The following is a 72,089-nucleotide window of genomic DNA, read 5'->3' on the forward strand; positions in this document are numbered from 1 at the left end:
CACAGTAGTCTAGAGCCTTTCAATAGGATGACTTCTCAACAGGAGCATGTAAATATTTGTATCTATGTAAATATAGCTTGAAAATAAACTTTTTTTTCACATATCTACATAGATGTGTGCTGCCTTTTCTGAAAAGTTTCTCTAAAATACCAAGAACTTCAATTATTTTACTTAAATGGATGTGATGTTACAAGCTTGTAATTTCAGCAGTTGGGATGCTAAAGCAGAGGAATGCAGCAATTTCCAGGCTACTTTAGCCTACATATCCTACATACTAAGTTCTGGGTCAGCCTAGCAAAAAGTGTGAGCCCATCTCAAACACAGACATGAGAGAGAGAGAGAGAAAGAGAGAGAGAGAGAGAGAGAGAGAGAGAGAGAGGTTTCTTTACTAAGATATGCTGAGGCAAGCAGTGAAAGTGATTAAGATTTAGTTTAATTTGTTTTGAGTTTTGAAACAGCGTCTTATGTACTCCAGGCTAGCTTAGAACTCTCCAGCCAAGAATGACCTTGAACTTGTGATCCTCTTTTCTCAACCGCCTGAGAATATTATGTGCCGTTTTACCTGGTTTATGGTTTATACAATGAAGAGCAGCAAACGCATCGTATGCTAGGAAAGTACTTTACCAACTGAGCTACATTTCAGTCATGCTGAAGATGTATATAATGTTTATTTTATTTTGATTTATTGATGTTTTATGTTTATTTTATTTTGGTATGTCTCATGTTACATTTATCTAAGTGCACCTGTGTCATGAAGTACACACAGAAGCCATAAGACAGAGTTGCATCCCCTGGAAGTGGAGTTAAAAATGGTTCTTATCAGCCATGTGGATGCTGGAAACTGAACATGGGTCCTCTGAAATAGCGGCCACTGTTCATAAATGGTGAGCCATCTCTCCAGCCCTGTATGATTAAATTTTGATAACTTATACTATGTTATTTGTGTATAAGCAATCATATTATAAGTAAGAAAAGAATTGAGTAATCTACTTATAAAAGCATGCTAAAATATTCATTAATATTTGTGTATATTTAAAAGATAGAGCAAGAAGTTTGATGGTTTGTTTTATATTTTACAAAGAAAATAGCAAAGTGGCATGATAGACAAATGCAGACAATACAGAATTTAAAATCAATGACTCATGCTTTTGTCATTTAAATAAAGATTTTCTAAGCTTGGGTGAGTGTTTGGAGCATCAGTCATCCCACGCCTACATTCATGAGCATTGTGATCCCTAAAGCTTCTATGCCATGAAAGTAGCAAGATACATTTCTTTAAAGAAATAACGCAGCTGAAACGCAAACATCACAGCAACCCAAAGCTATATATCATGAACTGAAGTCGTGTGTTGAAATATTCATTCATTGTTTTGAATCTACTGAGTCTTAGGAACATGAACTCAGACTTCAAAAGAAATAACGATTTCTGTTCTCATTTCATATAAAATGCTTTATAAGTATAGGACAAATACTTTGTACATCAGAGCTTTGAATCATTTCTCTTTGAAAATACAGTATGAATTCAAATGATTCAGCTGATTTTCATTTTGTTCCAACACGGCCATTTTTTAGAATATTTGATTTTGTATCATATATTTGCTTCTTTAAGATTTCCTTTTTCACAAAACAGATTTCATAATGCACTAGTAACCTTAATATTCAATAAAGAGATTACACAGAATCCACCATTTCCAAATGCATCTCAATACAAGAGTGCATTTCCTTAGTGTCCACTTAGAATTTCTACTAGAGAATATTGATGGTACAGAATATAAATGATACATCATGAAGTTTGCCTAGAAATATCTTAAGATTTTACTTTGTCAAGTAGGTGTACCCTAGAAGTAAATATTCTTCTCTTAGTATAAAATATACATTTAATAGTTTAGAGATAAAAGTTCCAAAATAATTATTTTCACAGATAATATGGATAAATGACAACCTCAGTTTTTATTTGCTCCTTTCCAGAAAAATGATTAATATAATACTATTTTGTTTTTATAAATATCCATTTTATTTTTATTTATATGTAGGTTTAGCTAGGGGTGAGTGTGTGTGTGTGTGTGTGTGTGTGTGTGTGTGTGTAGCTCTGTGCAAGTGCTGTGAAGATCAGAAGAAGGTGTCAGATCCTCTGGAGTTGGAGTTACAGGCCGTTGTGAAGCCTGACATTGGGTGTCTGGAACTGAAGTCTGGTCCTCTGGAAGAGCAGCAAGTACCCTTAACCACTTAGTCATCTCTCCAGCCCCTGTTTTCTCAATAGAGTTTTGGTACTTTACTTATGGCATACTGCCCGAGTGATTTTTTCACTTATTCTATGGGCTACTCTTAATCCATCTCCTTTGATAGTACATTGATTTTGGATTATTTCAAGTGCCAAACCTTGGATGTATTTCCTTCTTCATTTATACTCCTGAAACTATTCCATTCTGTTTTAAATGACCACAACTGTTTCTCTATACTCTTTCTCATATAACTAAATATCAACTAACTAAATATCAGCTCCTTCCATGTAGAATCTCATAGGAAATATTCAGTGGGACAACCTTGTTTCTATGTCCTTTAACATCTAATTTTCATTAACTAGTACATTGCTCTATCATATTTGTGGGTAAAACCATAAGACCGAGATACCTAATTGCATTAGGTACTTGAATAGTAGATTATATAATAAGATAATTCAATAGAAAACCTGGTGCTAGTTAATGATTATTAGTAAATAGATAATGATGTGTTATTATTAAAACAGGGAGAATGATTAAATTGCTATAAGTCTTTTAAACCCATACTAAAATGAAGTTTATTTTGATGGATCATATGTGAAAAACAAAAATTGAAATTAATTAAATATAATATAGAAAAGGAACAAATGGAAGTTATGGAAATATAAAGAAGTGAATTAAATGTTTTTGTTCTACAAAGATTCTTGAAAAATAAAATTTCATCAGAAATGCTGTAGACTATGAGAAGAGGAACAGTAAATACCAGCTTGTGATGCCTGAGAGTTTTGTGGGTGAAAAGGTTTACAGTGAGCAACTTAGAAAAAGTTCTTGGTATCTGTCACATAATTAATATTTTAAGTTATAAAAAGAGTAACAGATAGAACTGTCTTTCTCTTTAGTAAATAAATTGTTGATATAGTCAGAAAATATTCTAAGTATGTCTGAAAATAGAACTCTGACTATAAAGATACAATAAATTCATAAAGTATAATTTATTATTCCAAATTTAAGAGGCATAGAAATGTGAATTTTAACTTCTTTGGAAGAAAGTCTGATCAATCTTTCATGAACTCATTTATCTTGATTCATTCACTGTGAATATTTTTTTTTGATTTTCTTAAGAACGTTATTTAATCATGAGATATTACTACAGGGTATGACAATTCTGTTGCCTCATATAGTTGTATATCCTTTTATAAACGGTGAAAAATTCAAAAATATATGCTGCTCAAATGAACTGGGGAAAGGAATATGGATCTCTATCAGATGGAAGCACTGCAGTCAGCAGTACCTGTTGTTCATTTGTCAGAGGTGACATACACATCAGTTAGAACACTCTGTGAGTTCATTACAGACATGGCCACCACCTGTGTGACATTAGCATTTGGAAGAAAAAAGACAAAATATTTAGAAAATTTAATTAGGGCAAGAAAAAATTAGTGTCAATGGGTGACAAAGATGTAGAGGGCTCCTCAGCTGGGTCTAGTGTCTGTCATTTGAAGTGCTGATTTAATTAAGGGATGCTCTGCTCATTAGAAGATAATGATATGTCAAAATGCTATTTGTTAAGCCTAACAAAATGATGAATTGTGATTGTATAAGGCTAATTCTTGTGGCTATCTGGACATAATTAAGGAGTAATTATGTACACATATGCACACCTGGAGTGAGTTAAACTTGAACAACTAATAGGATACACACACACACACACACACACATCAGGGATCTGAGGGTGCACAGGTATCCCTCTTCGCTCCTTTCTTCTGATCCCTTGACAGTGCCATCTGAGGATCACGGCCAAGAACGCATTCACTTAGAAGGAAGTCCTCATCTCTCCCTTCCTGTGAGGTTTCCAATGCTGGCATTGTGGAACTTGTCATGTTTGCTGATGTGACCTGTGGATAGTTTGTACCTCCTCTTTTCTCTGGCATTCTTTGTTTTCTAAGGAACTGCAAGAATATCTTGTTATTCTACAGAGGATCTAGGGTGAGGTCAGAAACTTTATCTTTCCCTTGGTGAACAAGGACCACCTCCCCTACTGTAATCATAAGTCAGCATCATCAACGCACTGTGACCTCACAGCAGCTGTGGTTGCTTGTAATGTTGCAATGTACTTTCACAGGACTAGGCTTCTCAACTGTCAATTTTAAGTGGGGAGGAGTTCAAAGGTCTTACCCTCCCTGCCAAACTATTGCTACTGATAGATTCTGGAAGTGGGGAAGTAAATTTTGAGCTAATACATTTCCCTCTGGTTTTTCACACCACCTAAGACTCTCTCTCTCTCTCTCTCTCTCTCTCTCTCTCTCTCTCTCTCCATATCTGGCCTACTTCATGTCCTCTTCTGTTCCTTAGTAGCCTACTTTTTCCACAATTAGCACCACTCAAATGAGTATGGGTGTAACATCATCAACTTGAACATGGTCAACATGCCCAGGACCATACTTGAAAACTGCCTTTCCTTTCCTCCAGTCATTAACTGCTAATAACTCCTCATCTGGTGGTGAGGAGTCAAACATCTATGCTGAGATTACAACTGGGTTGAACTTGTGCAGGTGTTATGCAGTCGAACAGAACTTCCTAAATTTCATTGGATAGCGTATTAGTTACTTTTCTTGTTGTTGTGATGGAGTATCTGACTTAAGTAACTTAAGGAAGGAAGAATTTATTTAGTTTGGCCCACAGTTCATCAATACAGCCCCTTGTGGTTGGGAAGGCAGGCAGGCAGCAGGAACCTGAGGTAGCTGTTCACACTGTATCTGCAGTCAGGAAGCAGAGTGAGATGAATGCTGGTGCTCAGCTTGCTTTCTCCTTTTGATTTGTTTAGGACTCTGGTCCATGGAATCTACTACACACATTCAGGATGGGTCTTCCAACCTTAGCCTAATCTTGAAATTTCTTCACAGACATGCTGAGAGTTTTGTCTCCTAGATGATTCTAGAGCCTGTTAGGTTGGCAATATTCTTACACCTCTTCTAGGCTCTTCTGTAAATTCTGTTTCCTCACAGGCCCTGAAACAACAAAGTCGAATCACCACAGATCAAAAGCTCTAGAACTGTGAGCCAAATAAATCTTCCCTTCTGTAAGTTGAGATAATGATGGTAACTTACACAGGAGAATATATATGGGTAGTACTGACTTAGTTTGGGGAGTATTGGGCCATATTTATTGCTCATATGTTTTAGTGGCTCCTATTTTTGCTAAACTGAAGGCCAGGGACCATGTCATAGTTCTTTTAAAAACAATTTATTCATTTATTTTTATTTATGTGTAAGTGTGCCTACATGAGTTTTATGTGCACCATGTGTATGCAGGTGTCCATGGATACCAGAGCAGCTTAGGTCCCTTGGAACTGGAGTTATAGGTGGTTGTGAGCTACTTGACATGGGTGCTGGGTACTGAACCCAGGTCCTCTGGAAGAGAAACAAGCACTCTTAACCACTGAACCATCCCCCAGTCCTTATATTACAGTTCTTTTTTTATAAAATTGAATTTTTGCAATTTTTACACAATATAGTTTGATGGTATTTAGATCCCCTCCCCCATCTTCATCTCCCTCCACTGTCTCCTGATACATATATACATATATATGTATATATGCCCCCAAATACTATAATTTCAATGACATTTCAAATATCCTCCCTACATGCTCACTCTCTTCTGCCCTGTCCTTCCATTCTTCTCCCCATTTCAGCATAACTCCCCATTTCCTTCTATTCCCTTCACAATATTTTTGTTCTTCTATCCAACCTCCCATAGTTATTTCTTCCCCAGGCCCAGGCCTCCTTTCTAGTTTCCTGGCTTCTATGTAGCCCCAGCTTAAACACACTTAAATATTAATATGCATCAAATTTGTTTAAATATTTGTTAAATTAAGCACAGGCACATTAAAATTTTTGCACGTAGTATCTATCCATGAGAGAAAACTTGTAGTATTTGTCCTTCTGGGTCCAGATTACTTCATTCATTAGACTTTTTTTCAGCCATTTACATTCAAATGTCACCATTTCATCATTCTTTGACAGATTTACAGACAAAATTCCATCATGAGTATATCCTACATTTTCCTTATCTGCTCATCAGTTGTTGAACATTTAGGTTTATTTCATTTCCTTGCTATTGTGAAGCACTGCAATGGGAAATGATACACATGTGTCTCTGTAGTAGGACATAGTTATCTCCAGGTTTATGTTCAAAAGTCATATAGTTGTGTCATATGCTAGATCTATTTCTCATGGTTTTTTAAATTTATTTTTATGTTGACTATGAGTGTTTTGCCTGCATGTATGGAAATTCTCCAAGTGCATACAATGGGCAGCAAAGGCCAGAAGAGGGCATTGGCACCCCTGGAGCTGGCTTTGGGGATGATTGTTGGCTGCTAATGTGGGTGTTGGGAATGGAACCTGGATCCTTTGGAAGAACAGTCAATGCCTTTAACCACAGACATATCTCCACACCCTATTCCTAGTCTTTTAAGGAATCTCCAGACTGATTTCCAAAGTGGTTTAACTAGTTTGCATTCCCACCCACAGTGTATGAGTCTTCGTGTACCTGACATTCAGGTCAACATTTGTTGTCAAATATACCCTTGATTCTGTCCATTATGATTGTGGTGAGATGGAATCTTAATGTAGTTTTAATCTGTATTTCCCTAGCAGCTAAGGATGCTGAACACTTTTAAAAGTATATCCTAACCATCTGGATTTCCTCTTTTGGAAAACTATGTTTAGTCCATGCCCCAATCTTTAATTAGGTTGTACTTCAAGTTTAGTTTATTGAGTTCCTCTTTGTATACTCTTGTTATTAAGTCACAGTTAGCTATAGAGCTGGCAAATATTTTCTCCATTCTGTGGGCTGCATCATAAGCATTTAAGTATTTCCTTCACTGTACAGAAGGTTTGTTGCTTCATGAGATCCCATTTGTTGATTGATGGTGTTATTTCCTGTGTTACCAGAGTACTATTCAAAAAATCTTACATATGTGTTTGTGTGTGTGTGTGTGTGTGTGTGTGTGTGTGTGTGTGTGAGCATAAGCATATCCCTATGCTTTCTTCTGCCCGTTTCAAGGTATGAGGTCTTACAAAGAAGTCTTTAACACATTTGGAGTTATATGCAGGGTGAAATATCCTGATCTGGCATTATTCTTTTCATACTCACTTTCTAGTCATTCTCATGACTGTTGAAATTGGTTTATTGAAATCATAAAATGTTATATTGTCAACAAGTGTCTGTTTTTAAAGATTCATTTTATGGTACCAGTCAGCCAGACTTAACTTTTATCACATTTTGTACATGAAAATATTTTTCCTTAGTTGTTCCCAAATTTTTTCTAATCTGTACATGCTGGAATCCTCCAAGCCTTTGAAATCTCTACTGGGTACATATACAATGACAAATAAAAATATCATATCTACACTGTCTATTACAAAACTCAGAAAACCTTAATCTATTTAATATATATTACTCGATGTATAATCTATGTTAAACTTGGTAAGTTAAAATTCTCCTTTTCTTTAATGTCTGCTCATCTTCCAGTAGACTTTGTGGGCCTTCCAATTCTTGCTGACTGTACTCTCCAAAGCCATATATCATCCATTAACAATGCCTATTTTCTATTTTTTGTATCTGGGTTCTTCTTTTCAGTTGCATGACAGCAGCTATGTTACTTGAAAAGAACTTCACTATCAGATTCATGTGTCAGAGGAATAACAAACAAACATGTGGGGGGGGTATGTGGTGTATGTGTGTATGTGTGTGTGTGTGGTGTATGTATGTGTGTGTATTTTGCCCTATGTATTATTTTATATTTATGTTTGTGTTCCATTATTGATACATGTGGGGCCTTCTGAAATGTATCACGGATAAGAACTCTATTTTTACATCTAAATTTTATGGCATATGCATCAGTTTTCATCATCTATATGGTTTACTTAAAACAGGTATTGTATATAAGATTATTATATTCTTAATGAATTATGAAATATAGTTCAATCTATAATACTTGACCAGGTTTTAATGGAAAAAATAATGTCCACGAAAACAATATTTTTTTCTAGTTTGAAATTATGTACTTCTAAAATTGAACTGTTTTCAAAGATCACAGAAAAAAAGAGAATACCTTACATTGAAATAATTTTACCAATTTGTTTATAAATGTAGTATATCATTATTTATACATTTCCATGAAAATGCAGTAGCAAAAATAGAAACCATATTAAAATTTTGTAAATTATATCTCTGTAAATAACTATAATATATTCAGCAAGTGTTGGATTTTTAAAAATACTTTATTATTATGTTTATGTGTATGGGTGTATTGCCTGCATGTAGGTACATGCACCCATATTGTGTAATGCCCACGGAGAACAGAAGAGTGGTTTGTATCCCCTGGAACTGGAGTTACAGACAGTTGTTAGCTGCCATGTGGGTGCTGGGATTCGAACCCAGGGCTTCTGCAAGAGCATCCAGTGTTCTTAACCGCTGAGCCATCTCTCCAGAACTTTTTCAGCTCTCTTAGTTTTCACTTTTATTTTGATGGAAATTATTTTCTGATGCTCCAGCTGAAGTTTTGTGCTATGTAGAAGAGCGTATAACTGCACACTGTTTCACAGAGTAGAAGGGTCACTTGAAATGCCCCCCTTAAAGCTGGATTTGAAAGGTATTACTATTTTAGAACAGAGTCCTGCAACAAAATCTTTGGAGATTTATCTTTTTTGTATATGTGGTTATTGTGGCAATGCACAAGATCGCACTTTTATATTTAATAGGTGAAGAACCAAAGTAGTTTCATTTGAAACAAATATTTTTGGACTGTCTGCTACTTGCTGTTTTGGAAAGCATATCCAATCTCAATTCTGATTTCATCTTCTTTGTCAACTATGGAAACAAAAGGAGATGAAAACAGGTGTACTTTTGTGTTTCTGTGACATAATTACAATTTGTAATTTTAAGTGTTTATAATAATCACTTAGTTCCAATAGTTTGGTGATGTGTAAATAAAGCAATTACTCCAGCAAATATGTTCATGCTTGAACTACCAAACGCTTAAGCTTGAGTATTCTTGTTTTCCCTAAAATTTATTCAAAGTTTAATAAAGTTAATCTATTGAATCAGTCACTTATTTTAGGTAGATTTCTACTGTTTTAAATGAAGTACAGTATATAGAACTGTTGATAATTGCATGCTAATCTCAGCAGGTACATAACTATGTGTTCAAGTGCGAAATCCCCAGGACACAGTGTTATAGGCAAAAGCACGTGATGAACTTAATTCCTATTATATATCAGGCAAAATTGGAAATCTTATGTTTTATATACCCTCATTTGACTTATACCTAGATAGTTAATGCTAGAAATGCAGATGAAATTTACTTTTATTTTCCAAATAACAAAGATACATATGTTTTAAAATAAGAATTTAAATAATGACCTTTGAAATTATAAAAGAAAATAATACCATATAGAGCTTAACTTAAAAATAATTTAAAATTTGTGTGTGTGTATTGTGTTCCTGTATGTGAAGTTATTCTTGCATGTGTATTTGCTTGTATCCTTGTATGTGGAAGCCAGAGGGAAATCTGTGTATTATTCTGCAGGTGTCCCTGACAGTTTAGTTTTGCTTTTTTGTGATTTGGAGGATTTCTTGAGACAGGTCCTTCCCGTATCCCAGGTGTTTTGGAATCTCGCTATGACGACCAGGCTCACCTTGACCTCCCAGAGATCAATGTGCCTCTGCCTGCCCAGTGCTGGGATTAAAGATATTCACCGCTAATCCTGGTATTACTACTTTTTGAATTTAATGTATTTAAAAATATTTAAAAATATTTTATTTATTATTTTTATTTTATGTGTATGTGTGTATTGCCTGCATGTAGATAAGTGCACTCATGTCGTGCAATGCTGGTGGAGGACAGAAGAGGGTGTCAGATCCCCTGGGACTGGAGTTACGCACAGTTGTTAGTTGCCATGTGGATGCTGGGATTCAAACCCGGGTCTTCTGCAAGAACAACCAGTGTTCTTAACTGCTGAGCCATCTCTCCAGCACCTTAAAAATATTTTTATTATTTACATATTTATGTTTATAAGTATATTGCTTACATGTATGTAAGTGTATGTCTGTCATTCAATGCCCATGGAGATCAGAAGAGAGCGATGGATTTTCCTGAACCTGGGGTTACATATGGTTGCAGTGACCATCTGGGTGCTGGGATTCAAACCTGGGTCCTCTACAAGAGTATCCAGTGCTCTTAAGCACTGAACCATCTCTCCAGCCCTGAATTTCACATTTTTTAAGAAATTCATACTTGGGGGCTATATTTGTATCATTTTCCTCTCCCCTCAAATCTTCCTACATTCTCCCCATTCTTTATCAATTTCCTGATCTCTTCTTTTCTTCTTTATTTCTTCTTTATTATTGTGTTTTATATATATATGTATGTATATATATATAATCTATCTATCTATCTATCATCTATCTATCTATCATCTATCCATCTATGTAACCTACTGAGTCCATTTAGTGTTGTTAGTGCATATAAGTGTTTAGAAATGATCACTTGGGATTGAATAGGCTATCATGGAGCTCATTCCCTTTCCCAACAGCAATTAGTTGCCGGTAACACCTCAACTAGATATTGGAATATGTGAAATTTCCCCCATTCACATTGTCATATCAACTGTTAGTGTCATTATGCAGGTCTTGTCTATACAACTATATTATTGAGATTTCGTGGCTACAGTTTTCTTGACATGTCTGGAAGGCACTAGCAGCAAACATTCTTGTTCTCTGGCTCTTACAATCAATCTACCCCTTCTGTGATTTTCTATGAGCCTTATGTGTAGGAGTTGCACTATTTGTGTAATAGTCTGCTTCTGTTCGAAAAACTTCTTTCATGAGGAGTGAGATCTACATTTTCTCTAGGATTAAGAATACCTATTTGAAATACAATTCAAATTCTCTTGTTTTAGGTCAACAGTTATGGTAGATTCTCCTCTAGGATCTGTCTATGTCCTCTCCAGCAATAAATAGTTGTTCCGACAGTATCAGACATAAATTCTGTCTTATTGAGTGGGCCTTAAATCCAATTAAACAGTTGTTGGTTGCCTCCAAGGTAAAAGTGCCACTATCACACCTTGGGGATCTCTTGCTAATCTGAACATTCCAGTGGTTCATTGATTTTCCAGATAAATAGGTCTGTTGATTGTTTTACTACCTTGGCATTTTGAATTGTACCTTCTAATTACTATGAGTGCTGATCAGAAAAGAGGCTTCCAGGTCAGCTTGATTCCTCCAAACTCTGTTTGAAGTGTGTTGTGCTTTCAGCCGTAAGGTTTTACAATCAAGTTCTGGGAGGCAAACAAGGGTCATGGCAATAGGCTATATTGTTTTCATAAGTCCCTTGGACACCCCTGACCAAAAACTCCAAGAGAGGCTCCCCATATCTGGCACTTAGTAGACAGTCTATAGCTCTTGCTGTGGGCATTATCATATCATATCAGATATAATAAAGTCCTTAGCTTTTTATTATTTATTGAATCAGGATCTCTCAATGACCTGGAACTTTTGCAAGGCTGGGTGGTGGGAAACCCCTGGCAACTGCTTCTCTCTGCCTCTCAAGAGCTGGAATTAGTAGCCTACATAACACATACTGACGTTTGTACTTAAGTTCTGGGAGTGGATCTCAGATCCCTGTGCTTGCAAAGAATCCTTTTATGGACTGGATCTTCTTCCTCACTCCAAATAACTTTTATCTGACAATATATTTTATCCCATTTTTATTTCAAAATATTAAATTTATGACCAGTGGACACACAGTATATTTGTCAAGAAAGTCTTGGAATTTTCCTGGAATCTTTGGCAATGAAACAAAAACATATCACTCATCACATTCACATTTCATGCTACATTAACTAAAAGTGAACCCAGTCTAAAATAATGATTATCTAACCAGACCTGTCTACAAGGAAAAACTCAATATTTCAGGCATTTAGTTAGAAAAGTATGGTTGATTAGAACCATGTTAACATCATTAGAAAACAACACCCCTTTATGCTCCTGTAGAGACCATATTCATGGAAAGTCTACTCTCTTTTCATATAATGGTCATTTCATGTATATACCAAGCAAGCATATACATCTTGCATACAATATGCTAAAATGCTTTAAATATGATATTTCATTTGATCCCACATCTACCTGATGAGTTCAGGGCTAGATTTTATAAAGCACAGAGAGTATCATGTTAAACTGATATGTTTATAGTCAGATGTCCATAAAGAGTCAATATTTACTACATTAAGAAGCTAATGCAAGTCTGTTGTAGCCTCGTCTAGCCTTAATTTCTTTACTGCTTTAGCCAGTATATGGTTATTAAGAATAAATCTTTCATTAAGGAAACCAAATTATATTGAATATAAGTGATATTTATCATTTGACTAAATGAAAGAAAATGGTGCTTATATTTCCTAACTTGAATATGTAAGTTCATGCTTGTTTAAGTATAAAGTGCATCTATATAATACTACTATAGACACAATCATGTTGATTATATTCATTCAAGAGAATTTTTAATTTACTTTTTTTCTTTAAAAATATAATAAAAAATTTAAATTTCATAGATAATTCACTTTTATGATACATATATTTTCATAGGGAATCACTGAAACATAACGTGTGTGTATGTGGTTGTATGTGTATGTATATGCATGTACACAATGAAAGGACTTGTTTATTTCATTTATTCACTTTATAGACCTTATAAATCAGTTCATGTCATTTTTTTCAAGAAGCATATGAATATATGCCACTGATCAAGGTATCATGTTATTAGAAAAATGAAAATTATTTCCTAGTAGATATTTTCTAAAAATTTAGTTTATTTTTAATAATATGTTTGTGTATTTGTCTATGCTTTCAGAGGCCAGAAGATGTCAGAAACCCTCAGAGCTGGTGTTACTGGCATTAGCAAGCCCAGCATGATTGCTGATAACAGAACTCAGATACTCTGCAGTGCATTATGTGCTCTTAAAAATTGAACCTTCTCTTTAGCCACTCCTATGAGCTTTGTATTTAGACTTTCCTTACTATATTTAAAATTTTTGAATGTACACTTTAAAAAATATTATATCACACTTTTCACTGCCTTCAAAGTCTATGTAATTAATGTACATGTAGTTATGTAGTTTTCATTTATATTTAACTTCTTTTAATGTATAAGATTTAGGAGAGATGCCACCCATACATGTAGTAATGCTGTTTGTTCAGTACTTAGCACACTCTCCAGTACATAGCTGGCATGTAATTATATGAATAAATAAATAAATGTATATAAAGACATCAATATAAAAGAAAAAAATTAAAGTCTGAATTATGGTTGATATAATTATTTAGCCACTGCTCCACATTTTAATTAATTTACTCTTAACTAAACATTTTATATATTTGTCCTGTAATAATATTAAGATATTTTGAACATATTTTATTTTCTTAAATTGAATTGATGATGCTCATTAGTTTAAGAGTTCAGTAGGATATGAAAAAATATATTACAATATTTTTCTGTAAATGATCAAATAAATTTATAATGCATTCAGTGTTCCATAGTGTTATATACTAATCAAAATTAAGTATACAGAAAAAAAATTAATGAGGGACTCGAGAGGTGACTCAGTAATTAAAAAGTATAGTTGTTAATAGTGCATTTCTTGTACAGGATACAAGTTTGTTTATCAGTATTCATGTTTGGTGACTTAAAATCGCCTAACTCCAATTCTAGGGAAATTAATTCCCTTTATTGACCTCTGAGGGCACTTGCACAGACATGTGCAGACACACTCACACATTAATTCATATGTGAAAATATGATAATGAAATTCATTAGTTTCACAATTAATATATAGTAATAAAATATGATCAAATAAAAATCATTTCTGTGTTTTCTATTTGGTATCTATAAGTGGTTACTTAGAAAGTGAATGTCTTCTAATATGATTTTTTTAATTTGACTTATTTAATTATTTTCTTTGTTATTTATTTAAGTTGTGTGTGTGTGTGTGTGTGTGTGCATGCGTGTGTGTGCGTGGTGTTCATGTGTGATTGTATATGAGTGGTTTTCCCCACATGCCTGAGCATGAAAGTAGAGGTGAGAAGAGAACTTGAGATGGTTTTTTCCTTCAATTCTATGGGTCTAAGGGCTTGGATTTAGGCCTTTAGGCTTGAAACCAAGGGCTTGAACCTGCTAAGCCCTCTTTCTAGCTCCCAATCTGATTTTATAACTTTGGATTGAAATGAAACACACACACACACACACACACACACACACACACACACGTTTTATGTGATAGAAAACTCAGTGTTACCATGATTATAGTACAATGAAAATTTTCTTAGGAAACTTTAACTTTTTTGACACATATAGCTCCAGAAATGCGTTCTAAGTTCATAACAAAATACTTTATACAATATATTCAATTTATTATTACAGTTTCTTCTGAAAGTTATAATAATAGATTAAGGGTATCAAAGGTTAGATTCCATGAGTTCTTTCTCCATTTAGAAGTCTACATACCCGGAGTAATTACTATTAGAAGAAGTTGGAGATGTGAATTTCTTGTTTGAATAACAAGAATGGAACTAGAGGATCACTAGTTTGAGGCCAAATTTTAAAAAGACCAACTACATAAAATATAAAGAAATGTAATCACAATTTTAGCGAAATGATAAATCTACAGTTTCACAGATATTATTTAATGAGTAAGGTACATTAATGAAGGCAAAAAAATAAATCTATAAAGAAAATGACTGTTCAAGCATACAAAAACCTCTACACTTCATTTTTGCTTGATCATTAAAACCTGTGCAACAAATGTTCCTTTCTTATTGTTAGCAGAAAGAAATATATTTGCAAATGACAAAAGTTAGAAATTCCTTAAGTTCTTTTACTGTGACTAAGCTTTCCACCCCCATACATTAAATCTTAGCTGACAAGTTGCATAAAATTTGTGCTCATTATTTCTATGTAGGTGGCTTGTATTTTACAGCATTTTCTCAGCTCTGGTAGTATATAATTCTAGTTTATTTGAGGGAATAATCCTGATTTTGTCATTGGGATTTTCATTATAGCTTACTGATTAGTTTGCAATATTAAAGTATTTATATCACAAATACACTTACAGAAATGCCAAAAGATACAATACAAAATTTCCAGGCATTTGTTTAACTACCTATTTCTTCTATTTAATTTTTAAAAATTATTTTCTGTGTATGCTTGTATTGCCTACACATATGTAAGTGCAACCATGTTGTGCAATGCAAGCAGAGGTCAGAAGAGGGTGTTGGATTCCCTTGGAAGTGGAGTTATAAACAATTGTTTGCCATGTTAGTGCTGGGAATCGACCCCAGGTCCTCTGCAAGAGTGACCAGTGTTCTTAACTGCTGAGTCAGCTCTCAAGCCCCTTAGCTGTCTGTTTCTTATACTTACAGAATAAAAGAAAACAAAGCAAAACCAAGCAAAACAAACAAACCAGAAATTTAAAATCTACTGTATAAGTCTAAAATTTATCATTCTACTCCATGGTTTTCTAATTTTGATAAATTTGGAATAAAACAATGTTACCTGGATAATGATACACATCACTTCCTAGGACCATGCAATGTACTTCTTTCATTTTTCTTGAGATACAACTTTATGATCCATTCAATTATAAATGTTTTTCTGGCCATATTACTTAAGCAAATACTTAATTGTGGATATTTTGTTGGGCCTGAGAACAAGGTCCTTGAGAATGATGCAATGGTTCCATGTTCAGTGTGATATGGAATGATAAAGGCTGGTCTAAATGGACAAATAACCCAGACTCACCTTCATAAAGTTTACCCGGGCTTCCAGCTGCCTGAAGAGAACTGTCATGTGAAAGGACTGCTGACCTGGGTCAACAAGATCAAAGTTGAAAGGTAGATGCTTATGTTCTAATAGGAGGAATCCATGAAGAAGGATCTTATGCCAATAGGCTTAAAGAAAGACAGCATTTTAGGCAAAATTAGATCATCCAGAATGTACTTATTCAAAGAACAGTTCATCATCAGTACCAACACAATAACAACAACAACTACTACAACAACAACAACAATAAAAACCGCAGAGTCTTTGCAAGATGTGTCCTATCCACCATTTCAGCTCTCAAGAAAGTTTGGGTCTCTGGGACCCTTGCCTACCTCAGCTATGCAGTCCCGAGCTCTATTCCTAAGAGTCCCTGGATCCTGCCATTTGGGGTCATGGGTCTCCTTTCCTTTTATGGATTTGTGCATACCTCTAGACTTGGGAAGGTTACTCTTCTTTGCCACAGTTCTTACAAATATGAGCAGTAGAACATAAAAGGAGAAATCAAGCTGGTACGGTCTCTAAAACCTCATCTCTGCTGGCTAGCTTTCATACTGCTGGAAGGTATTATTCATACTGCCCAAAGGAAAAACAAATCATCCTCCTTACTGTGCAGTGAATCCTTTGAATTTCAATAAGATCTGCATGGCAAGATATGCCCAGCAGTGAGAATCACACAAATAGTATAGAAATAACCAACCTCTTTCTGATTGGATTTTAGGTCCACTAACTAGGATGGTGTCCATATCTGACATTGAAATCAGGCCTAGAAACCTGAGGCTAGATGGTTCACGGGACACAGAGAAGAGCCTTATACTAGTTTTCATCTAAATAGTTATAGGATTAAATAGATTCCTAATGACTTGTTATACTCAAAGATTAATGCATCTCTAGATGCTTATCCAACAAGCTTTCTTATGCAGGTGATGGTGATTAACAGAGAAACCCACAAGGGGCCAATGTGCAGAAAACAAGGTAGAAGATTGTTTATACCTGATCAGGACATCAATATCAAACTCCTGCCTCCCAAGGCTCAGGGATCATTGAGGAAGAGAGGGTGGAAAGATTTTCAGAGCCAGAAGTGATGGATGACTACAATGAAATAGTTTCCCAGAATCTGTTACTCAAATAAAATCATAGCAATAGTGGGAATATATACAAGTCCCTTACAATCTCAAACCAAACAAAATCCCAAAATAGTCATGAGTAAGAAACACCAAATAATCTGAGGAAATATTGGCAACTGATGGTTGATGGAATGAGGAGTGTCAGTGTCTTTTGAGATGGGACTCTTGGTAGGTAAACAAGGCTCTACTGGACAGACCCAAACTGAAAATCATTTGGGGACACAAATTAGACACCATATATATACATACACACACACACACACACACACACACACACACACACACATATATATATGTATGTACGAAAGCGCACCATGTGCATATATAAAATTGGAAAGAAAGAAAAAATCATGGTCCATATAGGGGAGCAGATCTAAATACCATTAAAGTATATTGTATTAATATCACAAAAGTTCATTAAAATTGTTCTTAAACAAGCTCTTCGTGGTAAAGGATATCTTTTCCTATCAGTAGGAATTGGACCTTATCTGACACTTCGTGTGTGTGCTATTAGATTTCTGCCTGATGATCAAACTTCACAATAGAACACAATTTATTTTTCTTTCTTCGTTTTTTGTTGGTTTTATTTTTTGACAGTTTCATACTTATACACTATGTGTTGTGATTATGTTCACTCAGCATTGCTTTCTAAGAACTTCCTTCATTTCTCTCTGAATCCCTTATTCCTACCTACTCCCCAGTGGCTACACCATTAGAGAAATGCCACTCCCACCTCCAACACCTAATAAGAGTCATTAGCTCCTCAGGAAATGGAGAGGCATTATAGTCACTTCCTTTATCTATGACAGAAGTTTGAAGGCCGAGTACTGTACAGTTTTTCCATAGCTTTTCTGTGTTCATTATAGCAATAAATATGTCTTATCTGGATCTCTCTCTCTCTCTCTCTCTCTCTCTCTCTCTCTCTCTCATCTCCATACTCCCAATCCATCTTGAAGTCACTATGTGGACCAGGCTGGCCTCAATCTCAGAGATCTGTCTGCCTCTACCTCCCAAGGGCTAAGAGTAATGCCATGTTCCAAAACTCCTGGTGTTGTATTGCAGTGTTTTATGACACTCTTCCCCATCTTCCGACTCTTAATTTTTTTCACCGTCTCTTGAAAGGGGAGATATAGATGGCCTTTTTAATAATTAAGCACTCATCAGTCACATATTCTCAGTGTTTTTACCAGAAATGTATGTGCCTCTGCATTAAATAATCACTATGCCAGAAGGAGCTTCTCTGCTCCAGTCTGAGAGGGGCATTAGGTATGGGTTGGAAACAAATATTTCAAAGGAAGTTTGACAGTATACTCCTTTAGTAAAAAGATAGCAGTCTTTCCCCAGCTTGGGCACATATGCTCTCCCACAAAATGCTTTTGAACAGATTGAAAATATCAGGTACTTTTGCTTCCTGTTTGGAAGTCCACAAATCCAGTCACAAAGGAGTTTGTTACACTCAGGGCAGTCATGCCACTGCACCAATGGGCTTATCTTACCTGGTGTTTGGTATATTGCTAATCCGTATTGTGTAAAGCTCTATTCACAATAGCTAGAAAATGGAAGCATCCTAGATACCCATTACTTGATGAATTGGAAATTGTGATATGCATGCACTAAGAAGTGATTTATAGCTATAAAAAGGTACCTTTGAAATTTGTAAGAAAATAGATGGACCTGGAAAATATTAGATTGAATTAAGCATTGTATGCCCAGAAAGACAAATGTCATAAATTCCATCTCATATAAGGATCCTAACCTTGAATTTTCAAATTTTTATATTTATATTTTGAATGTCATTAGAAGCCAAGAAACAAGAAAGAAGTGATGGTGGGACCCTTAATGGATGGCATAGTAAGATATCTGGGATACGAAAGTAGGAGAGGCTATTGGGTATGGAAAGGGTTAAATGACTTAGAGCAGGGATGGGTGATATGGAGGGGCTAGCAAAATCTAACCATACATGAAAAAAAGCCCCTTTACAAATGGAAATGTATAATTTAAACATTAAATTAGGAAAATTAAAAATAAAAGTGGTTTGTAATGAGGTCCTCCATGGGTAGATACTGCTGCTTACCAAAGCCACAGATTTTAAATAAGGACTTCAGTACTAGGTGTGCTATACCCCTTATGAGTTCTTTGCCAAAGTGGTTTTAGAATATAAGTTATTGCCATTGTTATTGGTGGTAAGAACATATTGTTGAAGACATCACATGTAGGACAAGAGAAATCAAGCTTTAATTGAGGTGAAATCTCTCCATCTTTTGGCTGGTACTAACAGAAATTAAAAAGATTTTGTGAGATAATATTTCTCTTTTCTTTGAATTAATAGTTTGTCTACCATTAAATCATCTTTGATAAGTTTTATGGAAAGATTTTATTATATTTCTTGAGCGGTATGTAGATACGTATATTTAGCTTTGTTGTTTTACTCATCACTAATGAAGATTACACTATGATTTTATATACTATGCTGCTACGTAATTCATCATGTAAACATATGTAACAGGCAGTCCATATGTTTATCAGAATGAGTAAAAGTTCACAAACTTCTTTCTAGATAGGTTGATTTTACTAATGTAGGATACCACATTAGCTAACTACTGGAAAACTCCTAATCAATAACCAATGATGAGATAGTTTCACAAACCGAGTTCAGCACTATGAAATGCTTGAGCTACCACTTGGCGTACTCACCCTGGCTATATTTCTATCCAGCTCTGACCTGTGGAAAATTTGAATTCATTTTATATAATAAAAATAGGTATTTTAAAAATTATACAATGGTGCTGGAGAGGTGGCTCAGCGGCTAAGAGCACTGACTGTTCTTACAGAAGAGCCGGGTTTGATTTCCTACACCCACATGGCAGCTACAAAACGTACTTAACTCCAACTCCAGGGGAATCCAAAGCCCTCTTCTGACCTCTGTGACATTGCATGGCATGGTTGCACCCACATACATGTAGCCAATACACTCATACACATAAAATAAAAATAATAAAGTATTATTAAAAATAATAAAATAATAAAAATTTTATAATGAAAGTTTAAGGTAAAAGAGAAAAAAGTTATTTTCTATTTTAATATGAATTATTATACTATACAGTTTTAAGAAAATCCCTTATGTGAGTGATGGCCTCTCTTCAGTGCTTTATCAAGTAAGATAGAGGAAGAGATCAGACACTTCAAACTCTAAATTGTTTTATACTGAGCACAGAGTTTAAAAGCATCTTGTCTTTTTACAAATTAATGAATAGCTTTGACTTCCTACTGTGCCATAAGAAGTCTCTTGTTTCCTTTGCAAATTACACTTGTCACTAGATGACTTATTTAAAGCAGTTTTTTTCTTGATAATCATTTTTCACTCTGTATGGCATGGGTGATGATTGCATAATGTATAAATCTAAAATGAATATTTTATTACAGAACACAGATTATTTTTCATTTGAATACCAGCTGTTTAGCCTCCCAACTTGTTTTTGTAATCAACAGCAAATATGGGAGATGAATTACCTGTTATATCCCTGTAGAAAAGAGTATAGTTCTTAATGTGAAATAGAAATCACTGTGTGCAGTGATGGCTAATACTATTTTTTCTTAACGATGAATGTACAAGTAAAATAAATTCATTAATGCTATTTTTGTTTGCTTTAGATCCATCCAAAACAGTTTATTCAATATTTTATTAATACTTTGAGAATTTTATACAACATTATCTTGATCATATTTCTCCTATCCCCAACTCTTCCAAGATCCACCCCTCGCCTCCCTACCCACAGAAATGTATGGGGTTTTTTTCCTCCCATGAAGTCTAAGAGGTGTTGCCTAAATACTATTAGGATCAGAGTATGCTCTAGAGCATGGTCCATCTACAAGGGGTACGCTAAAGAAAACAGAATCCTCTATAAGCAACTATCAAATGATAATAGCCCTTCAAGTAAGAATGGGGATTCGTGCCTACTTTCCCTACTCTATGCAGAGATTTTGTATGGCTTCAGCTTGAGCTGGTTTTATGAGTATGATCACAATTGCTATGAGTACATATGTGCAACTGCTTTCTGGAAAACACAGCTTCCTTGTTATAAAAAAAAATCATGACATAGCTTTCAATATTGAAATTATAATGAAAAATAAGTTTTGTTATTTGTCTCTGATAACTTGTTATATTAATTTTTTGTCTGTACAGTGCTTTATTTTATTTATTTTTAACTTTTACAAAAACATTATCGAGAATTTCATACATGCATATAAGCTGTTTTGAGCAAATCCTTGCCCATTCCCTCCCCTCCAACACCTCCAATATCTCATCACTTTTTTTCTTTTCTTTTTTTTTTCTTCTTTCATTTATTTATTTTTATGGGGCTTTTGGCTACTCTAAAGTTCTCCCATCTGAAGAGGTAACCCTAATATCTCTTCAGGATTAAAATAAGCTCCAAAACAGTTTTAACATTTTTTTGCCTTTGGAACAGAGTATGTTCCAAAGAGGCCCAAGGACATTTTGACTTTTAGCCAAGAAATTGGATACCTTTCTTTGGGGTCTTTTTACCCTAACTGCCAGGCCAATTCCTACCTCCTATTCTTTTTTTTTTTTAATTTTGATATAGTCTATTTTATTTACTTTATTATAATTTGGATTACTGTCTACTAAATAATTTTTAGATTATTTATTTAATAACCATATAATTAGAAGAAGCATTTCATGACAATAGCATTGATATATTCAATAACAATTTCCAGAGCTAAGATGCATCTGTTTGAAGATTGTAAATTTTTAGGTTTACAGTTGAATTAATACAGTTTTACAATATTGTACAGTATAAACCCTATAAGACATAAAATTGAGGTTTTAATCTTTAAAAAAATTTCTATTTCATTATTAAAATACACAGTTTCATACAGAAAAATTCATTTTTAATGCAATTAACACTTAGATGTTTGCACATGCATTTCTAATCTCTATATATCTGATTATTACTAGTCACAGTCGGTTACTTTCTGAGCTTCTTGGCATCTAAATGTTTTTAATCATTTTTAAAATTTTTTAATAACTACATGATTAGAAGAAGCATTATTTTACAGCTTTAACATATTCAATAACAATTTCCAGAGCAAAGATGCCTGTCATTCAAAATTGGCTGTAAATTTTTAGGCTTACAGTTGAATTAATACAGTTATTGCAAGAGCAATAAGACAAGAGAAAGAAATTAAAGGAGTAATAATTGGAAAAGTAGAGATTAAATTATCCATTTTTGCAGATGATTATATTATATCTAAGAGATGCCAAAAACTCCACCAGAAAACTCCTAGAAATTATTAACACGTTCAATATAGTGGCAGGTTACAAAATTAACCTACAAAAGTCTGTTGCCTTTCTATATACCAATAACAAGCAATCAGAGAAAGAGTCCATGGAAACACTCAATAGCCTCCTTGTGAATTCAGTTTGACATCAGTTTCTTCCGAAGTGTTGTTGGTATCTATGATGAAAATTTTAAATCTTTAAAGAAAGCAATTGAGGAAGACATCAGAAGACGGAAAACCTCCCATGCTCATGGATTGGAAGAATTAATATTGTGAAAATGATGATCCTTCCTCCTATTCTTATCACACTGTCCTCTGAAGGGGTTACCCAAATTGCCAATAGGGAATCGGGATCCAGAGTGCTTTGGCTTCTTCCATGCTGAACAGGGACACAGGGTGAGGCAATTGGATCTAGATCTGTGATCTATCAAAAAGACTCCTGTATTGCATAATTCTTATCTCTAATGCGAAAAAGAAAGTCCTTGAATCGTGAATAGGAGACGTGAAGGAGTAGTAAAAGCAAGAGTAATTAGCATTACAATGTCTAGACAGAGGACTAGAAAAAAGTCAGAACAGGGCAATTTTCAAATGTTCTTATGAGAATCCATTGGAATTTCTTGACAAGGGCTTCCAAAAGCATCCCTCTATTAGGTTCTTCCTCATTTTCTTTTGTCTTCTGAGGTTGGACTCTAGAGTGATGGATTTAGGATTTGCTTTCAGGTATTTTGATAGCTTTTGGAGTACTTAGAATCAGTGTCAGTTCCTTCTAAAGGCTTCTGAAATAGGGGGAGAAAACAAATTTATCCATCATTTTAGAACAATAGCTGGTTGTCTCCCTTAGGTACAGGTGGGCACTACAGTATTGGAGAACAAGATTTGAAGTCTTACATCTGAGAAGCACTTTCTGGTTAGGAACTGTTGCGGGTCCTCCTCAGGCCAGCTGTGAAAACCCTGACCTGGATTGCGTCCCCTACCGATTGGGGGGGAGGGGAGGGCAAGAGGCTCAGAGTCAACACACAAACACCAGGAGTTGGGTAGAAGCAAGTACTAAGCGAGGTGCAGCAGGCTCATTTAGTGCAGAACGGTCAGGCCTTATATTTCTCTTTCTCCGCCCCCAAGTCCCTTTAGTCAGTGTATCGTTTTCTGGTTGGTCCATGCTATGCAGTCTATTTGTGTCAGCAGTCACTAGGCTTGTGAGCAGGGTACAGAGGTGCAGACTCCTCTTGGTGGGCTCCTTTGAATGGGCTATTTGTGGGCCAGGAAGTGAAATGAACTCTCGCTGAATCCCAGGGCTCTGGGTCTGCGCCATCTTTGGAGGCCTCCTGCTACATTTACACCCTTTTTCTTTAAAAATGACTGTCCGGCAAGAGCCTGTACGCAGCTCTGCCTCAGGATAACCCCAGGATTATGGACTGTTCCTGTCTTAGGTTGTCCTATCTAGGTATGAAACTTACCCATCATTGGAGTATGGGTGTACACGTCCACACCCTGGCTTAGGTTGATTCAGCCTAACAGGAGCTTACCCATCATTGACTACCAGCCCTCCAAGGAGTATTGTCCTGGGGGATCAGTCGAGGTGGGAAATTTTCTATAGGAGGTCTCGTACATTTGTGCAAGCCAAGTCTATCGGGCTGCATAGGGTGGTTTGAAATCATCTTCATGTATTGCTCTGAGGTCCTGATACACTGAGTGATTGAATTTTTTATGACTGCAGTAACGAAGAACAAGGCATTTAAGAAGTAGAAAGAGAAGAATAATTATGCCTGTCAGGAGTAGGTAAGTGATGATCCAAGACAGGTCAAACAGTGCTTTTAGGTTAAACCAAATTTTTTTCTAAGAATCCTGAATTGATGTCCAGAGTGGGGGTGTGGGTATAATTTAGAACAATAATTTGATTAGTTAGTAATGTGGAGTGATTAAGAAACTTTTGATTCCATTGGCCGTGAATATAGTGCACAAGTTGTAGGCGCACTTAAGTAATAGTCTGTACATTATAGGGGATGAGACAAAGTGACCTAAAGCAAGGGTCACAAGCTAGCAGAGCCATGTATTTGCTACTTGCCAGCTCTTCACTTAAGAGATCGATCTGTTGTTGTAACATATTAATTGTCTGATGAAGATGCTGATTGATAAGGGACTGAATGTGAGAGGCAGAGGAGGTTTTGGACACGACCTCATTGAGTGTCTCCACAGTACTGGAGGATTGGGTAATAGCCACTACAGCGGTGGTGACTGCACCTAGTTCAAGGATGATGGCTGAGATGAGAGCGGCAGTGACCCTGAAATCCTGTTTTAAGTAGGGGGCCTGTGACAAGGCTGTCCACTCTATAAGGGTGACAGCATGGAAGCGGGTTGCATTGGTGACTGGAAACCAAAGGGCCATGGGTTCACTCATAAAGAGAACTATGTGAGTGGGATGATTCCAGCAGGCCGCCAGTACACAGGTGGTTTTGGCTTTGGAGCAATTGAGTTGTCCCTGAGGGTCGGAGGTAACATTGGCTAGCAATAAGGCAAATGGGGGCCACACGCAAATGGGGGTGGGGGAGTCAGGATGTCATGTGAACAGTGGATATAAGGATTTTGTTTTTGGCACAAGTAAAGGGATTGGTGTTAGTGTAAGTGCCATTGGAAAGCTGAAGGCCCTGTTGTGCCAGTAACAGCCTCAGGTCCATGCAGGCATGCGGGCCACAGAGGTCGCAGGTACCAAGTATTGACTTGCGGTTGGTATGGGAGATCTTAATGCTGCAGGGATAGGTGGGGGCCAGCTGTTCCAAGATCCTAGGGGGTGATCAGAGGGGGAGCGGCTGAAGTGACAGAAGGGAGGGATGGCATGGCTGGGCTTGGGGACGCATCTCTGCTACAGTATGGAGAGCGCCAGGAAAAGGGTGCAAGGGAGCGTGTGCATGGACAGTTGGGGAGTGGTGGATGTAGAAAGCAGGGAAAAATGGAGGCAGAGGGGTGGAGGCCCCCTAGCCCCCCCACCATGATTGCCCCCACTGCAGTGAGGACCGAAGCTACATCAGTGTTGTTGAAGGTAGGGGAAAGGCTCTTGAGTTTAAACATGTAACCCGAGGAGGCATTGCTGGTATAATCTTGGACGATCAGGTTGAACAGCCCAATGCATGAGGATGTGTTGTTAGTAGTGAAGGATAGAGAGTTATTCAGGGGTCAGGAGCCATTCAGTGATTCCCAGGAAGTAACTGGGTCCATGGTGGGGAGGCCAAGCATAGAATTAGTTGAATAGAGAGTGGGGTAGGCTGGGGAATGAAGTGATAAGGGCAAGCTTATAGGCGGGGAGAGGACGAAGGCCCAGAGATCATGGGCCTTGGCAGGGGTGGTGAAGGGCAAATCAATTATCCAGACAGCGGTGAGGTCTCTGGGTCCTGGGGGTCCCATTGGTTGGTTGCTGGTCTCACCTCTCTCACTGGAACCCATACTGTCTTTTTTTCTGTCTGAAGAAACACACAAGCATAGCCTCACCCTCTTGTTAACAAGGGGGCTGGAAGTTGCCATTGATATGTTATGGGGTCCATCCATCTCACTAGTGGCAGGGGTGTAGGCCTAGGTATGATAGCCCAGCGTTTGTAGTCCAGGATCAACCCATTTTCATTGAAGGACAAGAAATTATTGTTAAATAGAGCTTTAATTAGAGCCAGGTGCGGGTCCCTTTTAGACGCAGGGGTAGCAAATACACAATGGCCTGTCCCTGTGTATTATAATGTATGCCAAAGGTGTGGCTAATTTTCCATGTTGACAGGAATGATTGGAATTGTAGAGAGGTGTAAGCTGCCCCATTACAAAATTTTAGGGCCCATGGCACTTCCATTACCAGCATTGCTGATTTGACTGCCTTAATGGTATGTCAGGCCTTTTCACTGGTTTGAGCGATGGCAAAAAGAAAGGAGGAGTAGGTGTCAACAATGACATGGACATACTTAGGATTACCAAAGGAGTTATAATGGGTGGCATCCATTTGCCAGAGGGCATTGGGTAGGAGACCACGTGGGTTAACTCCATATCGATTGAGGGGGCCTAAGGGAGCAAGGGGTGCACATGTAATGCAAGACCTGCTCAGATGTTTACATTGAGAGATGGGTAGGTCAGGTAGAAGGTGGTGCAGACTGAGAGGAAAAAGGTGAAACTGTTGGTGTAAGGTTCTGGCTTGTTCTAGCAGGGGAATCTCTACAGACATAATAAGTTTATCTACTTTGTCATTTCCCTTCGCCAAGATCCCCGGGAGCTTAGCGTGTGATCTTATGTGGGAGATGTGCCTGGGCCATTGTCTGTTATCTAATATGATCTGGAGAGCTCTCATGGTTCTGGTGATGGGATCCTTGTGGCCTTTTTCCCCAGCAAAGGGAAGACATCTGAGGGCCTGAACCGCATACTGGCTGTCGGAGAATATATTGAGCGGCTCAGTCTGGCAGACTTGGAAGATTTTTAACAAGGCCAGGAGCTCCCCCAACTGGACAGAGCTGGGATTGGCTTGGACATAATAGGTGTCATCTTTTCCTGTGCACTGAATGACAATACCATAACAGGACTTATTGGCATCTGAGAAGGCTAGTGTGGATAAAGGTAGGGGGTTATTGCAGGGGGAAGCAAACAGGCCATGCTGGCCAGTTGCTTATCTGGGGGTGTGTGGTTATCCAACTCCCCTGTGAACCCAGACATCATTATTTTGAAAGCCAGAGAGACTTCCCATAATGTTTGGGAATCCTTAAGAGGAAAAGGAATTGTAATTTTGTCAGGTTCCTTTCTGAATATGTGTCTGGCTGTTTGTCGGGACTTAATTGGTAACTTGAAGGCAATATCATACTTAGAGCTAAGTCTAGTTAGGTCCGAGGTAGCCAGGTGGATCCACACCAGGGGATCTTACTGCCATAGCACCCCCAAGACATCATTTTTAGTCCAGAGGATCAAGGCCAGTAATGGTTCTGCTGGGTCATGACATCAGCGTGATACAGACCAGAGTATATGATTTATCTTAAGAAGATCCTTAGCTGCCTGGGCGAGAGGGATTTTTGAAGTTGGTGATTTATGGCCTTCCAGCAGGGAGAACAAGGCCCGGAATTCCAAGTCAGGGACCAGTGTGAATTGCTTGAGCCAGCTTATAGTTCCACAGAGTTCTTGGAGCTCAGTCAAGGTATATATATAGTTTTTTGTAAGATGGAAGAATTAAGTGGTTTAATTACTGTATCTATGTGGTAGCCAAGGAATGTGAAAGGTTGGATGTACTGTAACTTGTCTTGTGCAATGTGGAGACCTAGACATTCTAGATCGGCAAGCAGACTGGGTATTGCAGCCTGTAGAGTATTGTGATATTTGTGTGTTAGCAGTATGTCATCCATATAGTGGATGACAATTAGATCCTTGGGGATGTTGGTTAAGGCCTTATTAACTTATAATTGACAGATTGTGGGGCTATTTTTCATACCCAGTGGTAGTATCTTCCATTGGTATCTCTTGGTTGTTCTTTGAAAGTTGGGCTCCCATACTCTGAAGGCAACATGAGGTCTACCTTGTTCTGCTAGGGGGATTTGGAAGAAACAATCCTGGATATCAAATACTATGATATGATGGGATGGGGGGTGTGGTAAGCCTCCTTGTAGCGAGCCCATTTTTTTTCATCTGGGCATTGACTGCTCTAAGATCTTAGAGAAGTCTCTATTTCCCTGATTTTTTATTAATAACAAATATCGGGGTATTATGTTTATTGAGAGAGGGCTCGATGTGACCAAGCCTCAATTGTTCAGCTACCAAATTTTTGAGGGCAGATAATTTAGGTTCTATTATAGGCCACTGGTCCACCCAAATGGGGTCATTAGAGAGCCAGATAATGGGGATCAGCTCTGGGTCAAGATTGGAGTCAATCCCAGGCAGGTAGTGGCCATTAGGATTGGGGGTGTTGGGCAAGGTGTTGTCCTCTCCCTGATAGTCCCAAGTTATCGTGGAGCATGACATCATCATAAAAGGCATGGTCATCTATGGTAAGGATGACACCCATGTCCTCTAGGGCATCTTGGCTACATAAGTTAAGGGAAACGTCCGCTACTATGAGGGTAACTGTGCCCTGGTTTCCGTCCAAGTCATTCCAATATCCTGGACGTGTGACCAGATTGGTATCTTGTTTGCCACCAATTTCTTTTATTTGTAGGCCTGGCCAGTATTTCCAATGAGGGAATTTAAGGGATTCAGCTTCCGATATAATGGTGATAGCCCCTGTGTCTACCAGGCCCTTTAAGGCAGTCCCATCTAGGTACAGGGTCATTAGTGGGGAGTGATTGAGGGTCAGGAGGGTCCATAATATCTGTCTCATTTCCCCTCTTGTGGGCAGGGCTGAGGAGAGCCCCAGGTGAAGTTTAAAGGAGTCTAGTCTGGTTGAGGTTGTGATCTACAGCCAAATTGAACCCTTTTTTGCACTTGGGGCAGCGAGTCTTGGGGCAGGCTGTACCTTTCGGACAGTGGCTACGAAAGTGTCCACGCCCCCGACAGTTCCAGCAGCCTTCTGATGTGCCAAAGTGGGCAGGTTTTCTTGAGACAAAAGAGTCTCCAAGGAAGCGGTCAAAGCCTCAATAGGGCTCGCCCTGGGGTCTAAGTCTCTTGTAGCAAGTACCCATTTGTGATTATTATCATTGCAGACAGCATGATAGCATTATGAGTAGGGGTTTTTAGGCCCTCCGAAGTTAATTGTTTGATAAGCTCCTCTTGGGTGGGTCCAGCCTCCACCCTCCACTCTGCTGCCTCATTGACATGGGTAAGGAAGTCCGTGAAGGACTCCCCTAACTGTTTAATCAAATTATGGAAAAAGACTTGTGGGTCATGGGGGGAGCAACATTTAAGGGCCACAGGGGCCAAATCAGAAACTTGTTGAAAATAGGCATGAAGGCCAATAGTAGACTGGGAGATGGGATCAGTATATTGTTTGGGTTCTGTGAGCATGTCCAATGTAATGATGAGGCCATACTGGAGATTTAGGCATGCCTGTTTCTCAGTCTGATCATCATAGGCTGCGCACCAGTTTAGAAAGACTGAGGATTCTAAGACTGCCTTTAGTAAGTTATACCAGTAATAGTGGGTTTGTAAATGTAAGGACCACTGGCAAAGAACCAGTTCAAAATACGGGGAGTCAGGGCCCAATTACTCAGCTGCCTTGTGGATAAGAGCGAGGTCATCGAGTCGAATGGGCAGCCATGGACGCTGCACCGCATTGGGGCTGATGTTAACCAGGAATGCAGACAAAGGCAGGTGAGGGTTTAAGGAGGGCTGCCTAGGAGGGTGGGGCATGGGAGCAAGGAAAGGGGCTGGATGGTTATTGGTGGGGGAGAGAGTAACTCCTTCCATAGGTAATGGGGCAGGGGAATTTCTGGGCATGGTAGCTCTAGGAGAGTATCCTGAGATATAGGCAAAGGAGCTCTTTCCTTATTGGAAGTGGGTGCAGAGGCAGTGTCCACCCCTGGGTTCAGGAGGTCCGGGGTCGAGGTAATAGTCAGATCTACACTAGATTGCTCCTGGCAGTGCTTGTTGTGCGCCAAGATGACTTCCTCAGGAGAAGAGTATTTAAGGCTAACAATGATGGCTAGGAGGATCGGTAGGAACGATGCGGGGGAAGTGATTCCTGACCTGACCTTCTTTTCTGGGCCAGGAAGAGGATCCGCATCCATGTGTCAGGGTCCCACATGTTTTCAGGGGAGACCCATGGAGCTAGATTAGTGGCTTCATCCCAAAAGTGTTCAATATCTGAGGGTCCAGGGTTCAAGTGTCTGTTTGGGTGCCAGGTGTTGTGGGTCATCCCCAGGCCAGCTGTGAAGACCCTGGCCTGGATTGGGTCCCCTGCCAATTGGGGGGGGGCAGAGGTGCAGAGTCAATACATAGACACTGGGAGTCGGGTAGAAGCAAGTACTAAGCGAGGTGCTGCAGGCTTGTTTAATGCAGGGGGGGCGGGCAGGCCTTATATTTCCCTTTCTCCGCTCCCAAGTCCCTTTAGTCAGTGTATTATTTTCTGGTTGGTCTGTGCTATGCAGACTGTTTGCGTCAGCAGTCACTAGGCTTGTGAGCAGGGTACAGAGGTGCCAGCTCCTTTGGAGGGCTCCTTTCGCAGCCTATCTATGGGTCAGGAAGTGAAGTGAACTCTCACTGAATCCCAGGTCTCTGGGTCTACACCATCTTTGGAGGCCTCCTGCTACAAGGAACAAAATCATCAATGAGAAATAATTGTCTAAATAACTTTTTATGTAGACTTAAGCCTAATGTCTAGGAAGTGTATCCACTTGAACTCTTAAAGAAGTATACGGATCACTTAACTCTTTGGTTACACTTTCCTTTTGGGTGTTTAAGACCATACAGTTGGTTTTTAACAAAAAAATTGATTTGGAACTATAATATAGTCAAAATTAAATTTCCATTTAAAAATATATATTATATGGTGGGAAAAATTTCTCTGAAGTAACAGCTCTTGGTAATTGAACAGAGGTCCTGAGTTCAGTTTCCAGTACACACATGGCAGCAAACAGTAATCTGCAACTCAATTTTCAGGACACTCCCATATCCTTTTTTAGGCTCCATGGGAATTGCACAACATGGGTAGACACACATTTAGGCAAAACACTCATACACAAAAAATAAAAGTGCATAAATAAATAATATATTGCATGTAAATACCTAGTTGCCCTTTATTTTCCAAAAATTCTTAGATTATTTCACATAGCCTATATTTTGGGTTCAGTATTTTGATCATTAAGTGATATATTATATAATATATATTTTAGCAAATTTTATTAAAATGTCTTCTCAGAAATTTGCATACTTTGAACAAAAGTATCATCAAAAGTGAATCATGTTCCTTTTTATAATACATGTTGCCCAGTAGTGGTTATACTTGCAAGTGGAGAGGTAGCCTCAATTCTTGTCATAGATGACTTCCACTCTCAAAACTTATTATGATGTTATTTTTTAGCATTCTTCCTCAGTATTAAACAAAGTTTCACATCAAATAAGTTTCTCAGGATTAAGATGAATTTAATCTTTATTGAGAAATCAAAGAAAATGCACAATAAAACTTTATATTGTTTTGTTGGAGTAAATAATGATACCTGACAGGCTATGTGAGTTGGAAGCTATCAGTTAAGGAATTTACCTTGGTATTCTCCAATGCCTTTCAAACTTCATATATCATACATTGCATGTCACTGATGACTGATGTCAAAATTATGTGTGTAATTCTGCCTTGTGTTAAATATACAGGTCTTTTGGTTTAAATGTAAGTTGACTCTGTATTAATGCTGTTTTGTTGTTTTCGTTTCTTTCAAAATTAGAACTCAAATGAAGCCTGTTGTAATCATTCCAAACTTCTAATCTCCTTCATTAAATATTAGAATTAGGAAAAAGATGAAATCAGGGAGAATTTTAATCTAAAGAATTTAACATATTCATATGCATATGTGAACTATATGATATATACAATTTTGAAAATTCTAAAAAAAAGAATGATTTCTTTAAATATGGTTCAGATTATATTGAAATCTATTGTTTTAATTCAGAAATTCTGATTATGAAATAGATTAAACAGTAAATGATTCAAATGAATATTGAAATTGTATAGTCAAGTAAATAACTATTTATGATATGGGTGACTAGACAGTTCTAAGTTAATGAAAATACAGTTTAATTTATTTATCTTATTTCTTCTTATTTCATAATAACATTTTCCTAGTTTACCAAACACAGTGTTCTACACCTTCAATCTCAGCCCTCTAGATGCAGAGGTAGGCAGATCTCTATGAGTTCTAGGGCACTCTATTATGTATGATTTATTCCAGGCCAGCTGGGCCTACACAATGAGGTCCTCTCCTAAAATAAAAACATATTCACAGCTCATGTAGCTAAAAATCTATGTGCTACTATGAAGATGTACATGCAGTATTTAGTTGAAGTGCATCTAATATCTATGAAAAGTTGAGGAATGAAATTAGTTTACAAAATGTTAAAAACCAGCATTCAAATAAAATTGTGTAGATTTTTCCTTTTTTATTAACCTCTTAGCTCTTAGTTCTTCTTCCTTTATTGATGACTTCATTCTCATAAAGCATTCATTATGTTTTATAATCTTATGAAATGATCATATGTAACTATTTTACAATTATATAGCTTTCAGTTAAAGAAAAGAACAGTGTCGAGTATCTGGTAGGAAGTTTCTGAGCACCAGGAATTGAGTTGTATTTGATATACATGTGCATTCCTCACTTAATAATTCAATACAAGGGAAAGTTTTAAACTGACTGTCCAAATTAGGTAAACAGAATATTGTTTTCCAGAATGTTTCTGTGTCTTATTTTCCTGAATCTATAAATACATAATTTTACATGGAATTAAAACAACAAAATTCAGATGAACAAAAGGAAAAGGATGACATGGAAGAGGAGGTAGAAGAGGCGTATCATAACTGTTCATGGAATTAACATTGTTTAGTCATCTGAATTTAAAATAAATAGATTACTTTGGTTTTCCAAATGAGGATCAGATAGATTTCCTTGCTTTACTTACTCACAATGATTTTTAGAGATGGAAGGGGAACATGTAGAAGAGGTCGGAGATCTGAGTGAAGAAATATGACAAGGCCAGGGCCTGCTGTTCCAGTATGACCATAAGGAGTTACAATGATTCTGAAGATTATAAAATATTCGAAGTCTCTTTATAAGATCCAAGAGGCCAAGAGCAAATTAAGAAATTTCTACTTAGACACACAGGGATGATCTGCAGAACACATAAAACTGAACTCAGTAAATTAAAATTGTTAAAAGCAGCAGAGTATGCATGCCAAATATGATGAAATATACTAGGCTATAGGAAATAAATATGAAAAGTGGTAATAAAAGGACAAACAAGTAACCATTAGTACAAGACACCAATAATAATAAATATAAAATTATATGAAGTGAATGAAAATGAAGACATGTTATCAAAGCAGTTATTGAAGATCAAATTGTTATAAATGTCTATGTTAAGAAAGACGTTCTCAAATCAACATTTGTTCCACATTACAATTCCTCAATAAAAGAGAAAACTAACGGTAGACATGGAAAGAAAATAGCAATTACTAGAGCATTGATTAATAAAATAGAGAATAAAACAATGAATACATTTCTCAGTGTAGTTGTACAGAAGTAATGCCAACATATGTGAGCCAATAGTGGGGAGAATACTGAAGGTTTTAGTACAATCTGGTCCACATAGCAGCTTGTAGACAGTCAGAAGAGGTGAGGCTTTCTCTCAAAGAAATAAGTAAACAAAACACAATAAAAAAAAAGATCAGTAAAACAAAAAAGTGACTATTTAATAAATATAGTTGATAAAACCTAAAGTCCATGTGCGGTAAAATATAGAGAGGAACTCAAAATGTAACAGGAAGTGAAAGAAAAGCAATCTCACTAACCTTACAAATACAAACAAAAATAATTTTCAAAAAATCACAAAGTAGTACTATGAAAAATATTCAATGACTTTCATGAAGCATGTTTTTAGAAAGACAAAGACTACCAAAATTTACTCAAGAAGAGATAGAAAATCTTAATGAACCTAAATAACAATTTGCAACAGTCATCAAAATGTAGCAATAAGTAATAATATTGTCACAAATAATTTTATTGCTGAAGTTTACTAAGCAGATGAAGTTACTAATTTTTTTAAATCTTTTATGAAAATATAAAAGGGAGCTGGGCATGGTGGTGCATGCCTTTAATCCCAGTACTTGGGAGGCAGGGGCAGGATGATCTCTGTGAATTAAAGTCCAGCCTTGTCTACATAGTGAGTTCCAGGACTGCTGGGGCTACAGGGAGACAAAAAATGCCCCAAAAATTCTACCAAGTCAGTATGACCCTGATTCCAGTACAAGACAGGCATATCAAAAAGGGTGAACTACATAAAAATGTTTTATATATGTGAAATTTTAATAAAATTTCAACAAAATACTACAAGAGCAAAGGAATCAAGCAACAAAAATCATTATATGGTATGACCAAACAGTATTTATTCCAGTGATATAATGTTTAACAGTGGAAAATCAATTAACATTGTTCTAATTTGGTTTCCCTTTTGCTATGATAAATCACTGATCAAAACTAACTTGGGGAAGGAAGATTTTATTTGGGTTCCACATCTTGAACATAGTTTGTCCTTGAGGGACGACAGGGCAGAGGTCAGGAGGCATCAGCTGAAGTCCAGTCCATTCAGGAAGGCTGCTTACTGACCTCCACCTCTGATCTGTGATCGACCTACTTTCCTACACAACCAGGACCCAAGAATGGCACCACCCACAGTGGGTTGAGCCCACCCCGCAGCAATCAGCAATTAAGAAAATTCCTAAAAGGCATGCTCACAGGTCAGTCCAATAGAGGAAATTCCCTAATTGAGATTCCCTCTTCCCAGGTGGGGCAAGTTTCAAAACAAAGCTATGTTTATTTTTATGATAGGATCTACTCTGAGCCCAGGGTGGCCTTAAAATCTTAGCAAACCTCATGCTTTTGCCTCCCAAAAGGTGAGCTTACAGGAATGAGCTATAATGTCAAGCTTTGTACTATTTCCTATAAAAAGCATACAAACAATCTTATGATCATTTTAAGAAACACAGAAAAAGCAGTTGGAAAACTCCAAAAGATTTTCATGGTAGAATTTTTCAACAAACTAGATACAGACAGGGATTTCTTCAAACTAATAAAGCGTATACATGAAACCACAGCTAAGATCATACTCATTGCACGTGCTTTTTTAAATTGTTAAACCAATGTTATTTAGAAGCAAAGGAAAAGATAAAAAAAGAAATATGTGAAGTTTTTCTAACAGCCTAATCGCATTTGATATTCTCACTGAAATAAAATAAAAAAGCTTTTAATTTAATTGATTTTTTTTAAAAAAACATAAATTTCTACATTTTCAATTACAGTTATTGTAATATTAATGTGAATTTTAATTGAAGCTTGTTAAAAAGCTACAGAAATACTTAGCTTTTCAACAATGAAAACACATGCTCATTTTGACATAAGGATCAATTGACAGAGTAAATAATATTTCAATATTTAAAAATATTTGTAAATGTACGTCAAAGCAATTAAAAATGTTAAATCCTTAACTCTCAAATATGTATCAATATAATTTTGTAAGTAATTAAACATATGCTTGTAATCAAGTCTGTCGAACCCCAGTGATATTGACAGAGACTAATGAACACTTGACATCAGTATTTATTAACACCTTTAGGAGTACTGCCTTTATTTGCATTTATTTTTATTTGCAAAAAGTGATTCTGTGTAATTAATGTCAAATTCAGCACTGCTTTGTGATACTTTTTTTTCTATCATATTTTAGAAGCAGGCTTTTTGATGCTTGTAGAAGAATGGGCTTTTTTTTTTTTTCATTTCAGTGATGATCTCAGAGTGACTGTTGCATCCCTTAAAGGTTATTACAAAATGTGAGAGCAAAGTGTCTTCAAAATGTATATATGGGATTACACATTTCTTTGAGCAATAAACCAAAACTCCTGATAAATTTTATGGTTGTTGTGTTTGAAAATTAAAATCATAATTTTATTATTACTCAAGAAAATAGCAAATTTATATTAACTATATGATATGGGACATTTTGTTACACAGTGCAAAAACCAACTGATCAGAGTATGCAGACCAAAAGTGTTGAACAGTTAGACTAATGATGGAATTATTATTAAGTTCACAATGTAGTTAATTCTTCTTGTATGGGTTCCTGAAATATCCATGAGTTAACTTTATTTTATTTGAACATCAAATCAAAATAATGCAAAATTCAACAGCCATGAAGAAAAGTAGAAAGAACAAAACGATAATGTATCTTTGTTTAAAAAAATTTAAATGTGCCTATTTTCATTCTATGGACAAACCAGGAAATAAAATGTTAAATCAAATGGAAATCTGTTTAAAAATGGTCCCACATTGCGCTATTCATTTTATCATTGCAACAGCAATCAAGACCACTATCTATCTGTATATTACATGCTATCGTGAACCATTTTTGATACAGAATAAAAAATGAACCAATAAAAGAGAACCAGGTGTGCAAAATAAATACAAAGTTTCAATTATTCAGTCCCTTATTCTCTAAGAAATGTATTTTAAGTTTCACCTAAAAATGTAATTTTTTCAGTCTTCCTTTGCCACTTGTTTCCTAATTATCTAGAGAGTATGAAAACTTCTGTAATGCATCTTCAATTGCTGACAATTTGTTTTTATATTCAGTCTCCCAGAATATATATTTACTCACAGAAAGTTGTATATTATGTTTATGCACCATTTGGATGTACTCTTTGTTATTAAGTAATTAATCTCCCTGTTTGAGTATTTCATACGATAGCACCATTCCTTGACTATAATATTATTAAGTTTATATGTATAACTTGATGTGATAAAATGTTTAGGGCTTTAATATCTACAGCACATAAAAACAGCAAACATTAAAAAGTTCTCCAAGTCATTAAATGAGTTAATATAACTGGACGCTGGGTTGCATGCATTTATTCCCAGTATGTTAAAGGTAGATGCAGGGGGATCTCTGTGAGACTGAGGCTGGCCTTGTCTAGGTAGCAAGTACCAGGCTAGGTGGGGCTACAGGAACACCCTGTCTCAAAGGACCAAACAACAACAACAACAAAAAAAACTGGAGGGTGGTTATTAATGACTGATGAACTGTTTCCAAAGGAAAAAACAGTAATGGCCAATAAGTAGTTTTACAAAGTGTGTAATATCCTTAGTCATCAGAAATGCAAACTACAGTACTTTATATTCCACTTCATTCTGGTCAGAATGGCTACCACCAAGGAAAAGCAACAAGTGCTGGTGAGGATGAGCTGAAAGAGGAGCTCTATTCACTGCTCATGGGAGTGTAATCCAATAAAGCCATTTACTTTAAAACTAGCTACACCAGTTTTATCACTCCTGGGAATACACCCAAATGACTATTTTACAACATAGATTCCTGCCCATCCAATTTTATTGTATTATTTAAAATAGCAAAGAGATGAAACCAATTAGATGTCCATCAACAGAGGAACAGATTATGAGAATGTGATGCATATACACAAAGCAATTTTATTTAGCTGTAAAGAAAAATGAACCTAAGAAATTAAGTAATGGATGTATCTAAATATTCAGTAAGAGGCTCAGAAAGACATTTGCAAGTTCCTTCTAGATTATGTGTACATGCATATATACAAATGGAGCAGACATAAATATTGACTGTGTAGCTAGTATGGACAGGAGAGAGAAGAAAATAGAGGTGTTAAGAAAGAGAGAGGAACGGGGATATTTGTGACATGAAAGCACAAATGGGGAGATCTGGAAATGGGAGTCAGGAGAATGGAGAATGAAAAAAGAAAACGCAACAAAATATAATGTTAAAATGAATCAAAAGATTTGTATGCTAATTTTAAATATATAAATAATAAAATAAAATAAATATTAAATTAGGAAGAAAAACTTAAATAGCCTTAGAACTCTGATTGTGGCTAATAGATCAGCAGTGACTCAAAGAATTCATTAACATAGTAACAAAAAAAATCTTCCTTCCATTACATTATTTTGTGAAATGATAAATTCAAATCAACAATTATATTTAAAGTATTTTTTATCAAGGTAGATTTATAGTTATTTTGAGTTTTGATACTTTGCCCAGTCATGGTCATAGTGCTAAGAACCTAATGATAATTGCTATCTTACAAATTCTCCAAATCTGGGGACTGGAGAGATGACTCAGCAGTTAAGAACACTGGCTGCTGTTGCAGAAGACCTGGGTTATATTCCCACCACAACATGGCAGCTAACAACCATCCATAACTTCACTTCCAGGGGAATCTAAAGCCCTCTTCTGATCTCCATGGTCATTGCACGACACAGGTGCACTTACACAAATGCAGTCAATGCACTCATACATATAAAATAAAAATAATAAAATGTGTTTTTAAAATTGCAAAATCATTTGAATCATCTCTGTAGAAGATACAGTTTTACTTTAATATTTAAAACAGAACTACAAGCTTATAAGTTATCTAGTTGTTTGTGAGCCTGAGCTTTTCACAGCTAGACAATCTTTCCAATACAATCTATATTTTTTTGGTAGCAGTGGATAAGTTTTTGGACTTATCCAACAATTTTGAATTATAAACACTGACCAAAATGTAGATAGTTTAATGTTTTTCATTTCCCAGCCATTAAAAAAATGGGATTATCAATGTTAAATTATCATGAAAATATGAAGTGACTTACTCAAATCATACCACGCATATCTTCCTGATATGGGGCCATCTCCAGTTATGCCATTCCAGAGCTCAGGCCTTCTCTGTTAACTAATAAGAATCAGCCCATTCTGTTCTCAACAGTTTTCTTTGGGCCTTGGTTTGGTACCTCTGTGACTACTAATGAGTCCCAGTTACTAGCTGGGAGATATAACCAGATCCCATCATGCCGTGTCATCATTCTCATGCTTTGAGACCAGCCCCAGTCGTTTGGCTCTAGGGCTCATACCTTCTTTGCTTAGCTATTAGAACAAACTCACCTGATACACATCATCACCACTTATGCCTATGTTCCTTCACCCTCCTGGAGAGTTCCTGACTAACTTGCCCAGATTGAAGCAGTCTCTACCATAAATTAAGCAAAAGAGAGTACTTGAGCCCAGAACAACCAATTATTCTTGTTGAATGAGAAAGCAACCAAGGTACATCAACAATATGAACATTACCAAACTTCAACTCAACAAAGGCAGTCTTGAGTTTCATACAAGACACACAAGCACCAGAAGAAGTCCACATGGCCAGACCACAATGAAAAAAATACAAATAATATGAAAAGTCAAAAGATAGTCTCTTCTCACTTGTCATGTAGAAGTGTTCTACAATGTGAACTACCTAGAGAAATCCTAGGGCACAAAATTTGAAACATCATAAGCATGATCAAAGAATTCAATGAATTTTAAAAACGCTTAAACAAAAAACTCAAGGTACCCAAAAAGAATAGGGATAAACTCCTAGCTGAATTTCAGGAAAATACAAATATTCAGATAAATGAAAGGAAAAATGTAACTGAAGATATGGAAAATGATTTCATGAGATAGAAACATTGAAGAAAACTCAAGCTGAAATAAAGATGTAATTGTAAAATGCAATTTGAAATGTGAAGAAAAAGCCTTACCAACAGAATGAAATTAAAGGAAAACAAAATATCAAGACTCAATGACAAATCTGAAGAATTAGACAGTTCAAGCAAAGAAAAACAAAGATTTTTAAAAATGAGTAGAATATGCAGGAAATGTGAGACACCATGAAAAGATCAAATCTATGCATTTTAGACATAGAGGAAGGAGAAGAAGCCCAGGTCAATGACAACGGCCAGATCTTCAGCAGGATTATAGAGGAAAATTAAATTAAAGAAAGATATACCCATGCAGATACAAGAAGCAGACAGAAAAGCCGGTGCAACCATTGTGGAAATCAGTATGGAGAATTCATTAAAAACCTAAAAATAAATCTACAATATGATCCAGTCTTATCACTCCTTGGCTTATACCCAATGGACTCATCCCATTACAGACATACATGAATAGACATGTTCCTTGCTTTTCACAACTGCTGAGAAACAATCCAAATTTAAAGAAGATTTAAATCTCCAGATTTGCAGGTAAATTGGTGAAAATAGAAAGTTTTATAACAAGTGAAGTAATACAGCTGCAGAAAAATAAGCAACATATTAGTCTTTCAAATTTGGATATTAGCTCCAAGTCCTATATGTGAGTGTATATCCTGTAAGAGGGAGCCAGGAAAATGAAATGAAATCATGGGAACAAAAGGGAAGAAGGAACTGCAGAGAAGGGACTTGTAGAAGACAGGTGTTATTAACGGATAAAAGGGGAAAGGGAGGAATACTTTAACAGAGGAGGCAGTACTGTTACATAGGGAGAGTGAGAAGACAGATAACTAATGCTTAGATGGTGTGATGGCTAATCATGGGCGTCAACTTGACTGGATCTGGGATTTACTGAATGAGAAAGATCTTGATTGTATCATCTGAAGCTGGAAGACACACTTAAATGTGGGTGTTACCTTCTGATATAAAAGGCCATGACAGAGGAGAGGGCTTTTGCTTTTTGCTGCTTGCTGTCTCTCTTGCTGGTGAGTTCATCTTGCTGCTGCAGACCAAAGACTAGCTGATCTTTTGGAATTCATCAGCCCTTCAGTGCAAGATTGTGACTACTGAGACATCCAGCCTCATGAACTGAGGGACTATGGATTCTCAGCCTCTCCAGTGTGGGCAGCCATTGTTGGACTACTCAGACTCTATCCTGTGAGCTAAGCTGATAAATCCCTATACATATATATTTGTTCTATCTGTTCTGTTTCTTTGGAGAACTCTGACTAGTACAGATGGTATTACAATCCCGAGGAAAATGTATTAGTTTAAAGTCTTACTGAAAAATATGCATATAATAAATATACTAGAAGCTAATAAATATATTGAAAGCTAAATAATGAAAAGTACAATGCCAAGTGGGAGAAACTTTCCTTTGACTTGTTGGTTAGAGTAATCCAAGAGACTCCCAAAGTAAAACAGACTATTGCCACAGCCTTAGATTGTCTCCAAGAAATTAAGGATAAGATTCTATTATGGAAGACACAACATAATTCAGGCATAAATCTTGGAATATTCAGCTGGAACTGACCAGGAACTCTCCTCCCTGAAAACTACCTCTCATGGTATCAGAGAATACCATACAAGCTGCCAAACATTAAAAACAATCAGTGGTTCTACCCAGCTGTAAGCCTAATAACAATGACTGGCTGTCCTATTTTGTTCTTCATTGCTGTGACAAAATACTCTGACCAATACCAACTCGGGGAGGAAGGGGTTTATTTAGCTTACATATCCCAGGTCACAGTTAATCTGGGAACCCGAGGTAGGAACTCAGGACAGGAACTTGGAGGCAGGAGCCGGAGCACAGGCCATGGAGGAACGCTACTTACTGGCTTGCTCCCCTGGCCCCTGCTCAGCCTGCTTTCTTATGCAACACAGGCCCACTTGCCCAGGGGTGGCACCACCCACAATGGGCTTAGCCCTCCAGCATCACTCATCAAGAAGATGCCCTTCAGACATGGCCACAGGCCAGCCCAATAAAGGAAATTCCCCAATTGAGGCTCCCTCAACCAAAGTCTGTCATGTTGACACTAAAACTATCCAGCACAATTGACCCCTTGTGAACTTGACACACAAACACATCACTATTAAACCATAACCTTTCCAATTCTTATACCCAAGATATGATGTTAACATTAATATCACAACATAAGACAGTACAACCTTAAAACCCCACAGTCCTTAAAAATCCAAATACTTGAAAGCCCATAGTCTCTTAATAGTCTCTTAACTGTGGTTGGGCTTCTGTAAAATCCAAAACAAGTACTGTCTTATTTCCAAAGGAAGAATCAGGCACTCCTAAGCAGAACCAAAGTCCAGCAAAGTATCTCAAAGCTGGACATCTGGGAGTCAGACATGATCTTCTGGCTCCAAAGGGTTCTGGAAGCTCCACTTCTCTGACTCTGCCATCCACAGCACACTCAGCTCATCTCACAGACCTAGGCCAGCTCTATCCCACAACTATTGCAGTCCTTGGTGGTCGTCCCATGGTCCTGACATCTCCAAAAATCTGGGGTCTCCACTGAAACTGATGCTGGACCTTCACCAGTGGCTTCTTCTTGCCTCTCGAGGTGCAAAGCCTCAGATTCTCTGCATGACCCCTTAAATCCTGGGGGTCTTAACTGCAACTGAAGCTGCACTTTCACCTATGGCCTTTCCTGGCCTCTCAGAGTGCCAAACCTCAGCTGCTTTCTGTGACCCTTTCACGCCCTCAGCACCAGAACCATGCAGGAGACTCTTACACATTACCAAGTCCTGCTTCCAGCTTGAGATAGAGGCCCGGGTCCACTCTGTGTGCTGACGCTGAGGAAATATCTACCAGAAGATTTCACCATGGTGATGCTGGTCTCTTGTTATTCACAGCTGATTTTTCAGCCCCAGGTAACCAGCATCAATTGTCCCAGCAAAGCAAAGGTTTTACTTCAGGTTCTGGTCTCTTCTTAATCACGGTTGATTCTTCAGGCCCAGCCAACCAGAACCCACAGATCCTCAATTCAAAATATCACAAGAATAGACCTGATTGTCTCTGCTTCCCTTTGAAGCTTCACAAGCCAGGCCTACATAGGGTACACTTCTTTCACATAACTGTTCCAAGATCCACAGCAACATACCAAGCACGCAATGGCTCTTCCAGCCTAAAGTTCCAAACACTCCACAGTCCTCCCCAAAACACGAAGTTCAGATCTATGTCTGCAATATCCCACTCTCTGGTACCAATTTCTGTCCTAGTTTGTTCTTCATTGCTGTGACAAAATACTCTGACCACTACCAACTTGGGAAGAGGTTTATTTAGCTTACATATCCCAGGTCACAGTTCACCCGGGAGCCCAAGGTAGGAATGCAGGACAGGAACCTGGAGGTAGGTATTAGAGCACAGGCCATGGAGGAATGCTGCTTACTGGCTTGCTCCCCTGGCCCCTCTCAGCCTGCTTTCTTATGCAACACAGGCCCACCTGCCCAGGGGTGGCACCACCCACAGTGGACTGGGCCCTCCCATATCAATCATCAAGAAGATGCCCCTCAGAGAAGGCCACTGGCCAGTCCAATAGAGGCAATTCTGCAATTGAGGCTCCCTCGACCCAGGTGTGTCAATTTGACATTAAAACTATCCAGCACACTGGCTCAGCAAAATATCACTCTTGGCACAGTAGTGGCACTTTTATCTTGGGGATAATCAACAGCTGTCTAATTGGAATTATGACCTGCTCAGTAGGAGAGAATTCATGCATAGTACTGTAAACATCTAAGAATACACATGACTGGAGAGGTCATAGATCCTACAGAAAAACGTATGTTTGCTAGATCCCTAGATCAAGATGATTTCTTACTTTGTTCTAAATATGATTCCTCTTATTTACAGACAAGTGTACATGGTCTGTACAAAGAAGCTGGTCACATTGCATCTGCAATCAAAAAGAAGAGAATTTACAGGTTAATTCGTGTTGCATTGCTCCAAGTCCTTTGAAGTATATTCTGTCCTCAGCAATACAGTCTTACCTTAAATTTCTGGGAGATAATCAAAGGCTATGACAAAAGCCTGTATTACTTTGGGAGTAGCTTGGACTACACTGACCAATAACTTAAAGTGAGGTTTCTTCTGTCTGGCCCTGGGTTCCTTGCTATACAGCCTTCAAATATACACGGACACTCATATTCAGATATTGTATGTGTGTTTTATTTTTCTTGGTGGTTTTGAGTTAATACATTACCTCTGACCTTTTATGTCACCTAAGTTTTGTTTATCTCTCCTCTCTCTCTCCCTGTCTAACTCCCTCTTTCCTCTCCAGTTTATGTAACCCTTTTTCCCCCTTAATAGTGTCTGTTTCATATCATTCCCGTCTCTTGAGTACCTTCTTCCCATTTACCCCCATGGTTCCTTGTATGTTCTTCCCCCTTCCCTTCCTAATTGAATTCCCACATTTCCCCCTTAGTAACATCTGTTTTTTACTATCCTCCCATTTGGGGTACTTTATTTCCCTTTATCTCTGTTTTCTTTCCATTTTCCTGGATCTTCTTGTTATATCAGGATACATGCTCATATATAAGGGATTAGTGCTAGGATCCACAAATGAGGGAGAACATATGTCCCTTTCTTTTCTGATTCTGTGGTGATATTTTGCTTAGTATAACACTTTCTACTTCCATCTATTTACCTGCCAATTTCATTACTGTGTCTTTCCTTATGGCTGAGTAGAACTCCATTGTGTAAACCACATTGTCGTCATGCATTTCTCATATGAAGGACATTGAGATTGGAAGCCTTCTTTCTGAAGTCTAGCTCTCATAGTTCTAGAGGATATTATGCAAGCTGCTCAGGGAGAAATCAATCAAGGGTCCAACCACCTCTAAATTATAATAATCACAATGATTGGCACAGAAAACTATCTCTATTGGTACATTAATGACAGGTTTATCTAGGGGTTAATCAACATTGATCTAATTGGACATAAAGCCCTCTCCATGGGAGGAAATTCATGTGTCACAGTGTAAATATAGTCAAATACATGGCTGTAGAGGTCATAGAGCCTAGAGAAAACTCTTATCTCTGTTATATCACTAGACAAATGAAATTTTTTTTTACTGTATGCTGAATATGGACCCTTATATTTACAGACAAGTATACCATGCACCACACATCAAAGAAGCATCTTTTTGCAACAGATGGGGGCTATTACAGAGCTTCACAACTGGTCACAAAGAGAGAATATATGCCTAAGAGTTGCCTAGGCCTAAGTGACACATCTACAATGGAATTTTTTTCCACTTTTATACTGTCCAGTGTAGGAATGAGGTAAAAAATGGAAAAAAAAAACCCTCAGGTCTAATGAATTTTAATTAACTTCAGAAACTCACTGACCCATCTATCATTGTAACATTGACAGCCAGTCTTGTTTCCTAGGAACACCAATTTCCTACACCGCCCAAATAAAATTCTTAAGAATGTGCTGAGAGACAGTACATTCATGTTCACTGAAAACAATGAAGATTGGGAAAAATTCTTTATCTTGTCTCTACGAGATGTTTTCGGTCTCAAGACAAAAGGACAGTATTGCATGATAAAATAAGGGTAGATCTAAGTATATAATTCAAAAAAAATTGAAGCTGGAGGAATAATTTTGCATAAAAGTATGAATAATTTCTGACTCTGGGACATAGGTCCAGGTTACAGTTACAGGATATATTTCCAGGGCATAGCTACAAAAGACATCTGGCAAATGGGTGCCCTCTGAGGTTGTGCCAACTCTAAAAACTAAATTTAAGAGTCAGGTTATTTTGTTAATTTATTAACTGTAATATGGCATGGTAGCACTCTAATCCAAGAAACCAGCACACACAAGGCTGTCCACTGTCCTCGCTCTTTTTCAATATAGTGCTTAAAACACTTGGTAGAGCAATATAACAAGAGAAGGAAATTAAAGGGGGACTAACTAGAAAAAGGTCAAATTATCCGTATTTGAAGATAATATGATATTATACAAATTCCACCAGAAAACTTCTAGAAATGTTCAACACTTTCAGCAATGGAACAGGTAACAAAATCAATTTACAAATTCAGTAGACTTTTTAGGTACAGATAGCAAGCAATCAGAGGAAGAGTTCATTGAAACTCTCCATTCATCATAGCCTCAAAATATATCTAGAAGAGCCTGGATCAAGTATTCCCAGTTATAAATGACCATAGATGTCAACCCAGAATATTTTGCCCCCCCAAAAAGTCTATTATACTAAAAGGGAAAAGAAAAATCTTCCACGACATTAATAGATTGAAAGCATCCTCATCCACAAAATCAGTCATTTAAAGAATGTTTGAAGCCACACAAAGGACTAAAGAAGGGAAAGACTCTATCTAGGGGGAACAGAAAGAAACTAAATGCAGGTGTAATTGTGGAATCACAAAATTCGACTAGGATTGAAAACAAAAATTAAAATGACAGCAAACACCTTGGTAGAAAGAGACTGAGGAAGACACAAGGAGATGGAAAGACCTTTTGTGCTTTTGAATTGGTAGAATTAATATTATGGAAATGACCATCCTACCAAAAGCAAATTATAGAGTCAAAACAATACGAATAATATTTCCATGATATTCTTCTTAGAAATAAAGAAAAAGTCCATTAATTCATAGGTAACATCAAAAGGCCTCCGGTAGCCAAAGCAATCCTGAGCACAATGAACAATGCTGTAGGAATTACAATCCCAGATCTCAAACTATATTATAAAGCTATTGTCACAAGAAGAGCAAGAACTGGATCTCGACCTGTGGCATGCAATTATATCCTTACATATCTCCCTGCACAAAAGTTAATGCCATATTGCTGCCTATCTTGTGAGTCCTATTTTTTAAAAAATGGAGTATCACTGGACATGGTTATCCCAGCACTTGGAAGGCAGATCAGGCAGATCTCTGTGAGTTTTGGGCCAGTTTGGTCAGCACAGTGAATGAGTAACAAGCCAGGCAATGCTACTTATTCAAACTCTGTCTTAAAAAGTGAAAGACAGGATTTGATATAGTTTACTTTAAGCAAAGTATCACTCTAAACACTGTTGAAATTTTTCCACAGTTATACTTTCAGAACAACTCTTATTCAAATTTTACTGGGAAGATAGAGTCCCTAAATTCTCTGATGTGCAGGATTTTTTTTTCTGATAGTGTTTACATCAAATGCAGTCTGTTAGGTTCTCCAAGCTCAGAGACTGGAGGACATAGTTGCATCTAATCCCTTCCTCAGCCTCAGTTTAACTGGAAATTCATGCCTGTTACTATCACATGAAGAATATGAGTTCTTTAAATTGTGTCATGGGCTAGCTGGTTGGGTTGTCTTTGAGGCATGTCAATTTGGACAAGAGCAAGAAAGTAACTTCATGCACAAATCCACCAGTGTCTGTGCCATTGAGAGTTCCATTCATTCTTAAAGTATGTGATATTATTAGTCCTTTCTGTTATATGCACAATCTATCTACACGATAAGAAATAACCAAGTGGTAATCTAGGAAAATATGAGAAATCAGTGTTTGTAATATAACGTTTTCCCCCAACCAGAGAAGGTAGTAGGTGGTGTGATCCCAAGGAATATTAATAGTGGGCATCTGAATAGGTGGATATTTATAACTTACTGCTGCTTAATATTAGCTATATTCATAGAAACCTTCATTTTTCTCTTATTCTGTTTCATTGAGCATGAGACTAGAGCAGTCATAGTTATCTCATTTTTGAGAGAAATAGTTTATAGTAAAAGCTGTTAGATGACAATACTTTTTTAAGAATATGTATTATCAGCAAATGAGATTATTTTAAATTTTATTTAATAAAATATTTACGATAAAATTTAAGAAATACTGTTTCTTTTCTCCCAATAGTAATCACTAGGCATGTTGAATCACAACATTTAATAAAACCTTTTAACATATTCAGTATATTTTCTACTTTTGCTCGTTATTATAATCCGTAATGTAAAAATCAATGAGGCTAGTGTTATAACTTTAATCCCAGCACTTGGGAGGCAGAAGCAGGTGGATCTCTGTGAGTTCAAGGCCAGCCTCATCTACATAGTGAGTTCCAGGACAGCTGGGGCTACAGGGAGACCTTGTCTAAAAAGACAAAAAAAGAAAAAAATACAATCTTGTTTTTTTGATTAGTGTAGCACATCTGTACAAATAAATTTATTTCATATAAAAATGTTTCCTAAGTCTATGAATATGCTAACTCCCCCAATGACTACTGGTAAAACTAGTAACAGTAGTGAGAAGTCACAATATTTGTTCCAATTAGTAGGTTTTAAATTGCTATTTGCAGTTTGATTACCCTCATGGCATCAAGAGATCAAAATACCCTAGGGACAGATGGTTATGTGGATTTTGTATTTGTATTCACTGTATTTTTAGGGATGTTTTAAGGAAAAGGCATTGATGCACTTGCCTGTTTAAATGCAGCTAAATATGAGCTAATTTTCTAACAGTTGTATTCAGTGAATCAGTTCCAAGCTTCTCTTACATTTAATAGCTTCTGGGACCCTGGGATCCACTTTCCCTTTGGACCATCCTCTGAAGGACAGAAAATGTTACAATCATTTGTCTTTTCTCAATAAAAACAGAATTTTCAAATAATTGTTTCCAAACAGCGGGAGAGCTTAATTAAATTAAAGCACTGAGTCAAGAAAACAAGCATCATCTGAAGAGAGGTTTTGAAATTTGACTTTAAAATAAATCCTGCTCCAGATTCTAAAAATAGAATAGTTTTAGGGCTTTCATATAAAATTAATAAAATCAGAATATAATAATGAAGTCCCAAATCTGGCATCAGTTATAGTTTCATTGAAATTGCTGTTGATAGCTAAAGGGTAAAATAGGATTTTTTTTCTGGTTAATTTGCCTTTACTTGACCTGTGATTTTACATGTTCTCAGTAATAACTTAAAATTCCCTATATTTTCAGAAACAGATTAAGGGTTATTATTACTTTCTAGAACTTATTATACCTTCCAGTAGTTTATGTCTCCCATGATCAATGGCATATTTTTATATGTGAACTTCTGATAAATTATTTTATATTTTATTATGTACTTCAAATGTATATGATAAAAGTTACATAATAAAATTTTTAATTAAATGACACACTTCATCTACATTTTGTTTTTTAAGTTTTAGTGATCACTTTGGCTTCTACTTTTTTAAACATTTTTAAAAATATTTTATTCTTTTATTTTTATTTTATGTGTGTGCGTGTATTGCCTGCATGTAGGTAAGTGAAACCATGTCACGCAATGCCCACGAAGGTCAGAGGAGGCTGTCAGATATCCTGGGACTGGAGTTACAGGCAGTTGCTAACTGTCATGTGGGTACTAGGAGTCAAACCTGGGTCTTCTGCAAGAACAGCCAGTGTTCTTAACTGGTGAGCCATCTCTCCAGCCTCTATACTTCTATTTTTAATGAGATGACTGAGAACTCCCTCCATTTTAATTGTATGGGTGGTTATCATGAACCATAATTCAGTTTCTTCATCTTAACAATGTCTATTCACATTACAAACAGAGAAAAATGACAATTGTCCATGTAATGTATAAAGAAAATATTGACTATAATAATATTTTTCATGTTTGTCAATGACTGAGTTAGGAAGTGGAATGCACAATGTTAAAATCAATTTTATTCAGGCAATTGGATATTCAACTCAGCATGATTTTTTCAATTTTATAAACAGTAGGAAACTCAACAAGAGAAAATGAAGTAAACAGGACCATGAAATCACTAGCAAAATGATTTGCTTGTTCTTTGTTGTTGTTGTTGTTGTTTTTTTCTTCCTTTGGCCATTTAAACATTTAAATTAAAAGTGAATTATCTTAAAAGTCTAAGTAGGATGGCAATTATAGAATTCCTAAGTACCTACATTTTACTTGTAAGTCATACATGGTGCATACTCACACATGTCTATTTTTTCAGTAACTTGATGACTGTAAGAGGGAGCAGTAGATTTTAGAGGTAGGAGTGGAAATGATGCCAATACAGTAGTACTATGAAAATCACCAAGAATTGAGTATTAAAGAACAACAAATAATAATTAAAAACTGTAAAGGACAAAATGGATGGTGTGATATTGGCAGTAATTTGGACCAATTGAGCACATGTTTTATTTTTATTTTCATTTTTATTTATTTTTATTTTTTGGTCTTTTTGAGGCAAGGTCTTCTTGTAGCCCCAGCTATCCTGGGACTTGCTGTGTAGTCTAGGTCCTCAATTTCAGAGATCTGCAGGCCTCTGTGTCCCAAGTTCTAGGATTAAAAATGTGTGCCACCATGTCCAACTTATTTTTTATATATTAATAAAATTACTACTCTGAAGCAGAGATTGTCTCCTAGAAACATCTATAAAGCACCAATTAGAAAGTTTACCATATCCACAGTGCTTCTTTAAACATCATATCTACAAATCCAACCATTTCCTAAAGAAATATGCCCTATTTCACTGTGTGCTTATATATTTTCAGCTTCTTCATATTCAAACTAGTCTGTAAATGAGTTGTTAAGACTGTCAATTGGCCATTATCAGTGATTTGTTTTTCCCTCAATTTTGAGCTAAGTTCCTGTCTATTTAAATTTCAACCCAAATTCAATTTGCATTATAAAATATATAATTTGCCATGTATATAATATTGATAATATGAGCAATTACCCTATATTGTTGTACTGATATAAATATTTCACAGCAGACTATTCTTTATCTAACACACCTTTCAAACTCATTGTATAATAGTATTCTTGAATAGGAAAATGAATGAGCCATGAAAGTGAGCCCAATACACCTATTTATGTCCTACAGTAACAACATTAATTAAGAGAACATATGGATAGTGAATATTTTATTCATATAAATTATTTTAATTTCAATTTATAATCCATAGAATATAAGAAAGATATTTTCCTCTTACCTTACTTACAAACTTAAATGTGAGTAACCCTTTACACTCATTCTAGCTCTATATGTAAATTTTAACTGGTTGGATTCAAATTCCTTTAGTTGCCTCACAAAACAGGTGCGATACTGTACAATATATACAGAGAATGATAATTTGATGCACAAAATGATACCTTAATGCTAGGAGCACTTTAGATTATGGATCTTTCAAACCTCATTAGGGTAGCTTCTTTTTGCATTTCATGGTAATTTACACAAAACCCCACAATTGATCAATGTACAGAGAATGAGAGTTCTGATTGCACTGCCCTAAATGGGACATTGCTATCAAAGTGCCCCCCGTCCCCGTCCCCGCCCCAAAGGCTCAGGGATCTTTGTAATAGAGAAACACGAAATATTTCAAGAGCCACAGAGTGGGGATGACTACAATAAAACTGTTTTCTGGACACAACAGAGAAGTCGCATATACAAATTCAGAGAGTTGAGAAGAAAGAATAAGTTCTCCATAAGCTCAAGCCAGACAAAATCCCATCATGCAATGAAAAGGTGGGCACAATATTCCACTCCTGGAGGGGTGGAATGATAGGAAATGAGAGCTTTTGTGTGTGTGTGTGTGTGTGAGAGAGAGAGAGAGAGAGAGAGAGAGAGTTTGCTTTAAAAGTATAGCCCCATGTCGGTCAACCACAATTCAAGGGATAGCCACATGCCCAGAAGTATGGCTTAGCAAATTGGACACAAGGCATTAAAGAAAAAAGGCACAAATTTCTTTGGGTAGGGAAAGGGATGATAGATGTGTGAGTAATTGAGGGAGCAGGGATAAATATGATCAAAATACAATGTATAAATTCTCAAATAATAAAAATATTTAAGGAAAGAAACTAACATTGAAAAACTGAAACCAATTATTTAACAACACATTTTTCTTACATTATTTCAGTTTTGTGGTTTACATTTTTAAATTATTAGCTGGTTTATAAGGGAAGTCTACTATTAACATTTGTGTAAATTTTTTCCATTATGGAAATGATTTATTATACTATCCTGCATATAAATTAAAAGTGACCAAACCAAGAACTTATAATATTTTAGTTTAACTCCCTGTATACTTTTGGATAATAATTAAAAATCAAGGAATTAATCAGGTAATTTTTTAAATGATTTTGAAAATAATAATTAACAAAATTAACAGAATAGGTAAATTAGTGAACAATTGTAAGATCCAGATATTTCGTGTGTCCCCAACCATGAGAATTTGATAGCAACCTTTTTAAAAATTCAGATGCAATGACAAGGTATTCTGTTTTCTGCCACCATTGGTTGAATAAAAAAATTGTCTCATGAAAAATGGGAAAACATAATTTTTCTTGTCTCAACAGCTGAATAATATTCCATTCTGTAAATGTACCATGTTACAGTTTTCATTCATTAGTTGATTGATATCTGGATTGTTTTCATTTCATGGCTGCTGAGAATAGATCAGCCATGGAAGAGTTGTTATCTCTGTAATAAGAAACAGAAACCTTTGGTTTTTTGCCCAAGAGTGATATGGCTAAATCATGTAGTATATCTATTTCTTAGTTTTGAGGAAACTCAACCCTGATTAAATTTACCCAAATTAACCAAAAGTAGAAAATTACCCAAGTTTATAAAATCAAGGAAAGCTGGACATATTGGCACATGTCTTTAATCCCAGCACTCAGGATGCAGAGGCAGATGGATTTCTGTGCAATTCAGAAAACATTTGGAAGGTGTATGTTGTGAATTCAAATCCAGCAGGGGTTACATAGTGAGATCCGTTTAACCACTCCCCCAAATATCAGAGGCAAAAAGAGAAACATTGCAATAGATAATGAGGAATTAGAGAATCAAAAGCATATTTTAAAAACCAATATTCCATTAATTGTAAATTCTAAAATAAAAAATAAATTCCTATAGATACATGACCTACCAGAATTAAACCAAGACAAATAAACTATTTCATTGGTCCTGTGATGAAGAAGGAGAATCAGAATGTTAGTTATTTTTCTGTTCCTGTGATAAGACACCATGATCATGGCAACATGTAGAAGGAGGAGTTTATTTGGCTTATGATTCCAGAGCAACTAGAGTGCATAATGAGGGTGAAGCATGGCAGCAGAAGATGTCTGGATCTGAAAGCCAAGAAATCATATCTTGAAGCAGGCAAAGGAAAACAGAGTTGTTGAAGATGTGGCAAAGTTTAAGAAATCTTGAAGTTTGCCCTCAGTGACTGGCTTCCACCAGCAAGTCTGCACTTCCCAGAATAGTGCCACCAACTGGAGACAAAACTGCCAAGTACATGGAGCCAATGAAGTAATTCTCATTCAAACAACCACAGACAGAAAGTAAAATCTGCTAACTAAAAAATCCAGAACCAGATGGATACAGTGAAGAATTCTGCTAGATCTTCAATGAAGAAATAATACCAATGCTTGGTAAACTATTCTGTAAATTAGAAAAGGAGGAACCAAATATAAATTGTTTTTATGAAGCCAGTATGACCCTAATCAAAACTCCAGAAAAAGAACCATCAAATAAAAGGACAATTATAGGTCAATTTCTGCAATGAACAAAGACAAAAATTTATAAAAAGTTTTAAAGTTTACACGGTGTATTTATGATACTTTTGATATTTTTATAATTAATACTGTTAATTTGGAACCTCTCAAGAGTTCCTGTAAAACATCACCTTCATGTCAATACAGCTTTCCAGAAACATTTTTCTGTATTAATTATGGGAATTTAATCCTATGTATGAAAATACATTTGCATAAACTCTTGGCAATATCTTTCCACATGTTCTATTACTAAACAACTATAATTTAAACTTAAATTTGTTTTGATATTGCCTGAAATGAACTGTAATAAAGTCCATTTTTTTCTTCCTCATGTACATATTACAAAAAAAATATTCCCATTGTTAAAATTGTGCATTTTCATTAAAAAATACATTCTAACTAGTATTCAAAAAGATGTCATATAAGAGGAGACTTAATGAATTTATTGAGATTTCCTCAGACAGAATTTTTTTTGCTTTATTGACTTTTGTCTTAACTATCTTAACCTTTTGAATTATAGTTGCCAAATAAATTTACAAAATGAAATTGCATAAATTTAAGTTATATAATGTGAGTTTATTAACCTATCATTTTATATGCACATAATCTTTACTTCCATAACTTTTTTTCTATACATATGATATATGAAATTGTTATCATGATAATGATAATGTTATTTACTATGTTCATTATATTTGTTTTTGGCTGAAAAGGTACAGAGAATAAATGACAATTGAGTGCTTAACCCTAAACAAGTCATGCATATCACCTCTCCAAGGCTCAAGGAACATTGGAAAAGAAAAGGTAGAAACATTGAAAAAAGCTAGAAAATAGGGAGTGGTGCTAAAAAAAAATTCCATCATCTGGACAACACACAGCCATCATAGTAACTAACTCTCAAGAACTACAGAAGACTGCACTGAGTCCACAAAAGAAAGAGCTCATTAACAGCCAAGCAAGGATGGAAGAGGGACCTATCTCAACTGCTGAACTACTTCCAATGGATAAACACAAGCAAAGGTGAATCAATGTCATCAGTTGTGTACCTGCTGCTGACCCCACCAGGATCTAGTAGTGATCCCAATCTTGCTGGTCACATAGGTGACCATGGTTAAATTACATGGGAAACAAGGCAAAATCAATTCAAGATATAGGGAAAGCAACTGGTAGTCATGGTGATAGAAAAGAGTATTCAGAATATATTGTATATGTGTATGGAATTGTATAATATAATAAAAATCACTGATAAATAAAGAAAAAACACTATAAGGATATTTATAAGTATAAATATATAAAAAAAAATAAAAAAGGTATAGAAAGAAAATAATGATTTTTCAATAAACTAGGAAACAAATCCTTAAGAAAATTGAACCACCAAAGTTAAAACAAAAAGATATCAATAATTTAAACAGATTCATAAACATATAAGGAAATTAGAACAATAAAACCAAACCTCCCAACTAACAAAAGTCCAGATACAGATGCATTCATAGCAGAATTTCACAAAAGATCTACAACCGATACTGCTTATATGATTCAAAAAGGCAGAAACAGAAAGAGATAGAACTCCCAAACTCCTTCTATGAAGTCAGCATTAATCTAATATAAAACTCCAGCAAAACTATACCAAAAATAAAACTATGGGCCCATATCCCTAATGAACATAGATGCAAAAATTTTCAACAAAACAGTGACAAATTGCATAGACACATATCAAAAAGGTAATCCACCATGATCAAGTTGGCTTTATTCCAGAGATGTAGGGATGGTTCAATATGCATAAGTCAATAAAATTAATAAATCATGTAAATGGACTTAAAAACAAAAATCACTTGATCACCTCAATAATCACATTAAAAGCCTTTGATAAAATTCACCATGCATTCATGTTAAAAGTACTAGAGGAATTTGGGCTACAGGAAACGTACTTCAACATAATTAAAGGCTATATTTAACAAACCCACAGTAGTATCATTCAAATTGGAGAAAAACTGGAAGCATTTCCATTAAAATCAGAAAGTAGACCCATTATTCCTACTCATTTTCAATATATGCTTGAAACTCTAGAGCATTAAAGTTTACAGCATTCAGACAAGAAAAGGAAATTAAAAGGGTCCTAGTAGAAAACTAAGAGGTCATCCTTATTTATGTATTATATAATATTATATACAAGAGATCCCAAAATTCCAATAGAAATTTTCTAGAAATGATCAACACTTTCATCAAGTGGCAGGATTCAAAAATCAGTTAACAAAAGCCACTATCATTTCTATCTATCAATAATAAACAGAGAAAAAGATCATGGAAACATTCCCATTCATAATGATCTCAGAAGTACCAAAGAATAGACATAACCATAGACTTTAAAGATCTCTACAATGAAATCTCTAAATATTCAAATAGATTGAAGATGATATAGGGAGATGGAATGAATGTGCTCATGGATGGATAGAATTAATAGTGTGAAGAAAACCATCCTACCAAAAGCAATTCATAGATTCAACACAATCCCAATGGAAATCATCAAGAAATTCTTCACAAAATGGAAAAAAAAATTCTAAAATTTAAATGTTAATACAAAAGACCCAGCATAGCTAAAGCAATCTTGAACACAAAAAACAATGCTAGAGGGATTACCAAACCATATTTCAAACCACATGAGAGAGTTATAGTAATAAAACAGAATGTTATTGGCTTTAGAAACAGACATGTAGATAATTGAACAAAACAGAAGACTGAAACGGGATTATACGATTTCAGTCATGTGATATTTGACAAAAGTGCTAAGAACACACATTAAAGAAACAAAGCATCTGACACAAATTGTACTGGGGAAACTGTATCTCCACATGTAGAAGAATGAAATTAGACTCACTCCACCGCCCTGAACAAAATTCAACTTCAAATGGATCAAAGACCTCAATGCGAAACCTCAAATGCTCAAACAGAGGAAAATACAGGCCATAGCCTACAAGATATAGGGGCAGGAAGGGACTTTTAAAATTGGAAATAAGTTGCTCAAAAATTAAGGCCAATAATTGGTGAATGAGATCTTATTTAACTAAAAAGCTTCTGTGGAGCTTAGGAAGCAAACAATTGAATTGAATCAAGAAGAAGACCACAGAACAGGAGAAAATCTTTACCAACTATAGTACTGACAGAGGATTAATACCCATAATGTAGAAGGAACAAACAGAAAAGGGAATCAACAAAACAAATGAGCCAATTAAAAATGGACTATGGCTCTGAACAGAGAGTTCTCAAAAGAAGAAATAAAAATGCTAACAAATACTTTAAAAGTACTCAAGTATGTTTTCAAGTAGGATGAGTCCTTTGGGTATATGTCAAGGAGTGTATAAGAGATCATATGGTAGATTCATTTTTAGTTTTTTAAGAATTCATATTGCTTTCCATTAGTCCCACAAGTTTGCAATCCCACCACCAGTGAATGAGTGTTTTCCTTTCCCCACATCCTCTCCAGAATTTGGTTTCATTTATTCTCTTGATCTTAGCCATTCCGACTGAGGGGGAAAGATGAAATCTTAAGCGATTTTGATTTGTATCTCCCTAATTACTAAAGATGTTGAACACTTTTATGGTGGTTTTAATTGGGTCATTTGTTTTCTAGATTCTTTGTTTTGCAGTTCATTGAACACTCTAGACATTAATCCTCTGTCAGATGTGTAGCTGGTATAGATTTTCTTCCATTCAATGGGTTTCTTTTTCATTGGCATATACTGAAAGAATTCATCCTGTGACAGATACTTGTACATTCATATTTGCTGCTGCTCTATTCACAAGAGCTAAGAATGGAAAGAACCGAAATGTCCTTCAGCTGATGAATGGATAATAAAATATGCTGCATTTGCACAATGGAGTTCTACTCAGTGGTACTGAAAGACAAAATCATGAAATTTTCAGGAAAATGAATGGAACTACAAACTTTTACACTAAATGAAATAACACAGACTCAAGAAATCAAACAATGTGTGTTCTCTCTTATTTGTGGATCTTAGACTCAAATACTTACATGTGAGTAATTGTAGGAGCCAGGAAAATGGAAGGATACCATGAAGGATAAGGGGAAAAAAGGAAGAGTCCATAGATGAGGATAGTTGGAGACAGGTGAAACCAAGGATGAAATGGGGAAAATGGAGGCATTTAAGAGGGAAGGCAGCAGAGATCATTATGTAAGACGTATGGGAATAAAAGGAAAGAACAAGCTAGGGGGTGGTGTTAAAATAGGAGATGGGTAATGGGAAAAGGGAAAAATTGGGGTGCTTTTAACTGGGGAGGGAGGAAGGAAGGTTAAACAGGGCAAGAAGAGGAAAAATAAATAATGCTCAGATAGTGTGAAAAACCAGAGGGAAATGTATTAGTTCAAAATCCCACTGAAAGATACACACACAAGGTCTACACATGAGTGCATGTGTACAGAGAAGGCTACATAATAAGAAAGAGCACCGAACAGAAGAAACCTCCCTTTGAGTTGGTGAGGGTAGTTCAAGAGACTCCCAAAATAACACAGACTGTTCTAGAAGCTTCTGATTTCCTCCCAGAACGTTAAGGTATGTATCTATTATTGAACATAGGACATACTTCAGACACAGGACATTGAGTGATGGAGCTGGAATTGGCCTGGAAGCCTCTTCCATGAAGACTAGCTGTCATAGTTTTGGAGGATACCATGTAAGCTGCTAAAAGAGAAAAATCAATCAACTGTCCAACCTCAGATTTAAAGCCTAATAATCACAACGACTGGCAGGGCAATCCATATTGGCATTTTATCTTTAGGGTAATCAGTAGCTTTCATACTGAACTCAGATCTTACTCAGTGGGAGGTAACGTGTAGCACTGTAAACATAGCCAAATACACATGGCTGGAGAGGTCATAGATCCTAGATAAAACTGTCATATCCCCAGAAAAACATAACTTCTTTTTTTTTTGGTCTTTTTGAGAAAGGGTCTCACTGTAGCTCCAGCTGCCTGGAACTCACTCTGTAGACCAGGCCAGACTTGAATTCACAGAGGATTCACCTGCCTCTGCCTCTGGAGTGCTGGGATTAAAGGCATGCGTCACCATGCCCAGGGTTGGAGGGATAGCACAGCCATTAAAGGCTAAGGGTAACAATCAAAATGTAAAACATAACTTCTTACTGTATGCTAATATGTAATATTTGCAGACAAGTATACCATTCACCACTCATCAACGAAGCTTCTTTTTGCAACAGATGGAGACTATTAAATCAATCCACAACTGGTCACACGTTGTCTGTAAGATGCCCAGTCCTAAGTGACATCTACAAGGTAACTTCCAGTAATTTAAAAAATGATATGAAAAAGTATTCTCACTACTTTACTTTAGATAAGTAAGTAAAACTACTTATCTACTACTACTTTTACTTTAGATAAGTAAGCTAAATTTCTAAAAAATAGAATCAAGTGAAAAAGTCTAGGCAAAAGTAATATAATAACATGGGAAACTGAGGGGATGGGGATGGTCCAGCAGGAGGAGCACTTCCGGTGTATCTGAGTTTGAGTCTTCATCACACATGTAAAAAGTCTAGAAAGGCTGTGTGTGCCTCCAGCTCCAGGATTGCAGGCACAAGCCCCAGAATCTCAGTATTTCAGTAGATAGCTACTCTAACCAACAAAGAAAGCTTCAGATTCAGTGAGAGGCCACGCTATTCACTTTGCACAGACAGAATAATATAGAGAGCAGTAGAGTAAGATCCCCAATGTCATCCTTCAGTCTTAGCAAGAGATCCTGCATGTGGCTACACTCCCACACACATACACACATGCAAATACACATAAACCAAGAGGAAGACATGAGAAACTGAACATTTTTTAACTGACGATGTTAAATCTTCATACATTCCCCCACACACACCCCAAAAGTGGCAAACATACACTTTCCATCAAATTTAAGTGAAAGTATCCCTTCTCTTTACCACTCTATTATTTATATTTCTTTCAATGCCAAAGAGAAATATTCCTTCATTCCCAGATTCTTGATGACTGAAAAAGGAAAACAAAGTATCATTCCAATGTTAATTCTGCTTTTAGTTACCAACACCTGTTTTCACACCTTGCTAGTGCCACAAATAGATTTTAATTTACGTATAATTTCTCTAGGGAATTTCAAGTGAGTAAAGCAAAGTTTTAACCTTAATTCCAGCATATTAGCATTTTTATTTGCTGTAGAGACAAGAGACGGATGAAAAGCATTTGTCTTTTGTTTTTGCCACATAAATTTATTTTAGCTTCTTATATTTCATATAATGAATTCTAACATTTTACTGAGTTTCGTACTCTGGATATAGCATTTGGCTCTTTATAATGAAATGACAAGTATTGAGTCTGAAAAGATTTTGGAAGCTTTAAAATATTACTTCAGGTTCTGGAGAAATAGCTCAAAATTTAAGTACATTTGCTGGTAAATTATGAGTACTAGAGTTCAGATCCCAACACCCCTGTTGGGAAGATCACAGATGCCTGTAACACCGATTCCAAGGTATCTGACAGCCTCTTCTGGCCTCCCCAGGCAACTGTACACAAATGTATTTACACTCATAGACAGACACAAGAACATATAAAACTTTAATAAAATAAATTAACAGCAAGAAGGGGATGACAAAACTGAGAGCAACATATTCAGCATATAGACAAGCAAACTGCTTGCATAACACACCACTGTCCATAGCTAAAACAGTTTCTTTTCTTAGAGTAAGTGGGAACCTGTACCTTCCAGGTGTCTATGAATAAAATTGGATGCATTTGTAAATATGTGTTTAACTCTAAACAGAAAATATCCGAAGTCTTCAATATCTTTAATATCTTTGCTCTACAAGGTATTCCAGGGTTCCTGATTGCTTTATGTTGCTTCTCTTACTAACAGTACTCACAGCTCTACACTCTTACCCTTAGAAATTGTTTTAATAATTCCCAGGTCTCATAGAAATTAGATCTTAATAACCTAAATTATTAAGATATTTGTTTATAAATTCTCTTCTATATTGCTTCTTTTTTGAAGGTTCTGCTGAGCCTGAATGTGCAGAGGAATGCTCACAAAACATAGAGAAGAAATGTAAGAGAAATAAGAGTGTTGTGCTTCTCCACTACAATAAGAACATTTAAGATACATGTGCGATTTCCCTTTTGGCCCTTTTATATTACAACATCAAATTGGCAAATAGGCAAAAGGCTATTGCATTGTGATCTTTGTGCTATTTTAAAATGGGATGGTGATACAAAGCTTGCAACTTAAATGAGTTTCTTTCTCTCAAAGTATCAGTGTATATAACTGTATCCATTGTAAGTCACTTTGGTTGTTTAGTAGTTCATGGGCTTTCAAGAAAACAAAAGAAGAAACAATAAAGATATAGTAGTATATTACTATGGGGTATATAATAAAGTCTCTAAAGGTATTTTATCAGATGTGAATAATTCTATCAGTAGTCCTAATTCTTACAGTTTTACTATCTTATTTTCACCTTAGTTTCAATATATTCTTTTCCATAGAAAAACTTATGAAATTTATAACAACTAGGAAACTAGTTTTCTAAATACTAATACATTTATAAGTTGAAACAAAAGTCATAATTGGAGTAAGAGTTATTGGTTGGTTTCCAATTTTGAGGTGACATTATGATGGGTTTCTTAATCGATATCATTATTCAATATATGTTTACTGTTCTTCTGTTAAAAAGAAAGCCATACAATATCCAGGCAAGGCTTCAGCATACCAAAAGTATTTAGCTGCTGTTATATATTAAATAACAATTTTGGGAAATGCTATCTATGAAAATAAATATAAAACCATGATCTACTTTGATTTTTCATCTAATAATGAACTGAGATTTTTCTATCATCTGACCAGCAGAGCCTTAATACACAACTCCTTAAATAAATTTTATACAAACTCTCATATGACTTTAAGAAGCAAGCCTTCCTTTACTAACATTATTTTCTTTAAAATTACAGTTACATCATCTTTCTCTTCTCTTTAGAGACATATTGGTTTAAAACTTAATGACCAAATTTATAAATTTGGAGTATCTTTCTCAAACTATATAAGCAATCTCTATGAAGAGTGACCAGCAGTGTCCCATTCTTCAGTCTCTCTGAGGGCACAGGGGTCAACATTGGAAGATACCTTGTTGCAATTTGGACACCACCTGTATGATGAAGTTAGGAAGAAAATTTACTCTTTTCACAGGTGGATCCAACATCCCCCTAAAGAACTAGTGAAACATTCTCTGGAGAGATATAGCAAGGGATTTCACTTCCCACTGTGCACACTGCCGCTTTATTTTCATCTTCAAACACCTTGAGTGAAGATTTCTCATCTATGTAGCCTTTTACGGTGCATTTATTTATTTATTTATTTTGCTTTGACATAATGTAAAGAAGTTGATATACATAAAAATCAACCTGATCATAGGCAGGAGAGATAAGTCATTGGTTACAAGCACTGGTTGCTCTAGAAGAAAACATTGATTCAGTTCCCAGAATCCACAAGGCAGGTAGCAATCATTCATAACTCTAGTTTGAGGGAATCTATCAACCTCTTCTGCCATCCATGGACACTGCATCTACATGGTACACTTATGTACATATAGACAAAACACTCATAGAAACAATAAGTGAATAAATAAATAATAAATTTAAAAAGCAACTTGCTATCAAATAGGATTATAATGTCATTTATGAGGCAAATGGTCTTAACCTAATTTTAAAAATTATTTTAGTATTTATTTGTTATTATAAAATAATTTATGTATTTCTCTTTGACTCATCATTATTTCATTTCTTCTCTATGTATTTTTCTAGCTTTCATAGAGGAATGAATGGGTTAAAAAATTAATTTCCCATTCAATTCACTGTCAAGAGAACTTTGCTACCAGGCCTTAATTTTTCTACCTCACTGCAACACTGTGGATTTCATGGTGTCGTTTTTCATCCATGGGCCTTTGTTCCATGTTTATAATGTCCCAATAGATTGCAATTTTCATGAGTTTTCCAGAAAATAATTCCAAAATTATGAAATTTACCAAAACTGATTGATTCTTGGATTTTAAAATACTCCCATTCTTGGACTATTCCACTTGGTTGAACTATATGAACAATTATGCCTTTCGAAATGCTATTTGCACACTGGATATTATGGCTCACCTTTAACCCCAGTACTCAAGAGGCAGAGGCAGGCAAATCTTTGTGATATAGAGGCCAATCTGCTCTACATAGGAAGTTCAAGGCTAGCAGGGGCTACAGGGAGACCCTATCTGAAAAAAAAAAATTGGAAAGAAGCCATACTTAAATGTATTTTTTTTACTGAACAAAACTGTATTAAAGAAAGAATGCAGCAAATATGATTTTTCACCATTTATATTTCTTCGGTGATAAAGTTTGAAACAAAAAGACGATGAATACTGTTCATGTAAGAAGAAAACTAAAAGTGATTTCCTCCAATTTGAAATATTTCTTTCTGGAGGGACAAGAAAATCCCATAAGACTAAGGAAGCTAAGAAAGCTTACCAGGCTCTGGAACCTGACCAGTTTCTCAAAGACTTTCCTCAAAGTTATTAAAACAATAAACAATTGCTCACACACACACACAAAAAGTCTCTTCACTTGAGCTTCCTGAAAGTTGTGCAGAGAGCCCCAGGAACCTTCATAAGCTATCATCTGCCTTGGAGTGTAGGCTTAGGTGATGCAACTGTCTTTGCCTCACTAATGGCCTTGTAGTTAAACCTTCATCCATGATCCTGTGAGTAACCCTAGTGTACTCATTGATTTACCAATTAGTAAAACATTTGTTTGGTCAATTTACTGTCTGTGCCCTATCTGGATTTAAAACTGATTTCTTTGCATCTTTCTCAGAAAGTAAGAAAACAAAATTGGAACTGAAATATGGACTCACAGAAATAAAAATGCACTGGGGAGGAGTAACTTGCTACATGACTCATATGTTAGGTGAGAATACATGCAGATGAGGCATAGGGTATCCACATGGCAATAGTGACATCACCATCTTTCAAATCTGATATGGGATGATGTGTCTCTTGCTGTAGGGGCAACAGCATGCTTCTTGAAATTGAATGATAGCATGTGCATTCAAGGCCAAAGTGTGACAGTGAAGAATTCTTGGAGGAAAATCCAAAAGAATCAATCTCATTCTATCTGGTGTGGAGTGGTATACCTCCTTGATGATGTGGTCTTGTACATTAGTATAGATATTTAACTCAAATGGTGAGTGAATTAGGAAATATATTGCAATGGCTGATTTGTAGCATTTATATTGCAGGCTTATAAGAAGGTTATGGACCATATGTCTGGACTTTGCTATAGATTTTAAGAGAGCAGCAGAAGATATGCTGCTTGGCCAGAAACAACTAGCCTCTGTAGTGGAGAAACTGAATTAAGAAAAAGGCATGTGAATATTCTCCTCTTCAATAACAATGATTTGGAAGGAAAAGTGAAGGTGCTGGTTTGGTGTTCCTTACATCTGACAGAATTAAAGGGGAAAATGTAAAAATTCCACCTGTATTAAAGACCCCTTCCTGGGATCCAAAGATTTGGAGCTCATGGGAAGAAATTAGCGGGAAAGAAGCAGAGTGTATGAGATTAGTTATATAAAATATACCCCAGATCAGAATTCAATAGAGTAGGAGGAAAAATCCATGACTCTGTGTACACATGGGCCCATAAAGGAAAATTATAATAGCCCCATAAAGGAAATTATAATAATCAGGCATTCCTTTTCATCTGAATTCTTTGAATTGGAATGTTTTAGAAACAAAGAATGAGAAGGTCTCTTACAGACCACATGTGAAGCTTTGGGACTGGGATACATGGGATCAGTCTGAGCACCATTTAAATAGATAGTGTGTAATATAACTACTCATGCTTCCTTAAAGTGAGGGACATCCCACCTAAGAAAAAATCAGGGAGATCAGGTCCTGGTCAACTGGCTTATATGAGCCATTAGGGACACTTTGGTATTGCCGTTGAGTCTCATGACTATCAAAAGATGAAGATGAGTCATATCAGGGAACAGGACATGGAAGAAGTTTAAGATCCAATTCACCAAGTCATGTAGCTCTGTTGTTACAGCACAGTTAAGAAAGAAGCTAATGAAGCCAGGATGTTGGTTCCAAAATATAGCTTTAGTTACTTTTCTGAGCCCTCTGGTAAGATATGATGTTTACAAGTAGAAGAATCTCTGGATGATTTGAATGATTTAGACTGGCATTTGAATCAGGTTTTTGAAGTGCAAAAGTAATCAAGAAGGGCTGAGAGAAGGCAGAAGCAGATCAAGACTCTGTTGAGTTCCTCAAGCTGAAGTTTCTAGTGAAAATAAATAAGATAAAAGCCAAATAAAGTTGTAACCCTTGCAATCCTGAGATTCCCGGAAGCTGAAAAAGAGAGGAGGACCCTCCTCCACAGGCTTCAGAGGAGCACTGCTCTTCTACCTCCTTTATTTTTGTATGTTTGGTTTATATTATAGACTACAGAGGAACAAATTTCTGTTCTTTCAAGGCACTTGGTTTATGGCCTTTTTCCCTGAGAGCCATGAGAAAGTAAATGTAGTATATGTTAAGTGATTATTAGCAGAAAAATTTACCACTAGTCATCTTGAAAAATAATTGTACTTGTTCTTTTACAGACAAGAAATGATATAGAAATAAGTTCAAAATTCTTATATTTAATTCTATTGGTTATTATAAGATGTTCAAAGGTGTTTGTGATGCTTTGAATGAAAATGTCACCCATAGGTTCCAAATATTTGGACATTTTGTTCCCAGATGGTGGCACTGTTTTGGTAGATTTTAGAAAGTGTGTCTATCCTGGAGAATGCATGTCACTGGGGGTGGGCTTAGAGAGTTCATAAGCCTTGTAGGATCTCCGGTTGCTCTCTTGCTTCCTGTGCCTGCTGGAAGATGTAGATCTTAGTGTTAGGGAAAGAGAAATTTTACTGCTTGTTTGAATTTACTGCCTGTCTGAGTTTACTGCTTGTAATCAATTAACTCAACTGGAGACACAGGCATCCGGATATAGGGGCAAGTGCTACAGCCCCGGTAACCTGACCTGTCTGGTCTGTGTCATGTCTGTAGGCATGTCTGCTTATACAAGATAACAAGGAAGGGCTGTGCCAGGCACATACCACCCATCCCTCCCCGATTGGGACACCTGAAGGGAGTTGTAACACTTTTCTTGAAGTTATTGATTTCTGAAATGCTTGCTTTGAAACTATTGGTTGTATAAACACAGGCTTTTGTGTAACGGTTGTGGGAGCCTCTATAATCTTTACCTGAAATTGCCTCAGGGTTGATTGCTCTAACCAGACCTGCGTGTCTTGGAAGGACGGTCGGCCCCAGCTAGCTGGTTTAATAAAATTCGGCTTGATTTTTGCATCTCCATACTCGTGCATTTGTTCTCCAGAAGAGACCCACCGAGTCACGGACCCTAACACTTAGCTTCCACTGCTCTTCTCTAGCCACCTCTGCCACCATGCCTCCCAGTCAAGAGGGACAGTAATTCCCCTGGAACTGTAAGCTCAAATAAATTATTCCTTTTATAAGTTGTTTTGGCCAGTGTTTCTGTCACAGCAACAGAAAAGTGACTAATACAGTAATTGGTAGAGAGAGTGGGGTGGTTGGCTGTGAAGAACCACACCATGTGGGGTTTTAGAAAAATGTGAAAGACTTTGGAAGCTTGGGCTAGAAAAAAAGTTGATTGCTGTAAGGAGAGCTTTACAGGCCATTCTAGTAAATACCTAGAAGAAAGTAGTGCTGAGAACAATGTAGTTCCACAGGGACATAAGGACTTAAGCAGCACTTGGGATATTTTGGCAAAGAGTCTGGCTGGAGTTTGCCCTTGACCTAAAAGCTTGCCTGAGGCTAAGTTGAAAAGCAATGGACTAATTTCTCTGGTAGAAGAAATTTCAAGACAGCCTAATGTGGAAATGGTGGTGTGGATATGAATGGTGAATATTATGCAGATCTACAGTGAAAAAGAGCAAATGGGGCAGAAAGAAATACAGTTTGGATTGAAAAAGAGCACGAGGAAGATAAATGTTGGAGCCTTGGCATGTGCTGGAGATCCTTTTGATAAGGTAATTAAAGTGATTAAGGAGGGGCCTAGAGATTCAGACTTAAACAGTGGAAAGAGTGCCTCCAGGCAAGACCACACCCACTTAAGCCTCCAACTCATGAAAAGAAAATACTGCATGGGCCACTGAAGAGAAAAGCTTCTAAAATAGATAAAGCAGGCTGGAGTTCATCCCAAACTTGCAGTGTCATTCACCTGGTGCTGGCTTTAGAGGCATGAAAGATGAAAGAGTGAAGGGGTCATCAATTCTTCCTCCATGGTTTCAGAGAGCCTAGGAGGCCAGGTAGCGTGCAGCAGGTGTTCTCCTGCATAATGAAGGCACTGATAGGCCATTGTGGGAAGCTGTGAAGGTGAAGCCTGGTAGGCAATGGAGACCCCAAGAAGACATCAGTGATGCCAGAGATGTGAGGCATCTGCCAAGAAGACCTGCATACAGGAAGTGGTACCAGCACAAGACATAGATGTGTGTTGCACGCAGCAAAGCTAGAGAGGCTCAGCCATCTAAGTCCTTTGGAATTAAAGTCCCAAAAGTCAGACATGGAGCTCCTGGATTTGGTGTTTGTCCTTCTGGTTTATAGAGGCTTACAGTTAAGTTATTTACCTGAGGCCACTTTGGACTGTGGACTTTTGAGTAGTATTGAGATGGATAATGACTATGGGGACTTTAAAAGTTGGACTAAATACATTTTGCATTTTATATGGTCATAGGCCTATTGGGGCCAGGGGGTAGAATGTGATGGTTTGAGTGAAAATGTCCCCCATAGGCTCCAAGTATTTGGACACTTTGTTCCCAGATGCTGGCATTGTTTTAGAAGGTGTGGCTATCCTGGAGGAAGCATGTCACTGGGGGTGGGCTTAGAGAGTTTGTAAGCCTTGCAGGATCTTCAGTTGCTTTCTTGCTTCCTGTGCCTGCTGGAAGGTATAGAGCTTAGCTTCCACTCCTCTTCTCCAGCTACCTCAGCTACGATGCCTCCCCACCAAGACGGACTGTAATTCCCCTGAAACCATAAGCTCAAATAAATTCTTCCTTTTATAAGTTGTTTTGGTAGGTGTTTCTATCACAGCAACAGAAAAGTTACTAATACAGTGTTCATTCTTGAGAAGGAGAATTATTAACCGTACTTTAGAAATATAGTAGAAGCTTCATATAAGAGAAAGAAAGAGATAGGGTGGGAAGAGGAGAAAGACGAGAATTTTGTCCTTAAGCATGTAAAAGTACTTTGTCTAAATTCATCATTCATGCTTACTTGGAGGATCAAATACTTATAATTTTTTAATTCCACAAGTCTTCAAACTTTTTGGTCATATCATTCACAAGTATACAAATCAGGAAACAAAAGAAGTAGCATATAAGTATGTTCTAAACTGAAGTCTTCTGAAGCTAATTGGACAAAGTATCATGATTTTGTTCTGGTTATACCTATTATAAAGTTCAGTCTATAGAAATAGTGAAGATTTTTATATGAAATCATTACTATAAAATATTGTAAACATGAAATCTGGGCTGCTTAATGACATTTTGATTAAAAATAGATACAAATTGCCATGTGAGTAAAAACCTGGGGGCAAAAAAGCTAATAAAAATGCCTCCATTGTGCCACTGTGTGGTATTAAGAAAATAACGACACTAAGCATGTGAGGTATCAGGCCTCCTGCTCCATCATTTATGGTAGATTGGGCTTTCAATCTCTGATTCCTTAAATAAATTACTTTTTATACTGATGATCGTACTTAACATCAGCCTTATCATGATAGTTCTTAAAGAAAATTTTATGCTTTTGTTATGTGTAAAGTAGTTTATAATAGAGGATAAGTTTAAAGGTATATGTTTTCAACAAATATACATTTGAGTTCTAAAACTATCCTAATTGTGTCTGGGAAGTCTCTTCTCTATGAAATGGTTATCCAAGAAAACAAATATTAATTATAAAAGTATAACTATGATTTTTTTGAAAAGCAATATTTCATTTAAACATTTTTGAGTAACTAGAGAAACAGTTCAGTAAGTAAGAGCACTCACTGGCTGCTTTTGCAGGGGGCCCGGCTTCAGTTCCTAGCACCTGCATGACTGCTAACAAACATATGTGACTCCAAGTCCAGCGAGATCTGATGCCATGTCCTGGCTTTGGCAGGCGTGGAAAGATAGTGGTATACTTATATACATACAGGCAAAACACTAATACATATTAAATAAAATAAATTAATTTAAAATATTTTGACCATGAAATACAAGTATTTCAGGAAAGGAGCAGGGAAATAAATACAGGTGGCAATCCTATGTCTTATTATACTTCCCAAATAAAAAACAGTATTTATTTTAAAATTAAAAAAAAAATCAATGTTGAATTATGAAATTTATATTTCAAAGTTGCTGATAATATTGATGCAAGAGAAGATTATAGTACTAATGGAATAACCTAAGAGCAAAATGAACTTTTTGTGAATACATGTAAAATCCTTATCACATAGATTAAAACACATTATGCTTAAAACATATTCTTGCTAAAATTTCATAGATGTATGTAAATCAATGTTCACCTACTTAATCATTCTAATCCATTTTATTTAGCAAATTTAATTGTATTCTCATTTTCTAATATGTAAATTTCTTTTACTTAACAACACAATTTACATGTTTCTTTGTTTCAGCCTCTTACTAAGAAGCCATGAATCTCCAAAATCTGGCTTGGAAATGATTTTTTAAAACCTATATAGCAAACCAAATAGCTTCATATGAGAAACAAAATTACCATATCTTCTTTTCCATCTTTAATCAACTGCTTAGAAAGAGAATAAGCAATAGTTTAAGTAAATTAAAATGGAATTTGCTTTTTACCATGTCTCATTAATGCCAAACAATGAAATGATTTAGTTTTCAAAAGTCATTATACCACAATTGATCTTCCTGGCAAAGGACTTATTATCTGATTATGAGGATATGCACATTTATCAAAAGCTAGAACCATCTGTCTCAATTCTACATAATTTCATTACATATTCATCATTTAGACAGTCATCTTATGACATAAGCCTCTACCAACGAGTAATTCTATACTTATTATCACTTAAGATTGGGCACAGGCAGGCATCAGTCAACTCCTATTAGCCTACTTTGAAATTAAAACAAGATCACTGAGTAGCCAGTCATCACAGATATGCAGGAAAGATCTCTGACATTCTTTGAAATAAATATTAGATTATGCATTTTATTTTGTTTTTCAGAAAGATATTTATACTTAGAATTTATAACTCTTGAATTGAGAACTCAATGACTTAATTCTATATACCAATATTCTAAATTATTTTTTCAATATTTTATTTATTTTTATTTTATGTGTAGGAGTGTATTGCCTGCATGTATGTGAGTGCCGAGGAGGTCAGAAGAGGGCTTCAGATTCCCTTGGAATCCCGTGTGGGTGCTGGGAGTCAAACCTGGATCCTCTGCAAGAGCAGTCAGTGCTCCTAACTGCCGAACCATCTCTCCAGCCCCAATAGTCTAAATCTTTATAAAATTCAAGGCTTGAAAACTAAAAATGAGTAACTATGTCTAAATGCAATTTTGAAAAATATAGTTCTATAATACATACTCTTTTATAATCCTAGAGAATACATCAATAATGATAATTTGATGCATTTATAACAAACGCATCAGAAATAAAGTGATCGTTATTTTCCCTGTTATTTTGAAAGAAGTGAGTGTGAATAAGGAAAAAAATATTTGGCTTTTTTGTATGCGGTGATTTAAATGAAAAATGCCTTCCACAGACTTAAATATTTGAATTCTTGGTGCCTAGTTGGTAGCTCTGTTGGGTAAGGTTATGCAACATTTAAAAGGTGTGGCCTCCTGAAAGAAGCACATCACTTGGGTCAGGATTTGAGATCTTAGCCTTGCCCCACTTCCAGTCAGCTCTCTGCTTCCTATTTACCTTTGAAGATGTGAACTCTCAACCTCTTGCTCCTTCAGCGATGCCTACAGATTTATGTCATGTCGCCCAACAATGATGGCCCTTATCCCTTCGGAACTTTAAGCTCAAATAAGCTCTATCTATTAGTTGTCTTGGTCATGGTATTTTTAACACAATCACATAAAACTAATACACTGCATCACTAGAATGATGACGAAAAATGTGTGGTATTCTAGTATTGCTACTTATAATGATTAGAAAAATATCTTTTGCTATCTAACAAAACAAGAATATAGCAAGTTACCAAAAAAGGTCTATGAATCACTCAAATAAGCTCTATCTATTAGTTGTCTTGGTCATGGTATTTTTAACACAATCACATAAAACTAATACACTGCATCACTAGAATGATGACGAAAAATGTGTGGTATTCTAGTATTGCTACTTATAATGATTAGAAAAATATCTTTTGCTATCTAACAAAACAAGAATATAGCAAGTTACCAAAAAAGGTCTATGAATCATAAATGATTTATTCAATGTATTGTAACTTAACTCTGTATTTGAAAATACAGATACATTTTTTAACTATTTGTGAATCAACTCTCTCAGTGATTGAAAAGAGACAAAGAAAAATTGACTATCTAAATGCTTGCCATCTCAACAAAGAATTTTACTGAAAAGACCAAATCTAGAGCCAGCAAAATGAAAGGGATTTGGACTGTGTGTTTAGTGTACTGGAGAGCAATAATTCAACTCGAGATAATAGGCAGCAGTGGTATTTGGTATCTAGAGATTCTGATGCACTTAGAAATGGAGTTAGTCAGCTTTAATATTTGCAGAGACAGAATTTGAACAAAAATGCTATGTGAAATCAGATAACCCAACTCTTTATTTTAACTTCTTCTTGTCAGAAAAGAGTTCTATCAAGCAATGAACTTGCAATAAATTTCTCTGTGCCAGCATCTAAATGAAAATGTTGTGCGAACTGAGAACACACAGTCAGTGATTTCAAGCCAGCCAGGAGGCTGTGGTGCTAATGAGAACAGCTGAAACACAAAAGACAGAGTTAACAAGGACTGGTCTTCAATCCTGTTTTAATTGCCAACAAAGTAACAAAACTGGCAGAAATATTAACATGAGAACAATTCTTGTGACATGGAGGCTAAGGAATCTTGTGATGTCAAGACTGATGAAGAGAAATATGTAGGTTATGGTTTTAACACTATAATTTAATTTTGAGACACACGGAAAGTTGAATTAGGGAATATACTGAGACTGCAGAATCTTCGCTGTCAGGAACATAGTGATAAAGAGAGGGTTCCCATTTCTGGAAAGAATTTAAGTACATAAAAATGTTGTTCAACCTTTGAGATTTATTATTTTAAGAAGAATAAAAGATCATAGTATATGTTTAAAGAAATAATCTTTCAAAACAGTGTCTACTTCTCTATATTACATTCAAAATTATGAGGATGGCACTGTGCATAAGGAGAATGGGTTTTCCAAAGGCACCAGTGAGCACGCAATCTCAAAGATACTTAAATTATTTTTATTTTTTTACTGTTCGACCAGGCATTTATATAATACCTTCTACTTCTTTTTTATTTGCTTCAATATTCCTGAATTGTTATACAATTAAAGTGACAAAATTCCCTAACTCCTTAGTTAGACAAGGCTATTCAAAGAATCAAAACAGTTCATGAAAGAAAGGAAAACTCAACTGGAGATCAGTGTCATTGAGGTGAATCTTCTGGGAAGTTTTCCTCAGGGTCAGCACACAGGAATTATTGACCAGAATGTAAGGCTTCAACTCAAGAGAGCCAAAATTGACAACTTATGTGTAAGAGTTTCCCATATGATA

This window comes from Nannospalax galili, unplaced genomic scaffold (genome assembly GCF_000622305.1).
Source record: "Nannospalax galili isolate Female #2095 unplaced genomic scaffold, S.galili_v1.0 scaffold433, whole genome shotgun sequence".
Classification (NCBI taxonomy): domain Eukaryota; kingdom Metazoa; phylum Chordata; class Mammalia; order Rodentia; family Spalacidae; genus Nannospalax; species Nannospalax galili.